The sequence below is a fragment of the Stegodyphus dumicola genome, chromosome 2 (assembly GCF_044657685.1).
Source record: "Stegodyphus dumicola isolate Sdum_Otavi_A_Nest chromosome 2, ASM4465768v1".
Lineage (NCBI taxonomy): Eukaryota > Metazoa > Arthropoda > Arachnida > Araneae > Eresidae > Stegodyphus > Stegodyphus dumicola.
In genome coordinates, this window is record NC_140769.1 from 68,363,520 (window position 1) to 68,422,561 (window position 59,042).

Genomic DNA, 59,042 nt, shown 5'->3' on the forward strand with positions numbered 1-59,042 from the left:
CAGCGCGCGCGCGCACACACACACACATAAAAAAAAGACTACAAAAAGAAATAAATTGTAGTTTTAAAATTTCCATTAATAATTAGTTTCAGGGACTCCCCGAGTCTGAAAAAAGGCCACTGGTATGTAACATCATAATAGACATCATAGAATAGACAAGCTGCACGTAATAACAGACTGAAGGGATTTTTCTGACGAATTGTTTGCACGAGTTCAGCTAGTTAACTTTTTAATAACAAAATTTTCGAAACTAAGCTTGTAGTCTTTTTACTAGGCTAAATTTAAACAAATTATCATTTTCGTGTGGCAAGGCGAATAACGTATTTCTATATCATGCTGTATATTTGTGGAATAGTACAAGTCAATTGTCTTTAAAATGTGTCAACTCAAATAAATCTCTACCATTCTTGGAAAAGTAAATGTTAAAAAAGCGCTGGAAATGTATGTGTATTATTCCTTGGTATTCGAGTTCAGCTTCCAACTGAAGATGCCAACTTAGCTACGCAATCAACATTCTTTTAAGAAATGTTCCATTTAGTTTGCGCAGTTTTGACTTTGTTCCGGTAGCATAAGAGAGGGATGCACCTTAAGCGTGTTGCATTACGGGTTCCAACAAGACGAAAGAAATGCGGAGAGTTTTGAGCAGTTGGCTGTTTCAGTCATATAAAAAATAAATGCCAACCAGCCTCAGAAATTTATTTTCTTTTTTATGATTTCTAATTAGTGGATGCGAAAAATGTATGGACATGCATATACTAATGAATGTTCCTTCTTTGTTATCTCCTAAATCACTTTATTTACGTCTGACTGATCAAAGCCGTTCTCATAAAAATAGACCAGTTTTAGTTAACAATTATAGCAAAAGTAAATATATTGTGACTTCGTGAATATCCCAGAGACAAGGAAGATAACATTAGTATTGCGTCCACCTTTTATTTTCTATCACAACATATGAAGACACAGACATCAATTTTAACTTTCCGAGTTGGTGACACGTTCACGGGCCATGATGGCATCCATAACACCTGACCTTGGCAAACGAAAAAAATCTCCCCACTTTAGCTTGCTGGCGGAGCTTCCAATCTCTCTCTAAGACCCAACATCGAACGCTGTGCTGTTCTGAATACCTTGGATCAGTCTGGTTGCCATCTAGAGGTATGAAATAGAGTTTATTACGATAAATAATGTATATATTTATATACAGGGTGATTATAATTAAAGTTTAAGTTTCAAAACGCTATAAAAAAAGAACCACTCATGGAAATGACGTCAAATTTGAAAGGAATGTTATTGAAGAAGGCGGAAAGCGTATGGCAGAAGAAAAAAATTTAGTTTCAAAAGTTAGCAACAGATGGCACTGCAAGCGGAAGAAGACGTAAATTAAAATTTTAGTTAAATTTCAGTGTTATAAAGCCGCCAGGTACCAGGCTGTTCCTCATTTCGCGTCTCAGACGTTCGCAATGGGTGTTTCACTGCAGGATCGCGTCTGCTGGTAAAGCTGTATTACAAGAATGATGATTGTGCAAGAGTAGCTCTGCAAAAATTCAGGACACTGAAGGGTATAAAAGAAGGCGTTGGTCCAATGAGTGTCGTAGGTCTAAAGAAAATGATGCAAAAATTCGAAACGACAGGTTCGTTTGATGTGCAATCTGGTAGAGGGAGAAAACGAGTGCATTCGACGGTAGTTGAAGAAGTGGCCACAGCATTACAAGAGGGGTCGGCCGGTGGTGTGCAACCGTGCAGTGCACGAGTAATTGCCTGAACATTGGACAGGCCTACGAGCGCGGTGCTGAAAATTGTACGAACATCCTGCAATGCTATCCGTACAAAATTGGCCATGTGCAGGAGTTGCTTCCGTCTGACTTGACAGCTAGGGAGACTTTTGCGTTAGAATTCCTGGCTCGCATGGAAGTGGATAATGAATGGCCGTGGAAAATTGTGTGGACAGATGAAGCCCATTTCCATCTGATAGGATACGTGAATACCCAGAATTGTCGAATATGGGCAACAGAAAATCCACTGGCAACGCACCCCGTACCACTTCATCCTGAAAAGGTCACGGTATGGTGTGGCTTTACGGCATCGTTCATCCTACAACCATATTTTTTTGAGCAGACGGGTGCTTCCGGTCCTGTTATCGCAACCGTCACTGGTCAGAGGTATGCATCGATTTTGCGCAACCACGTGATTCCAGCTCTGCAACAGCGTAGATGTGTCGATGAAATCATTTTTATGCAAGATGGCTCTCCTCCGCACATTGCACATCCCGTGAAGCAGCTGCTGAGGCGCCATTTCGGAAATGCTCGAATTATCAGCCGTCATTTCCCTACAGCCTGGCCGTCCCGATCGCCTGATCTTACTCCGTGTGATTTCTGGCTGAGGGGATATCTGAAGGATGTTGTGTTCCGTGCTCCAACTGCAAATTTAGCGGAATTAAGGCACGCATTTCGCAACACATTCTGAACATCACCCCGGAGACACTGCGATCCGTTGTGGAACATGCTGTTTGTTGCTTTCAACTTGTTGCACACAACGGTGGACACCATATTGAACATGTTTTGCGCCAGTCTCGCGACAGTTCCGAACTGCTTTGATGAATGGTTCTTATGCGGTATATCACCGCAAAACTCTTGAAACCGATTTGTTCCTTTCGATGTGATATGTACAATCATGCAAATAAAATTATTCAACAATTCTAATTTGTCAATGCGCTTTAATGTGTAACTTCCACCTTAGCCGTTGTTTTACGAATCATTTCTCGTTTCTCGTCGTGATTCTCCCGCTTACAGCGCCATCTGTTGCTAACTTTTGAAACTAAATTTTTTCTTCTGCCATACGCTTTCCGCCTTCTTCAATAACATTCCTTTCAAATTTCACATCATTTTCATCAGTGGTTCTTTTTTATAGCGTTTTGAAACTTAAACTTTAATTATAATCACCCTGTATATAAGAATAAATTGTAAAGTTAAATTAAATTTAAATAATTCTCTTGCACCTCGCAGCAATAATTAATCTTTTATATGTATACAACTAAAATTTCATAATTTAAAATTTAAATTAGCTTTATGCGAATAGAGAATATTTATATATGTTACTGTGAAAGACCAAAATCGGAGAATGTCCGCACATACCAAATACGTCGGTGAAAGACCGAATATTTCATTAAACTCTTGTACTTTCTGACCATCACTGGTGTATGTCGACAGTCACAAATATACTGTGGTAAAGGTCGAAAAGAGAATTCGCGGTCAACAGAGGGGCGATAGTCAGTCGCCAAAATCCTTTGTTCTGCTGCGACTGAGGTTATGTGGCATGCATTTGTTATACTCTGGAACACTGCCAGTCTTATGCAATTTTTTCTTAAATTTTTTTTTAAATCCAATACCCTAATTTATATTGAATGGATACTTCAGTGAATTGTGAACGTTTCTTTGAAAAATTAAATGCATTAGTTGCGAGTAAACGAGAAGACAATTGTTTTCATTTTCACAAGAAAAGTGCCCTTAAAATACTTTCTGAAGTGATTTCTGGAAACTAAGTGCAGCACATCTTTGGATTACAGACAATTAAAACGTTTTGGCGTTTTAAAAATTAATGCTGAAAAAAAATTAATTGTACCCTTAAAACCAGGAGAGACGAATATCCAGTATTATGTTACTAATGATGAATTGTTCAGCATACTGTTTGAAACTCACACAAGAATAAGTCACTGAGGAAGAACACGTACACTTAAAGATTTGAAAAGTAAATACAAAACTATTACATATGAAGTTGTAATGTTGTATTTAAATTTATGTAAACAATGTCAAATGAAGTATAGTGCACCTAAGAAAAGTATTGTTGTGAAACCAATGGTCAGTCCTTAGTTAAACTCAAGATGTCAGGTTGATCTGATAGACCTGCAGTCACACAGGGATGGCGAACATACGTTCATAATGGTGTATCAATATCATTTAACAAAGTTTGTCCAGATGCGACCATTGAAAACTATACAGATGAAAAAGTAGCGTATCAGCTTTTTCAAATATTTTTAACATTTGGTGCTCTAGCTAAATTGCATTCAGATAACGGTAGGGAATTCTGTAATCAAGTCATACCCGAACTATGCGCTATGTGGAAAGATGTTAAGATAGTTCTTGGAAAGCCTTCTCATAGTCAAACACAATGCTCCGTTGAAAGGGTTAATCAGGATATACAGAATATGTTATCTGCATGGATGAACGATAACGATGCAAATAAATGGTCAGATGGTTTGCCCTTTGTTCAATTTGCCAAGAATACTACATATTATGAAGGAATGAATGAAGTCCTTATGAGCCATGTTTGGCATTAAACAAAGAAGAGGCATAGCATTCTTCTTTTTTGCCTGGAGAACAAATCGCAACTATTGAAACCGAAGAACAACTCGAAGAAATTTCTAATACTTTTGAAACTGAAGAACAGCTTGAAGAAACTGTTAATACTTTTGAAGAAAATTTGAGCAGAGGCCATAAAAAAAAACCATATTCCAAAGTAAAATATTGAAGAGGACCTGCAGCCTACCACGCCGTCATATCAAGCCCTGACTGAACAGCACGAGTTTATTTCTGTAAAAAGATCGGCCAGGAAAGAAAATCTTCTACTGTAAGCAACGAAATGTTACGAACCTAAAAAAAACACATTTCCTCCTGCTCAAATTGGTGATATCGTACGAATACAAGTCCCTGATGTCGACCGTATTCGTACAAATGGCCGAAATGTGTTGGCAGTTGTTGCTGGAATAGAAGACTCCCACTTGTATAAACTAGCAATGTGGAATTCAAAATGTCATAAAAGTTTAAGTTCTTGCAATAAATAACATTTCAATCACGTGTGTGTGGGGGGGGGGTATTATTTTCTTTTCCCATTTAGAATGTATTGCTTAAGTTCAAAAGTTTATTTACATGTGCTGCTACTTAAGCTTTTTCGTATTTTGACATATTCGGTATAAATGCAAAAGTAAAAAAAAAAAAAAAGTTCTTTATTGGCTAAATTTAAAATTAAATGCTTAACATTTATCCAAACACAACTGCTGTCATTATTAAGAAGGCAAGTAATATCGAGTAGCCCTTCTTACTTTAGAATCTGAAGGTACATGTCTCGCAGTGAAATCGCCTCTACAGAGTTAGGAACAACCCTCCTCACCGGGATTGGTTACTCAGTAAAAAGACAGCCGAAAAAGGTTACGTCACCATTGTGAAGTTTTATTGAGCCTCAAATACGGAGAACAAAAAGCACATCTCCGAAATATTCAACATTAGTGCATGGTGAATGTCGACATTTGCTGGTGTAAGTCAATAAGGATATTTGGCAAATATTTTGGACATACACCAAGCGACTATGTGAATGACCACATTCACCAAATTTCGGTCTTTCACAGTAACCTATATCTACACATACACACACTTATACATGTACGCATATATATGTGTGTGTAAGATAAAAAAAATGCAAATAAAAATTGTTGCTTACATTTGCAATATACCCGTAATTCTTCATTTTAATTTGAGTATTTCTCTTTTCTGATCTAAAAGTAGTAATTATAATAAACTTATTTAGACTGAGTCATTTCCAAAATAATCCCTATAAAATGCCTTTTACATAACGCTGGTGATGTAGATTGAAAAAAAACTCAAACAGCCAATAATAATCAGCAGCCAACTATTAATTAGCCAATCAAAATGATATTGAAATTGAAACTTCCCCACTCTGAATTAAGATTTTGGTCTGAACACATTACACTTCGTTCTTCTCGGCCTAGCCGAACTGCTGCTGCACTGTTCTCTTCTTACCGCAACGATATCAAAAAAGTAAATGTTCTGGAACAGGCACGATTAGTGTGCCAAGTTATCTGTGCCGGCAAATATTAAATAAAAAAAAAGTTCAATGAATATTCAAATCTGCCAAGACTGCGTCTTATTGCGTTGACACGATTTCAAGATTTGTTTCTCATCTTGAATCTTTTATGTATGCTTCAACATCTACCTACGCCATGGCTATACTCAACCATTTTATACCTACCGGCCACTTTGTGGGTGGTAAAATTTTCTTATCGCCTATCTGTGTCACAGTAACTTAATTTAGCTTAAATGCAAAGTAATTTTTTGAGTGGAGGCTTAGTATAAATATATGCAGTTAAATTTATCCATTTACTTATATTTTTTGGCTTATATTTATAAGAGGCAGAAAATTTATGTCCCACCTAGCTAGCCGAGAATCGGTTCCAGTGAACCTATTTCGTCTAGTAACCCTTAAATGGTAAGAAAGGAGATATACGTTTCTCGGAAAAATTTCTTCTAGCCAAACGTTTTGTTACGATGTAATAACACCATTATGCACGCTATAGTCACAGAACAACACGTAAGACAAGTGGCAAAATCTTATAAATATAGGGAAGCAGGAGAGATCTGCACGCGGGAGAACAGACTTTCATCATTGCATGGACAAAAGCCTTTACCATCATTATTAAAGCTTTAATTTACCACTAGTGGGTGATAGCGCCTAGGTTGGCTATCACTGATCCACACAATAAATTTTTCCGATTTATTTTGCATGCACACAAGCTGGTGCTCAAATTTCAGTATCTTTCTCCTCAGAAAGACAAAAGTTAACTAAATTTTTGTGCCGCGAAAAGTATGTCCTTCTGCCCGTTGAACAAATTTCTTGTTTTCGCATAAAAACTCTAATTTTAATTGCAAATATTTTTAAAACTATAATAAATGTTTCAAGTGTTTTTTACCTTTTCTTTTTTCTATTTTACAGTTTTTAATGGAGATGTTTTGAGTTTCTATCTAGTTTTGCCTTGCTGCGTAGTGAGAACTGAATTGATTGAATAAGAAGTATATCGCTAATGAAATTCGAGGAAATAATTTTAAATGAGGTGCAGTATAAAATGTATATAATTTAATAGGCCGCACAAGGAAGTCACATAGTGTACGCATCAGATATTTTTTGTTAATTAAAATTGAAAGACAAATGTGTTACATTTTTCCGAGTGGCAGCTCGCAGTTTCGAGGTAAAAATGTTTTATTTCGAACAGTAGTGCCACTGCTCGTTTATAAATAGCCGTGTTTGTTAATAAAAAAATTTAAATTTGTACAATATACAAATGAAATAAATAAAAAATTTAAAAAAAAATAAATAAAAACAAAATCTGAAATGTTTCAGATTTTAAATTACGTCCAAAGGGGCGTTTTTTAACATTTTGTGTGTTACCTTTCTTTATTAAATATCATGTTCCTCGCACTTAAACCATAAGATCCAGTGCAACAGCAATATCGCAAAATAGTTTTAAAACGAGCATATCTTTAGAATTTCCGATACAGAGACTCACGCGCTGGAGATAAAAATGTTTTTTCTGCACAACGTTGCCATTGCTCGCTTTGAAATCCTTGAGTTTGTTAATCAAAAATTCGTCAAAGTTTTAAAAAATAGGAAATCGATCATAAAACAAATTTCAAATTTCAAATTTGGTCTTCCACATGCTCATATTCGTTGGAGGATTACGTTATTCAAAATTCGATGACTCTATGTACCGTTGTTTTATCACAATACGAGAAATATACATACATTTATGCAGATTTTTCATTATTTAATTTCTTCAAATATAATGCAGGACTCTAACGTTTTGTGGCAACAGTTTGAAGGACTTATATAAAAAAAAAAAAAAAAAAAAAAAAAAAAAAAAAAACTAACTCGAAATTCAGAGTTCGGGCTCTCAGATGCACATGTTCAGTTTCAATTTCAGTTTTGGAAGCTCCGATCTTTGTTTCCTATTTTTTTTTAATGTAAAATGGCAAATAAGTAAATAATATATATATATATTAAACTTTGCTGAAAATATATGTTACCCTCTAAATAAAGTAAAAAGAGATGCTAAATCCGAAGTTTAATATAATAATCTAAATAATCTTGCAATCAGTAACTGCAAAGTATCATCAAAAGCATTAGGACAGCGGTTCTCAAACTTTTTGCCTCATGAAATCTCTTTCATGATTGCTAGATGATCATCTCCCCCTCTCCTTTCCAAAACTCGAAAATGCATATACATTTATTTAAATTTAGAATATTTTTTAATGTGTTTAATAAATTAAAGACAAAAAATGTAGAAGCTGTTGATAAATATCAAAACTTGAATAAAAGTAGATTTTGTATCCATAAACTATAACTTAACGGTAGATAAAAGGCTGATCGCACTCTCTTGCTGAAACTTTGAAAATCCTCTTCCCTCAGGGGACGTTCCCAGTTGGTTGAAAAAGCCCTGTATTAGACTTAATTTTTGTTGCAGACGATAGTGGATACACATTACAAATTTTGTAGTTGATTTTTATATTAGAACTGTGCAGCTTGGTTTCGTTTGAAGGTTAGAATGATAACGTTCTAATTCTTCAGGATACATAACTTCGGATTTAGCATCTTTATTTAGTGCAGGGTTTCTTAAACTATGGGTCGCGACCCCCAAGAGAGTCGCGGGACTTGCAGCAGGGGTCGTCAAAAAGTTTAACAGTTTTTATATTTCTTTAACTTATTAAAATAATTTTACAATTACCAAATATTTACCTTTTATGTATCTGAAAATAGATAAAGATAAGACAATGCAGACAAAGTAAAAAACGAAAACGTTTCGATGCATTTGTTTTCATTAATAATATAAACTTTCATTTTCCTTGCTTTGCACGTGACGCTGTCATTTCGTCTGTTACTTATTTAAATTTTTCACATTGTTCTATGTCTTAAAATTAGAAATTACAGGTTAATGACCTAAAATTGCAATAGTATCTTACAGTACAAGTGAAAAAATTGACAGTTTCACTCACGCGTGCGTCGGATTTGCGCTATACTTATGGGGTTTCACAAAATTTTTGTAAATATTAGGGAGTCCTGGTGGGGTCGCGAAAAAAATCTCAGTGATGAAAGCGGGGCAACTGAAAAAATTTTTAGAAACCCTGATTTAGTGGATTGAACTTGTTAAGGAGGAGTAGTATGCGTTCAAGTAATACAATCCATAACATAGAGTAATAATATTAAACTCAGAAAAAATTAACATAATTCGGCATTGCAATCAAATACAAGTAGTATTCATATTTTAATCTCTTTGAGAAAATTTCACTGAATAGTCTAATTTATGATACTTTTACTAAATTTTTTAGATGAAAATACTTAAATAAAATTAAAAAAAACTTAATTATTGAAATGTTTCTATTTGTTTTCTTAATATGGCTTCTAAAAACGAATACGTGGTTGATTTTGTTCAGTTTCATTATTGAAAATAATTTTGTATAACTTCAGATGTTACCAAAGATATAAAATATCTGATTCTTAACTAGATGAACGTACAAATCGTGTAAAATACTCATTTTGTGTTCAACTACCAGACACACTGAAAATCAATAATGTCTGTCTGGTCTAAAGTTGCATCAATATGAAATTAAGCCTGAAACATTTTACATCGGTTTGGTCATTATTATTAAATACAATCTTATGTTATACACTTAAATTAAAAATGTTATTTATTTTTTACCTTTTTTACCTACTATAAAATGATGTTGCTTGGAATATTCTGACTACAACTTCGAAACTGAGACGTGTTTAGAGAAGTTTATTTCAAACATGCTAATCTGGAAGTTATTCAGAATTGTGCCTTATCATAAGGGCGTTGGCACTTTTTGTGTAAGTCAATGTTATTCGAAAATGCATAAGCTTTAACAAGGGTGCATCGGCATAAAGGGGCCTTTATGAAGGTGTCTTTTGCAAGTTAGAAACTGATCTTCATAATAGAGCAGTACGTTTATGCCAAAGTTAGGTTAGGTTATTTGAATACAGCAAATAACCGAAAGCTATCTATCCAAGGTGATTGATGCCTTTGTGGAGGAATTTCTAAGAGGGTATGGCTTGTATTTATGGTTACACCTAGGACAAGCCACAGAAAACAAACATACAGCCAGCCCATTTGCCGGACATCGGAACCTAGTATTCAGCGGTCTTAAACGCTCTGCCACTGATAGGGCCATCGTTGCCAAGGATTCCTTCATAGGGACTTATGATTATTCTTAATATTCATCGTTGCCAAGGGGTCCTTCATAAGGACTTATGAAGATTCTCATGAAGTTCTTATGAAGTTCATATGAAGATTCTGTCCCTATGAAGATTGTCCATTCAAGGATCTTTAAGATTTCTGACCTTTCGAACATTCGCCGACTGGCATAAAGGTGTCTATATCATTATGAAGCGGTCCCGTTAGTTTCATTTGAATATTTTTACGATACTTTTAAATTTAAAAACAAGAATATTTTCCCGTCTTATTTGCAAGGGGGCAAGTAAAAGGGGAAAATTAAAGGCATTCAAAAGCTCAAATAGCATTCTCTGTACTATTAACGTTAGTGAATTAACGGGCCATTTCTTTTTGCTGTATACATCTGGTTTGTGGACCCTATGTTGCGCATGCCTGTTTAGTAGATTGTTAGAGGTACATTCTGTTTATGACACTCAAAGTATAAATAAAATTTATTAAAAGACGTTAATAATTCCAGATAAAAGGACTTTTTAAGCAATTTTCTTATGCTGTACTTGAAAATGCACTTTTATTATACTGAATATAAAAGATCTTACTTGTCATCGATTTGCTACGTCTGTTTAAAGCTAATGTAATTTTACTGAAGACGCGTACGGATTATTTTCTGGATATGAAAAGGTACGATTAAAATTTCGATACGAGTTTTAGTACTATGATTTAAAATACTCATTTTTATTTGTAAAGATTATGTTAATTTTATTAACAGTTAAATTTTGAGTTAAATTTCCTTTCCTATCGCTTCTTAATTTCAACTTACCACTTCCGGCCAGAACATAGTTTTGGAATCACGTCTGATTGCTAATGAGGAAGAGCGGTATTTAACCGCGAAGTTCTACTCTCTTAGTGAGAGATATACCAGATATTCTGGCTAGCACGAGTCCACCGTTTTAGGCTACTCTCTTGCAAGCTATTATTACGCTCGGCCATACTTTAGGATTTTGATAGCTTCGCAGTCAATTAGCGTTAAGGGGCCAACTCCGTTAGAATCTTGATAGCTTCGGCTACAGTCTCTTAAGTTCAAGCCCGAGTGTCGGCTTTATTGTAAAACTCCAAGACGAAGTTCTGTTAAACCTTATTTGAAAATATTTTTAATAAAGAGTCTTTTAATCCTTTCCAAGTTTATTTACTGTCTCACGAACTCAAGCGATTATTCGCTTAAGATTCTTCACATCCAACTGTAACTTAGAATTACGCAATAGAGAATCCTACGTATTTAAAGACAAGTGTTTTTTCAACTTAAAGTAAAACAATCTTGAAATATTAGGTTATTTCATGCAATATATCATATAATTCGCATTAGTAGTATCTGTTATACATTGAAAAATATCAGAGAACGTATCTAAAAGAAGTTATAATTCTGGTGGCTAGGTTTGTAAATCGTTCTGAATACTGTTATAAGATAAACGTTAGGACACACTATATGTTCTAGCGTTACAAGATTAAATTCATTAGACGATATTTTGGTGACTGAGTAAACAGCATACATATTACTATCCACTTTTATATATTGTTAAGGATTTTGTGCGTTGTTTATGATGAAGTGAGAGAAATATATTTTAGTGTTCTACCTTGCGAAAATCTAAATTAATGTCATAAAATTATTTTCTTGATTTATTATTTCTCTAATAAAAATACCTATTTAGTTTCCACATAAATTCACTACAATACATAGTGAAGCCTCTCATGGCAACTACTTCTGAAAATGACTAGTATTCCTGATAACGTAAATAAACATTAATACTGAATATCATCTTTCGAGGGTGACCATCTTCAAAGAAGACTGGAATTGTCTGGTATAGTATATTGTCTCTTAGAGTTCAATGCACTTCGTCTAAATAAGTTGTTACAACTAAAACATCTCCATAAACTTTTGGCAGATTTTTGGGAACCTGAATTAGATCAGAACTTCAAAATGAGCTACATCCACTTTTACAATTCTAAACATGTTCGAAGTGACACAATTATTTTTTTCGAAGATTCCTCTTAAATAATCGTTCAACCAGACGATTTATATCCAAATGCCAGACAAACTTTCCTTCACTGATTCATATTCAATGCATAGACTCAATCAGTTGTGTGTCCGAAAGAACTTTCTGAAAGTTAAGCCTTTAGGCATTCGGGGGAAAAGAAATCAAATGCCACAGGCATCTCTAATCATTTATTTTCACTGGATTCTTCCTTAAATAATCTGCAAGATGTTCGCAGCCTTTTCTAGCAGTTTTTGAACCGTCACGGAGTATTATTTATTATTGATCTTTACCGCGGAAAGTATTTATTGATAATTCGAAAACCCGTGCTCCAGATATTGAGTCAAAACATATATCGTGAAGTACAAAATCCGTTACCAATAAGATACCAATTTTACGATTGATCAGTGATTCGAGGAACTTAGACGTATCTTCGGCTTAAAATGTTTGTGGCAAAACATATTTATTCTTTCGTCGATGGGAATGCTAATCCTGTCTAGTTGTTTGGTTGAAATTCTTGCGTAATTTATTTATTCAACATATGTGTTACATGAATACAAAGTAGAGATAAACTTACAAGCAAATACAATTCAATAAAAATGCACATAATTTAGCTGTTACAGTAATAATAGTTTTCATCATTATACATTGTATTCTTTGATTATGACTAGAACTTATTCACAGCATGAAATTTGTCCAAATAACAGATTTAAAAGAGCTTGTGACTGCCTGGTAAACTGATAGTTTTTCATTTGTTAGTTAAACAAAATTTTTAATAAAAGTGCCTTAAGCCATATTAAGATATATTAAACATCTTTAACTTTCTTAACATTATATCTTATTAAGAACATACAACATCAAATTGTTTTTATATAAAAAAACAAATTAAAAACTTTTCTTTGTAAAAAAATTCCTAGAAATGTTTAAGCATTCTCTTAAAGGATTCACTTAAAAACGAAGAAAAAATAAACCGAAATGCCGGGTTTCGCTAATATAAATTTTTAATCTTTATCTGTACTAGGATTCCAATTATTCTGTTGTGGGACTGAGAGATTAAAGTCCCTCAGAGGTTTCAGCATCTGAGATGTACCTGGTTATTTTCTGATGCTTGATTTTACAGTTAAAATATTCAGTCTGAGATCCTGCTCTAAATTTAGCCTATTGCAATATTTATTCTGTAGATAAATCTTATGTTAGTGTTCTGTAAAGAAATCTTATTCTGTAGATCTTATGTTAGTTAAGCCATTAAGGATACTTTAGACAGTCGCTTGTCTGTCCTGGTAACACTGAGTTTGAATCGGCTTAACATAAAATATAGAGACTACGTACTATTCAGAAATTACAGAACTTGGGAATAAATGGCAGGATGTTTTTATGGATTAAGAATTTTTTATCACAACGTTTTTCTACTGTTAGATATGGCTGTGAAGATTCTAGATTTAAATAGACTGAAGCTAGCCTCCCACAAAGAACAGCCAGCAAGATGGTTTAAATGAGACTCTTATGAGTGCTCTGAAAGAGCTGGAATATTGGTGTCGAAAAAGTGAAAAAGTGTTATGAGAGTAAATCAGGATAAAAACACGTGCCAGTTCTTTACTCTGAACAGACGGCATTTTACACCGAAGTTGACATGTGGACATCTAAGGGTGTGGATATTCAACATAATGATTAGACAAAATATTTAGGTTGCATTCTCGATCCACGTTTAAATTGGAGGAAACACACAGAACATTTGAAAAATAAAGCTGTAAGAAGACTCTCTGTCTAAACGTCTGGCTGGCTCAAGGTGGGGCTGTAACAGAGAGACATTGACGACTTACTTACAAATTACGCATTCAACCAATTATTGGTCATTGTAGCGAGATCCTCATCACGGCTCCGAAGAATGTAGTCCAGATCCTCGAGGTTTTCTAGAACAAAGCGTTACGCATAATTACTGGGACAGTGAAATTTACTTCCCATTCTTACAATGCAGCTTTTAACCAGTTTGGAACCTATTCATGATTGTATTAAGAGAAAAGCAATCCTATTATACCAGAAGCTAGTGCGTTTTCCTGACAACCCTTTTCTGGAGGAACTATAATAAGGCAATTTCTAAAAATCTTAAAACTTAAATTGGCTTTATACAAGCTGCTCAGACAGAATCTTATGCTTTGGAATTGAGCAGAGATTATGTAATCTTACCTCCTTCTCATTGTTCCTTGGACTTTTTGAATATAAATCTTGATTTTATTCAAAGAGTTGTTAAAAACGAAACGAGAGATTCACAATTAAGATCTACGGCAATGGAAGCTATTGGTGTTCGCTATTCTCAAAATGAGTGTTTGCATGTCTACACTGACGGCTCTATCTTAGAGAGAACGCGCAGTGCTGGAGCAGGTATCCATAGCGAGCTTTTTAGTATCTGCTTATCAATGGGCCTTCTTACTACTGCCTTTTTGATGGTGAAATCGAAACTACTGCTGTGGCTATTCAACAAATGTCGATTCGTGACCACTCTTTTGTAAAGGCAGTCATATTGTCAGATTCCCAAAGTGCGCTTCAAGCTCTTCTGAATTATCAAAATAGTTCCCAAAGAATATTAGACCGTAGGCCTTTGCTTAAGGCAATGGCACATAGAATTTCTTTCCAATGGATTCCAGCTCACTATGGAATTATGGGAAATGAAAAAGCTGATACATTGGCCAAGAAAGGGACTTTCGTAATTGAACGTATTAATCGACTGCTTTCATTTCATACGACTAAATTATTTGTTAACGTGACTCTTAAGAAAAGGCTTAAGCAGGGTATGATTCAACGTGCAATGGATAAGAGTTGGAGGGTTCTGGGAGAAAAGACAACTTTCATTCCCAGTTTTCCAAGAAAGACAGCGGTAGCTCTATTTAGACGTCTGACCGGATTGTTTGCGAAACCACCTTTATAGATCTGGAGTAATGGATTCCCGAGACTGTATTTTGTGTGATTGCAATCAACTTATGATTTTTGAACATTTAAATAATTGTATTGCACTTTCTCGGTATTTTTAGAGATTTAAAAAAATTATATGTGGCACAACAATTTTAATAAAGTTTAAATAGTAAAGCTCTTACAAAGTCTTAACTTTTATTCCTGGAAAAAAGTGTTATATTCTGCATTTAAGGAATCGGATAGAGAAAGAATTGTTTTTAGTACCCTATTTCTTATAAAACGTTACCTCCATTGTTAAAGATACTGAAATTAAGAGCTACATCTTAAACTCATTGGCATCTTGCATCTGAACAAATAAGGTTAATGAAAGTTTATATAAATTTTCAGTTTCGTTTTCAGTTGCACAATAAATCAATAAAAATAAATTTTTCTTGTATATCTTAGATAGTTATTACGTAATATCCCTTCTCTAACTTACGTATATCTTACTTACGTACATTTTTTTATTAAATACGTTATTTTCACAAACTTTACTAAGTAAACCTTTTTTTATTAAATAAACAACTGTAGGAAGAACTGTTTATATAACTATCTATACACAGGGATCAACATATTTCTGCAAAACATTTATTTCTACCTTTGCAGAGATTATTTCCAAAACTCACGAAGAGTCTCACATTTTTTTTGTATTTGAAACATAGACACATAAAACATGAAATTTTGTAATTTTTAAAGAAAGAAAAAAAAAAGCCTAAGAAGATATAGGTTCTACAAATGTACACTCTAGTTTTAGAACTCATTGCTCCCGTAATTTGGAAAAAGAGAAAATGGGACTAGGAAGCTAAATATATTATATTCCACAGAAGGTATACGTATTTCAAAGAAAAAATATTTTTCAAGTGTTTCGCTACAATGTCAATATGAAATTTAAACTGAAACCTTTCATAATTTTGCACTGAAATTTCGAAAGTTGCAGTGAGACTCCGCTTAACAAAAGTCGCGGAGAAAAATGAACTGATTCGACGAGTCAGTCACCTCTATTTTTTTAACCAACATTTTTCCCATTGTTTCATTCTTTGGAGGTACATGGTTTTCAAGTATTCATCTCCTAAACTGCTTATGAAAATTAAAATTTGAGTTTTCCTGAAAAAAATCGCTGAAGGCAGCTAAATTAAAATATGAAGATGGCTAAAACTAAAATCTGAAGTATCAAGCATCACAACAAATAATTAAAAGATTTTATAGTATATGCTAGGTAAATTTTTACCGCTACATAATGAAATTTATGTTATTCGTACTCCAAACGAACATTTTCATTTACGTCATAAATATTTTCATTATTCTGAACTTCGAAACTAGCTTCAAAATTTTAGAACATCTGGTTATTTATAGAATATTATGAGAAATTTTGAATTCGAGTTTTATATAAGTGATTTTAATAATCAAGTATTTAAAACCATACTACTCTTGATTTTCGACATACCTTTTTCTTACATCCATGTAACATTGGTTCCGTGGTTTAAAAGTAATAATGTTAATAAAAATGCTATATTTACGTACTATAATAAAATTAGTCTAAGCGATGTCTCAAAAATAAAATCATCAAATGCCAGAAATATAGTTTTTACAATCGAAGATACGCACCTGAGAACGTCTAGTGCCCTGTGAAATTTAATGGAAAAAGCTTAGTGCACAAGTTACGGGATACTGAAGATCAATACCAAAAGGATATCCGCATCCTCTTACCACTGAGTAAGTATCTGACTAATTCTGGCGTCTCTTAAACGGCAAGATTCTTTTTTAAGAATTCCGCCAGCATACTGAAGACGATGCCTAAATGATGCGCAGTGTTCATTATGAAGTCAGCTAGCCTTCATATTCCTTGTCAGTGATATTAAACGTTTCGTAACTCATAAATTAACTCGTTTCCAGGTATATGCTCATAGAAGTATTTTTGGTCGGAAAACAGGGGAATCTGTAGGATTCCAGAATGTACTGCAAGGGTATGACGACTTTTGTGCACATTCAGGCAGATTTCACATCGATTTTCATCAGTGTTCAACGCCTGGCAACTTGTAAACTATGCGTTTCTTGCCATATGTTCATAAAGGTTCTAGGAAAAAAAAACCCACAGGAAAAAAGCCCACAGGAATAATGCTCACAGAATAATGCTAACAGGTATAAATGCTCACAGGAAGAAAAGCCCACACAGAAATATGCCCACACACACAAAAAAAAGCCCACACAGAAATATACCCACACACACACACACACACACACACACACACACACACACAAAAAAAAAAAAAAAAAAAAAAAAAACACATGGAAAAATGCTCATTTAGAAATATGGTCACACGGAAAAATGCTCACTTAGAAATATGGTCACACGGAAAAAAGCTCACATGGAAATAAGCCCACTGATAAATAAATGCGTAGAATATTCTTACATTAATCAATCAATAATTAATCGATTTGAATATCGTACACCTACTTGAATTTTTTAAAGAAAAATTATTTGAACATTTGAAAAAATTATTGGACAAATGCTCACATTAACCTTTTCAGGGGCGGTATATAAAAGAATGAAAACTATAGGCTATAGTAAAATTTTGCATGTACTATAATATTTTATACCACTACCCCCTGTACGACATTTGTTTCCTGTTTAGTAGCGTGTAGATTCTGAACGGGGTGTTGATCCTCACTGTTCATTTACTTGTTTTCTTTTATTATATATGACTAACATTTATCTATGATCTTTAAACGTTTTGCATTTATTTTTACCTTGTTTGTTACTGTAGGCGGCTGTCAATTCCCGTCTTAACTATTCTGGAAAATCTTAATATAATAACTTCAGATGTATTTCTTCAACGTATGCAATATATCCAAATAACTCGGTGTATTGTACAAATGTAAACTTTGAAATTTGACTTTGACATTTTAATGCCCGACTGATCTGTTTTGGCTCCTACCTAAGGTTGTGGCTAGTAGATAGTAGATGGTTTTACCTCTGAGTAACATATTCCGTTTGTTGCCTTTAGGCTAACTTAGGTCAGGAGTTGCTCAAGAGGTCAGTGTTGTAACTGCCAGTAGTTTATTTTTGTTTCTTTTTTACTCTATTTTTGCATACTTTTGATGTGTATCTATAGAAATTGATGTTTGAATGTAGTTATTTAAGTTTGGAGCCAAAAAAAGTTCTAGAAGACCACAGTTTCCAATCGAAGTGTGGAATCATTATGAAGCAGTCTTCGAAAAATCTCCTAAAACAACAAATTGTTACCAAAGCTGCTTTCATAAGGTACTAAATTCATTATTTATTTGTAGCCATCCCAGTACGTAGATTTTGCTTAGCGGACTGAAAATAGATTTAGCCTGTCAACGTTTATTATTAGCTATTGTAAATACAGGGTGTACTGAAATAAAAAAAAAAAGAAAAGAAGAAAATTTATATTTGGTGATCGCGAATCATGTAAGAAACTATGATAAAATCGATGATAAAATTAGATATTTACACATATTAGCTAATATTTAATAAGTCTGCAGAGACATTTTTTTGGAAGCAGGAGATGGAAAAATGAGCAAAGCCTTCGCCGGGAATCGAACCACGGACCTCTGGAATACGCGCCCAGTGTGCAGACCACCACACCAAGAAGGCATGCTAGGAAGGCGGGAGAAATACTTTATACACTCCCCCTTTTAAATGGTGACTGGGGTTTTTAGGGGACCTAATCGCCAAATCCTGGGTGTAGAAAAACCTTAAATCGCTAAAATACCAAAACCAAAAGTAAATTTTAAATATTGAAAAAGTAGATATTGTCAATGATCGCAGATTAATCGACTTATCAATGGGATAAACCCATCTACCATCAATTAATAACAATTAAATTAAGAGAGTGTTTCATCTTTTTTTCAAGTAAGCATCGAATTATTTACTAGATTCAAACCATAAATTTAAATTAGCTAATTTAAATAGAAATTTAAACTTCTTGTTTAAAAATCTGCTAAGAAAAACCTTAAATCGCTAAAATACCAAAACCAAAAGTAAATTCTAAATGTTAAAGTTAGTAAAAAGTAGTTATTGTCATTGATCGCAGATTAATCGACTTATCAATGGGATAAACCAATTTACCTTCAATTAACAATAATTAAATTAAGAGAGTGTTTCATCTTTCTTTCAAGTAAGCAACAAATTATTTACTAGATTCAAACAATAAGTCAAATCTAATACTCAATCCAAATAAAGACACTAGTCCATTTAATTCTTACTTAAACGGTACAGCAAAATATATATATATAAAATAATAAATAAAATTGATAAATTTAAACAAAAGGAAGCAGTAAGCTTAGTTTAGCATAGATATTTCGTATTGTTTAGTAATTTCTGTTTATTTCAATCACAGTGCCAGTCAACCAATACATAAGACAATAATATGTGATGCGGACACCACATGACTTCTTTTATGGCTTGTTAAATTATACATATGTTTTGCTACTTACGATAAACTAATGTCAAATATCGTTAGATTATTCACAACAATAAACTGATATTGAAAATGTTGTTAGCTATTTATTATTAGACTAACTACATATATAAACTGCAGTTAGATTTTATTATTTGTTAAAAATTAACTTTTTTTTTTAAATTTGACATTGCCAAAACAATGTATAACTGGAAATATATCACTACGACCAACGATTGCGAAAATAAAGGCCGTGTAAATACTTTAAAATATTTTCCCTTTGAATTCATTTAAAATCCATTTTACAATCCGTTTCGGAAAAAAAAAGTGCTTTATTCTACCTTTATATTCAGATGCGAAGCAAAACGATTGTCCAAATGCATTCGGGAATGGTCAAAATGGGTCTTTCTGTTGAAATATGATACCCGAAATTTTTGGCGTTTTGCAAAACTTCCTTTACTTCGTACAAGGTAAAAAGTACATTTTCTGAAACGATGTATGTATTGAAACCTGTGTGAAACATTGCAGTATGTCCAACAAGTATGAGTCCAACAACGTGAATACGATCCCGTTACATCGTTACACGATGGATTGCAAGAAGGTATACTTGTTAATTGCACGTATACCTTCCTGCAATCTGAATCATTAATTTGCCTGGTGCGTACAGGTGCGCTTCAGAGAGCACAGACCGGCGTATTCGGTGGTCAACTATTGAGACTCCCTCTCCATATCACGTGATATTCGAAGCTGGTTGCCTCCAGGAGTAGGTGGATCTGTGTCCACCCAAACTATACGCAATAGATGGCATGAAGTACACTTACGTTTACGCGTACCAGCCACAGGGGTACTATTGACTGTTGAACAAAAGACCAGACGCCTGTTGTGATGTCAGGGTCATAGTGCGTGGACCATCGAATGGTATCTGGTTTTGTTAGCGGATGAATCTCGCTTTTGTGTGTGGAGGAATGACGGCCGTCGACGGATACGGCGGCGACCCGGAGAACGCTACGAAACAGCCCATTTCGCCGAGTGTCACACCGGTCCTGCACCGGACATTATGGTTTGGGTAGGTATAAAGTTTGATCACAAGACGCCCCTGGTATACATTAACGGCAGTTTGACAGCGGACCGCTACGTCACGCAAGTTGTAGAGCCTGCTGCTTTGCCCAAGTTGCAGGGCGCACCGAACACGGTATTCCAGCAAGCCGCATGTTGCACGGCGTACTCTTAACAGCCTGACCGCATTTGACATCCTAGCCTGGCCGGCAGCCTCTCCAGAGCTGAATCCCATCGAATACCTGCGGGATGTCATTGGACGTCACATTAACCGAGGACCACAGCCGCAAGCCCTGGATGATCTGCGTGCATCAGTGGATTTGGCTTTCCAAAGGCTGCCTCAGGCAACCATTAATGAACTCATTGATAGCATGCCTCGTCGGATTGCAGCCTGTATCGCCTCGCAAGGTGGGCATATTAGATACTGAATAAATTGATTTATAATAATTTTATGTGTCTGTTTTTTTTAATCATTTGCATATCTATCTCACAATTCTCGATCCTGCAATTTGCATAACGCTACGAGCATTCTTTCATGGTGTTGCAATTTCACTTTTGAGACGTGTATAAACACCAGCAGTATTCATAACATTAAGAAAAACAGAGTCTGAATCCTTAATTTGCCAGTATCGGTATCAATTATGTCAGAATCGATTTTAATCGCCACTAAGACGATTCGGTGGTTGACTATTATACTATATGCTTAAAGCATAAAACAAATAAATCTGAAAAGTTTTTTGTAAACATTAATCGAAAAGATTTCCAATTCAGACATTAAAGTGAATTTTAATGAATTATTAAATGATTTTTAATTACGTGATTAAAATTAAGTGGCAGAGAAGCTGCACTGAAATAAAGATAGAAACAAACAAACCAAAAAAAAAAAAAAAATAACTAATGATCTATAATCTATATAGATATTCAAGACATATTTTTCCCAGTTTTTAATTCCCATACGAAATATTACTGATGAGGTTCCTATGTAGTGATTATGTAAAAACAATTATGTTTTCCGATCGGGAAACGTAAAAAATTAACTTTACATTGAGAAAAGTCGACCACGTTATTTTGTAGCAGGTAAACGAATATGCTAACCACTAACTACAATTTAAAAATCTTTCTTCAATATAGCATATATTGTCTCAATCTGTATGAAAAATATTTCAGTAATTGCTAGTCTTTTACTGTCGAGTATTCTTTCAAGTGTGGCAATGGATTTTCGCCAGTGTAGTACAATTATTTATTGTAAAAGCGTTTTCTTCGAATGCTGTGGGACATTTAAAAGTGGTGTTTGAATCATAAATATGAATAATACAATAAATTGGTGTCTCCATACTTTTATTGTAACACTTTTATAAATTCTCCTTCATTAAATAACTAGCTAAACACCAATTTAAAATATGCTTTACGAAGCAGTACGTACTTTACAAGTACTGTTTTTGAACACACTTAAATTTGACAATGTCAATTTATATTAAAATTATGATCTAAATCACAGATTTTTAATTATTCGATTAAAATCGTTTGCTCTGAACTAATAAAACGTTTCATCTTCGACGCATTTATTTAAACGAAAATATTCAAGAGATTTCACATTATGCACAAAAGCGTGATGGAATTTAATTCAGAAGAGCTGCGATATTGTGTGTAAATGTGTTTCCTCTGCTCAGATGGCATAAAGCTTAGTGGAGCCTACCACGATACCGAAGGACTCAGGTTCAAATTCCAGAGAAGGCATGGATGTTTGTAAATGTATAGTGTCTGTGCGGCCTGGGGCATTCTAAATATGCGTCAATACAGCAGTTCTCTCGAGAAGTCCTTTTGAAAGTCCTCTCGAGAAGTCCTTTTCTTGGATTGTCAAAAGCTCCGATTTTCGACATCGGTGCTTCTGAAAATTAGAGGTAAAATAAAATTGGCGTTCGGTAAAGAACGCCAATTTTATTTTACCTCTAATTTTATCAAACTATTACAATCTAGTGTTTAGATTCTAAAATTTCACTCACTTAAAGTTTTCACTCTGAATGGGAGATAACGAGATTAAATATTTACAACAGAATTTTTGTTATCACTATAATACCGTTATCCCTTCCCCTAAATAGTGACAAGCTATATAGTGATACTCTCAGTCAAATAAATATTTATGTAAAAATTTCTTATGATAAAAAATTCGTCAAAAGAAGGAGCAAAACTTAAATTTCAGAAATATAAAAATCTAATTTATATTTATATAAATTCACTGATTCCAATGGTTCCACTGATTTCAATAGCTACTGAAATCGATAGAATTTTGTATAAAATTTATATCAATCAATTTTTTATCTGCTTTCAATTTATATCTTACATTTGTATTCGCCTCCCTAATATAAGTTATTACACATTTAAATTCAAGACAATTACTGAAACATTAAAATTCTCTTAATTAGATAACACAGCGACAAACAACGCTCATTTCTTTGAAATGATAATATATAGAATAACATATCAGTAGAAATATAGGCAATGGACTTATTGAAAATTATTAATGTCATGTTTACTTTCACTAGACTGTATAAGAAGTTAGCCATTTCTTACAGAAGAATAATGGCTGGGTCTCTCTATATGGAAGAACTGATATTGGACCGGAATGTATTTATTAGTCGAATTAATGGGAACTTATTGGGTTTAATCCGAGCTAAATCCACACCCAAGCATTTCGAATTAGGAAGTTCCTCAAAAAACAAAAAAAGAAATACCGCGATTTCATGAAAAAATGCTTAAAATGAGAAAACATTTCTTACACAAATTAAAAATACATTTATAAATTATTTTAATTTGAAAATATTACATGTGACCAATGGCCGTACTTAGGTGTTACGAGTTAAAAACATCGTCTCCATTTTGGATGTTACAACCATTAACAGCATATGACACTGATTCAATGGATGCTCGAATTCTGTTCCATCGTAATTTAGATAATATAATATAGACTAAAATCTCCCTTCAATTAAATACTCACCAACGACCGAGCGGTAAAGTTGCTGAACACTCGTAGCTTGACCTACACTGGTGTGCAAAAATTAAGGACGAGACGGTTTTTTCAATATAACTTTGTACAAAACCTTTCCAAATCAACACATTTAATACCGTAAGATCCCCAATACGTAAGGACATGAGTAATGTAAGCAACACTTACTAAAAGAGAAATCAGAGGGATAAATGAAGCTTTATTGAAAAAGTAGCATGGAGCGCAATGCGACTGAAGGCCGAAACATCCCTGTGATGGATGTCCAGCAAGAAACATCCGGTCTTTAATAGGGGATATGATCTCCCCTGACTGCTAGGCAGGTTTCACAGCGTCTGCCCATGCTGAGAATGAGGGTGTCAATGAGTTGTTGAGGCATTGCTGTCCATTCGTCTTGCAGCGTTAATCGGAAAGCTCCGGAATCGTTACTGGTGGTAAGGTACGAGCTGCCAAGCGTCTGCCTAGAAAATCCCATACATGCTCGATGGGATTGAGATCCGGAGATCCTGCCGGCCAATCCATACGATCAATATCCTCACTCTCTAAGAGCTGTTCGGCAGCTACTGTGCGATGACATGGTGCATTGTAGTCCATGAAAAGGAACTGCGGACCCATAGCGCCTCTAAAAAGACGCACATATGGAAGAAGTATCTCGTTACAATAACGGGTCCCGTTGACTGAACCTGCGTCGAAGATGTGAAGGTCTGTACGACTACCAAGCATGATGCCTCCCCAAACAAGAACACCGCCACCTCCATACCTGTCCCTTTCAATGATGTTCGAGGGATGATTGCGGCTTCCCCGCTCTCTCCAGATGAGTATGCGATGAGAATCGCTACTCAGACTGAATCTGCTCTCATCTGTAAAGATTACTCGTCCCCATTCATTGTCTCTCCAATTCCGGTGTTCCCGGCATCACAGAGAACGTCTTCTCCGATGGGCAGGCGTTAGAGGTACACACCGTACAGGGCGTCGTGAAAACAGACCACCACCGAACAGTCTTCTGGCCACGGTAAAACGCGATATCGGTCGTCCAGTCGCCTGTGTCGTGTGTCTAACGAATTCTCCCGCTGTCTGCCACCTGTTTCTTTTGGCCTGTAAGGCAATATACCGGTCATCTGCGGGTGTGGTTCCTCGTGGACGACCATTACTAAACCCCCGGATAGCTGTTCCTGTAGTTTGAAATTGTCTCCAAAGTCGTGAAACGCTGCTGTGAGCAATTCCGAACTCTGCAGCCACACTTGTCACACTGCGGCCTTCCTCCAACTTCCCAGTGATTCGACCTCGGGTAAAAGCATCCAGATGTCGTCTAACAGATTGATTATTCGCCATTTCTCGCTGAGGCAGCAACTCTGTGTGATTTTAACTGCTATGCTGCGTGCAATTTCTTTGCCAGAAATACTGATCTTACACCGACAACATGCTTTATACTACTCAGACACTTCCCCATTACGTCTACCTGCATATCTGCGCATGTGCTACCGTACACCACCTTACTTAATCTCCTGATTGGTCTTTCTGTCCGCTCTGCCTCTTGGTTCAGCTGATATGCTAATTTTTCGACTTCGTCCTTAATTTTTGCACACCAGTGTAGTTTCGAATCCCAGCGAATGGTGGTGTATTTGGTGTATTTAATTATCGCAAAGCACACGAGGGCTATCTGCTTAAGGGAAGGGATGTCTTCGTGGAGGACTTTCTAAGGGAAACTGGCTCGTATACACGTTACACATGGGGAAAACCACGAAAACGCCCATGCAGCTAGCCCGTTCGCGGGATTCGAACCTCGGACCGAACTACCAGTGTTCAGCGACTTTACCGCTCGGCCGCTAGTGGGCCCCCCAGCGAATGAGCTTCTTACATGGTTGATTTTCACGTTTTTCTCGTGTGCAACGCGGATACCAGCCAGTTTACTTTAAAAAATTCTCCACAAAGGCATCTTTTCCCACAGGCAGATAGTCTTCGAGTTGCTTTATCTTAATCAATTAAGACAAAGCAAACTTCTCCTCAACTAATCTTTATTTCGAAAGTATTAAAGAATATTCATATGGCACTAAATCATATTTTACCGATTTCCGGCTGCTGAGACATCTAGGGATTATACTGGCTAAGGAATCATTTGGACAGTTTATCAGTACTGTGTACTGATGTTAACCTTGTGTGGCCTGGATTATCCCTGTGATAAACGCTATTTGACATGTCTTTAAAATGCCCTAGTGCAACCGATTGTAACACCGTATCAACATAACAGCGTGCCGACATTATATTCATAATGATTGGTGATCTATTGTGGATGATAATGGCATCCCAAACTATGATTCCCTGTTAACGAGTTATGTATCATTCAACAGGGGCTACAGGATAAGCCTGAAAGTGACATCAGCTCTTAACTATCAATCTGCGAGCATCAGTAGTGTAGTGGCACTGATTAGAAATTAACACTGAAAATACGATATTCGTCGCCTCAAGTAACTTTAATGCGAGATTACTGTGCAAGTTGAGGACGAGTTTAGCATTAGAAGGCAAACGTCGGTTTGCCTGCAGACTTGCGTAAATCAATAAAAAATGCCTATGTTGTTTTTCCAATATTGGTATTATTCATATACTCAAAATACTATTGTTAGTTCTGGACTGTGAGAAGTTAGACCATTATCAAATCTATTAATGCAAAACTCAGTACGAGAGTTTTTGGAGAAAATACATTCCTCCCATACATACAAAGAAACACTTCTCAGAAGTATACTATACAGAAACAGAAGTAGAACTTCTCTCGGATTGGCTCGTCTCTTTTCTCTCTTACGCAAGACAAAACGAGCTCTAGCGCAAATTTTTCCTTAGTGTCGTAAAGTACACCGGAATCCAAAAGTTAAGCACTCAACGCAAATTACCAGTTTTTACCAATTATTAAAATAGAGTGAACTCTTTCATTTGGGCTAAATTTTCCTAAACTAATTAGAATTATTTCAGAAAAGAAAGCTTAACGCGTTCAATGTCTGACATCTCCAATTGTCGTTTTGGTATAACTTGGTGCAACTACTTCAACCCAATTTTAGTATTTGTTTACAGTGCGGAAAAAACTTCGCAAAATACGTTTTTACACCAAATGACTATTAATAATGAACAAATGATTGTGCCTATCACCTTCTTTTCCAGGGAAAGGAATGAACAAATATGTTTCCAGTCACTTTCTTTAAAGACCAATTTACGGTCTATTCCAGTCTCAGTTTGCATATTTAGACTAATTTAGTGTCATTTTGCAAAAATCTTAATCTGTAGAGGAAAAGGGACATTTTATTAGCACTATAATTCCATGACAAAGATTGTAGAGACATTAGATATTTTTTGGAAGCAGGAAAGATGAAAAATGAGCAACGCCTTCGCCGGGAATCGAACCACAGACCTCTGGAATATGCACCCAGCGTGCAGATCACCATACCCCGAAGGCATGCTAAGAAGGCGGGAGGAATACCTTATAGTATGACTCCAAAAATGTACGCATAATTTTGGCTAGGCAAACGTATTAAAACGTATCTTCCTGGAGGAGTTCCTTTCTTCCTGGAGGTACGTGCATTTTTTTAGCCATGCTGTCTGGGTTCGTAGTACAAATCTCAGAAAGCATGCTTATACGTATCTTTTTCGATATGTAAACGTACTACATACTCATTATTCTTAAAAACTGAAGTATATTTTCGGATCAATGCTGCGTGGTTAACGTCTGGTGTAATTTAAATTATAGCGAAGCATTGTTTCATTACTTCTTAACTTACCTTTAACACTTAATATTGTGCTCAAAAATTTAACTTGCATAGTCTGTCTTCATATGTAGTGTGTATATATAATCTATATAATTTTTTATTAATGGCATTTCGAGTGATTTTGATTGTGTAATATATTTTGCGTTTGTTGCTACTTCGGTTATGGAAAGCAATTTTCTGACTAATAATTATTTTGCGGAGGTCTTTGAAAAAATTTAAGTTGAGCCTGTTTTTTTTTTTTTTTTTTTTTTTTTTTTTTTTTTTTTAATTGAAAGAACCAAATATGTCCCAAGCTGAAAAATGCTATTAGGATTGCAGGTCTTGGAACTATCGGTAGAAAAATGTTTAACTTTTTTTAGCTGTTATGTTCTGTCTACTATTGAGTGATTACGACTTTCTTTTCATTCGAAGGAATTTATGCACTTTCAAATTTTTTTTAAAATTAAGTTCGTGTTACCTTAAGCTTAGAAAAGTTAGCATTTGAAAAAATTCTAATATTCTTATTTTTTCCCTCTAAAAGATAAATAAAAAAAATGTAATGACTTTTCGAAAGTTTATTCTGCCATTTAGATAGAAAACGTTAATGTTTTGGATAGTTTTGAGCATTGAACATAAACAACTAAATGCAAACTTTTATTTGAGAATACTTAAGTGTTTCGAAATGCTAAATCTGTGATGGTATGTATAAAATAAAAAAATCACAGATTTTGTACTGTCTATATAAGGAAAACTGACAGGTTAATAATATAAGAAGAAAAGATTTACATTTATTAGTTTCGAAAATATTTAGCTGGTTTTGATCTGAATTCCGTGTTTGGTAATTCAGTATGAAAAAGTACATTCTGAACTTGTAGTTAAAAATAAAATGTTTACATAATATGAACCGCGCAAAAATAAATCAAGAAAACTCATATAAGAGTTTTCGTTCTTTAAAAAGCTCTCTGAAATATATAACCGAAAGGTAAGTATTTTTTTATTATAATATATTTTTAAAGTCCAATAGGAAAAATACTTTATCACTTTGCAAGAACCTGAACTATAAAAATACCTGTAATGTAAATTGTTTAAAAGAACTTGAAAAAGAATTTTACAACAAGAATTTCTACAGATGACCGATATTGTGAATGATTTATCTGAGATGAGCAACGGAGCTTGAAATTAGTTCCTTAAGTAAAATAATAAATAATAACATTAATCCAAGGAATTTAGTTTTATAAGCCAAAACAAGACAAGTATTTGTTGGATGAGAAAAAGCGATATATATATATATATATATATATATATATATATATATATATATATATGCCACAAAGCGTTTTGCATAAAAATAAATAGTATGAAATTGGTATTCCCTTAATGGTTGACTGAAATCCCATAAATGATTTACAGCCAAAATAAGAATGTATGATCTTTCCAATTTTAAAATCTTCGATGAATATTACCACATTTAGAATTTCGACACTAGTATTAAAAAACAATTTAAAAAAAAAACTTTTAATGTACATGCACTCGAATCAAGATTTTAAGAGTCACTCATAACTGCCTATGAAATTTTTTAATTGAAAACGTTTCATTAAATCAGGAGATGCTAAATTAGATGTGCATATGTGCAATGAAATATAAAATTTATATAGCTGCTTCAATATAACAGTGTGAATGAAGTGAATAATGTGGGTTATACTCAAAGGATCGTCGCAGCATAGCGTCGAAAAGGAGTATAATCGACACCGCCATACCGAGAAAAGAAAAGAGATTTCGATAATAACGGAATTAAGATAATTTATGCACATTTGTCTCCTACACAAAGTTGTCACAGACATACGATCGGCACTGATTAAGATCGAAATTCTCAAAGGCCAGCGGATGATTATGTCATATCCGTTTCAGCTTTTCCCACTTCAGGTTTTCCCTAAAGGGCAACAAAAGTCATGCCTCTTCGGGCTTTTTCTTTTCTTCTGCCGGTACTCGAGATAAAAAGACGCTTGCAGCGGGAAAAATAAGTTGTGCTATTTTAGCCATTTTTGATGAGGAAAATGATTACACGCGCTTTCTCACGAGTTTTTGTTCTATAAAAAATTTTTATGTTTACTATAACAGTTATCAGTACTTATAATATTAATATTATACCTAAGTGACTGAGTATAAAATGTGAAGAGTCACTGTGATATTATTTCTTGGATATTTCAGTCTCGTTTTCGTTTTAAGAAGTTATCACATATGGCTACAGTCCCTGCTAGACGGGACTTTTCTGAGAAAAGAAATTCTGGTAGCACTGGTTTAAATGGGAGGATTTCTAGAAAAAAGAGCCCCTCTGGAAACGAAGTCCCGCCCAGCTACGGAAAAATATTGCGGCTACGCGGGATTTTTTTCAGACCTCACCGAAAATGTCTCGGTTCCGGATAGAGACAACCAATCAGACGAACGTTCTGCTTCTGAAGGATCACGTGATCCCAATTTGAGCGATAATCGATTACTGTTTGGCGTTCAAGTCTTCGTAGTAAGTGAGAATGGTAACCTAGCTACGTGTGTTTCCTGCAATTATGCGGGTTCTGAGAATTGTCCCTTTTGACGTCAAGTCCCGTGTAGCCGAAACATAATATGATTGGAATTTTAGTATGGACTTAACTGAAACGCTGAAATCTTTTTTATCCTTCTCATAACAATAGGCTGAAATCGGATAAAATCACGGCTGATAGTGTAACGCAATGTAACAGAACAAAATATTCGGAAGGACTTCACTGAGGATGTTTCGAACGTCTCAATACTATTTCATTACTGGGAATGCAGCACTGAATCGACACTGGGCAGGACCGAAAGTCTTTCTGTCCGCACGTGATCGACAAGGCAGATCAAAATCCGATTTCCAGTCTATTCCGTTATCGATACTATGCAGGTACCCTGAAAGTTAATAATTTAATCAAACTCCTCTTTTGATTATGCGCCGTTTCTAATTATAATTGTCGATTATAGTCAGTGTCAATGTCAATGTCTAGTGTCAATTATATAGATTGATATATGATTATATGATTATAGTCTAGTGTCAATGTCGATTGTAAGAAAGTGTTGATACTACGCCGTGTCGATCCAGTGCCAGTTTCGATAAACATTTCATCGATTCTATGCGTATACGTGCCATCGTGTGTATCCTATGCCTATATTATACACGGCGACACTCAAATGCCGATATCGGTAATATACTACCGTTAATACTAATAAACGTTAATACTATTATATATTATCGGTAATACTATATACTACCGTTAATACTAATATACATTTCTATGTAGGTATGTATAAATACCGCGTCGATGCTATACTTTTATCCGCAATACACCACATCAACCCTTTACCGATATCAGTACTACCGATTCAGTACTGTCAATGTCGATCCTATGCCGGTGTCAATAGTACACCGCTTTTATCCTACTCCGGCGTGAATTCTATGCAGTGTCCATTCCGAATATATAGAAAAGGAAATTTTATAATATTCGATTTCTTTATAATATTCCTTATATGATGTTTCTTCCCCTTTAAGAAATGCCTGAAGTGTAAAAACTGAAGAAAGAACATGTCGTATATCATCAATTCGCCTTTGACCAATGCTGCCACAGCGTGAGATGTAAATCTTTAATTTATCGTCCATGCAGTTTCATGTGTAGCCTGTTCTCAATGTTACCATGAAGCAAAATATAAGGTCTTTTAATCGATATCTCAGATTTACTGAATATAAAATTCCTTAAAACACTGAGCAATTTAAAAATATTAAAATGCATCTTAATAAATTAAATCTTTATTTTATATTTTAAAGATACATTTAACGAATTAATATCCAAGTATCCAAACGATAATTTTATAAATATTTGTAATGTTATTACAACTCATTCAAGGGGACGTTCCTAACGTCATAAATTACATACTTTTAGCATAATCGTTTGGTTTTATATACGAAGCTTTAATATTCTAGATAAATTTGAGTTCTTTGTAAGCTAGAATACTGAAGAACGGTGCAGCGACTTTTCGCTGAAATCTTGTAAGTAACGCATCCAAAGAAGAGTTAAATTACCCTTTATTCCAACTCAAAATAAATGAACAGATGTCCGCTCTCGGGCGTACAATAAGCCTCCACTTGGGGTTTAACTCCAAATAGAAAATATAAAATTAATCTAATACTGAATAAAATTAACCAGACGAAGCTGCGCAGAATCAGTTAACGGAGTTGATCACTAGCAGGCGCGTAGAAGTATGGCCGTAGAATAGTAAACTCAGACTAACAGCAACAACGTGCCCGAAAGGCAGAACACGCTTCCTTACTGAAGTGACTCAGACTTCAGCTTAAACATTCGTTTCTAACTCATTTGAATAATTCGTAATCCCGAAAATTAATTCTGGCAGGGAAACGTATGTGGAAATTTAGAATGTATAGGAATGGCTTGCTCCAAACTAAAAATAACTACTAGAAAATTAAAGTAAACCCTATTAAAAAGTAAAGTCAATTACACATTACCTAAATTAAAGTAATGTGATGAAATCGATTTTTTTCCTAAATACTGGTTATTGTTTAAAAAAGAAGTCTTGTAATAACTCAGGAATGTTTTAAAGATTTTAATCTATAAATTTCTTAATAAAATATTTTTATAAAATCAATATATACTTCATCTTCTATTTCTTATTTCAGTAGGAAACTTAGCGGTCTCTCGATCAGAAAAGTATCCATTAATACAATTTTTTGGATTTATTTTCATTATTAACAGAGGTAACTACTTAATTTGCCTTTAACACATTGTACCCTGAAAGTCGATAAATCAAAATCAGTAACTATGTAATTTTGAATTTAGTAAGTCTTTGAAGTTTTATTCACTTTCCATATGGTGTCTTATTCCCTTTTCTTTCATTTGAAGGGATCTTATGATAAAATCCTGCTTTTCTAAACAATTACTGATACTGTCCGATGAAACTTCCTCGTTATGTGTATCAAATAAATTTTATTACAGTATTAATACCGAGCTTACAGAAACTCCCCTGAAGAAACGTGGGAAAATTTGGATAATTTCCACTTGTATCTAATAAGGGCTCAATATGTGATTTAAAGATAAAGATTAAAATTGGCTTAAATTCATGATAAAATTTTTAAAAAAAAAATGAAAAATGAAAAAGTTGGAAATTCTTCTTCATTCGTTAAACCGGTATTAAACATTCGTTAAATCGGGATTTTTTTCCTTATTTTTGCAGTAAAAACTAAAGAATTCATCTTCTTCGTACTGCTCCTCGGTTTCATTAACTTAATTGTAATTTGATTTGTTTCGATCTTAAAGACTGCATTATTTACAAATGGTTTCAAACGACATCTCAGTAATATCCGAAACTGCGGCATAACCAACAATTTCGAATATTGCTGAGATATGTCTGATGTTACAGACATGGTATGCAGTATTCCCCAGCGAAAGAAAATAAATTTTTTAAAATTTATTACATGTGTAAATTACCTCGACTGAACCTGATTTAATAACTACATCTGATCTGTTATTTATAAGTGAGCATGGCATTTTATTTCGCATTGTGTCTTAATTTTCCCCTCTGTTGCAAGGCAGGGAACTGAAACTATCTTTATGGGTTACCATTGTCTTTCCCAAAGTAGCTGAATTATTCATTACCTGTTGGTCAGTGATCGAGAACAATTTATTGACACAGAGAAGATGAAAAATTAAGCTAATGACAAAGCAAAAGGAAGCCGTTTTCACTGGATCCAAGCACTGCATGAAATTCGATTTTCATCCATGATTCATATTAAAATAAAGTACATTATATAATTTGCATTAAAATAAGTTGAACTAAATATACGCATTAAAATATTCTTAATTTTCTTCCTACACTAATTTTTCCCACTATTTTGAATTAATAGGTTTAAAAAAATCGGTTCACTTTTGTTTACGTTTTATTTTGATCTAACACAGTTGGTAAAGCGGTATTTAAAAATTTCGATCTGAATTTAATTCTTAAAAAATCAATCTAACTCAAAAATAGTGATAGTTGAGAGCAGATCTTTACTATCAGACTAACGAGTATTTCCATCCGAATGCGACATTTTGCATGTGACGTATAGTTACAATGCTTTACTTTTTTAGCGTTAATACTTCTGTCAGTTTGAACAAACAAATGTGTTGCACGTGTGCAACCTAGCTCTCCAAGCTGAAGATCCGTATATATTAGTTCAAAATATTTGTCATAATACTTTTAAGTATACAAACATGCATCTTGAAATGAGCCCAGACAATTAAGGTAGCATGTCTGTCACCGGCAATGTATGAAACACTGGCACTCTATAGAATACTGCGCATTATATAGAATACCTGGAGTTTTTAGAGAAAGTATTTAATAGGAAACAAATATATAACCCAGGCATTCTATAGAATTACAAATGCTCTTTGTTCAAAAAATGAAAAATTCAAAATACGTAAAAAATTAGTGAGGTGATCTAGGTGCACCATAATAAAATTGTATTCACTATCTGGCTGAGACAAGAAATCAATAAGATCTAACATCTGACAACGGGAATTAAATTCAGGGAAAAAAAAAAAAAAACTTCATAACAATGTCCCTTTTAAAAGTTTTTTTTTTTTTCCTGGCAGGACTCACAAAGGTGGATGTACAGTCCAATATAATTACGTGTAGCTTTTTAGCACTTGGTTGAAAGCTCTTTCAACATTCTGTCACGACCACCGTGCCCAATAGCCAAATGAGTTTCATGAACTACGTGAAATAACTCAGTGTCCGTGACGTAATACTATATAGTATGACGCCTTCTTTAGCAGGATAAATGAGTTTATTCTGCTACCCACAAACATTACATCATAACGACGCAACAAATAACAGTTCCATGGTTTCTCTCAGAAGACAATTTGGCCTTTTCTATTTCATTTATGAACTTCTGGTTAGTAGTTTAGGTTATTCGAAACGAATTGGTGACGTATTTCATAGTTTGTCGGTTTGTCATTTGGCATTCTATAGAATGCCTAGGCATTGTGTTTTGTTGTTTTGACTTACCTCACTTGTCTGACTCTAAAATTAGAACAAGCCCACGAAATTCATCGTGGCAAAGGGTGCAAGATTGTGCCTGTCACTTGCAACAGCCTTAAGCACCATACAGGTGACAGTATGACTTTGCTCAGTTACGCCTCCAATTGTGACGGAGAGAACCTCGGGGGGACGGTTCCAAGGGTCTCCTACCCCCATTTCCCTTTCACTGGAGAGAACTTTCGGCTCGCCGCATATTTAGAGTGTACCCATGCTGCATAAACACTATGCATTTACAAACATCCATGCCTTCTCAGGGATTCGAGCCCGAGCCCTTCGGTACTATAATCAGCGTTGCTAACCACTACTCCGGTTGGGTCTCAGGCAACGTGCGAAAGTTTCACTCATTTCATACATTACCCGCCAGTTTTCGGCATTCTATAAAATGCCTAGGTCTTCTATAGAATGCCGGATTTCATACTTTGTCGGTAACATATATGTTGGAAGAAAATGAATAAGGGCATAAAAGGAGATGGCATTTCAGAAATACAATCAAGAAAATATCATTTACTCACAGCCTTTTTTTTTTTAAATTTAGGATTTTGAGGCCAGACCCTTGGCCGTTTGGAGGGTTGGTATTTGTGACGACAGATTGCTTGCGAGGAATTACCCCGTTTTCATTACTTTCCTATAATGTAGAAGTAATATGTAAAACGGAAGTTAGTAATAGATGCATGGTGTGTATACAGGAAACTTGAGGAGAAGGTAAGGATGAATTTTTTGGAGATGCTGGAATTTGATGTCAGAAAGAGCATAATTCGTTAAGGATGACATAAATACGTGTTTGCTGCCATATCTATTTATTATTCTGTTGATATCCTTTTCTTTTTATGAAGAAAAATATGATTCTTTTATAAGGATTATAGTAGTTACTAGTAATGGTTTACGAATTTGAAAATCTTTTGTTACTGGGCATTTGAAGAAATCGTGTGGACCATCTTGTAGATGCAGGTGTGGGTTTACAAAACTTTCCGAGTAGCAGCAGACAAGTAATAGCGCATGGAATAGTCTAAACGAATCCAGTTTATTTGTGCACTGGGTAATTGTCCGCTGGGATTATATTTTGTTTGGCATTTTATTATATACCTTACTTATTTATATCTTACATACAATACTGCCCTTGATGTTTGTTACAGATTTATGGTGAGATAACCTCTTGGCCATGGTAGGTATAGTAATGTCGTGATTCAAAGTTGCTATGTCTTGTATAACTCGTTCTGAATTTTTTTTTCCTGATGCTTGTCTATTTTCCTCGTATTTTTTGCGCTCTTGGACTCCTGAGATAGCAATTCGCTGTTGTTTGTTGCTACTTAATATTTATTGAATTCTATTCATTTTCGAACAGCTGTTGTCTGTGTTTGTAGTAGCATGCAATTCTGATTGACAATTATATTGAAAATGTATGTTGTTGGTTTTTCTTTCGTATTCCTATACCGCCTATATACGATCTAGTGCCACTCACTCGTCGTATGGTCATTACGTATTTCAATAATCTTGTTGCCCTTTCTAAGGATATTTTACCTTTTATTTTAGAACCCTCTTTAAAGGTTAAATGAAATTATGGTGGTTGATTTTGTGACTGATCCTCTTGAGTAGAAGTTTTTTACCTTACTAATTTTGAAGGAGGCCTCCATCCCAAAAGGGTGGTTTAAGAGTCTCACGCTACTGTTCCTTGTCTCGAGAGAACTTTTGGCTGGACAATATTTTAAGTGCCTCCATGCCACAAAGACACTGTATACATACAAACATCGATGACTTCTTCCGAATTCGAATAAAAGCTTAAACTATGGCAGCTGGTTCCCCTATCACCATGCCAAAGGGATGACGATATGATGATGGAGTTGTTACCATCTTAAGAATATTTTTTAGAGTTATATTTATGATAAAAATTTCCTTCATAATTAAGTTCTGAAAGTAGTTTTTCGTTTCAAATTTTGTTTTGTGATCTAAAATACATCCCCCCCCCCAACAAACTGCACTAGCAAAGTAAATTCATCAATAGATGCTAATTTTCTTTGTTTTATTCTACAAAACCAACAATGTTTCCTTCTTGATAATCAGAACTTTACTACAATCTGCTGGGTTAAGTGAGCGAAGAAAAAGAAACTTAAATTGATCTTGATTTGAAGCAGTCGCAAAAATGATATACCTGGTGTTTAAAATGATTAAGATAGTTACGAAGATATATTTAGGAAAATATTTTCCGAAATTATATCATTCATAATGCAGAAACGATCAAATTCTAATTACAATTAGTCTCTAAATTATGCGGGTAAACTGCGTGATAAGCTTGACAACTTATGATCTGCTGATGACCAGAAACCTTAATGATAAATAAACAGTAGATAAATTTATAGAACAGGCATTATATGCTGTATCTTTATATCAGAGAAAAAGGAAAATCAAATACCGAAAGAAAAAATTAAAAGAAATAGATTTGTTATACTGCACTTTATTCATCTACATCATATACTTAAACCGCTTATTTACAAAAATAATTAATTGTCAGCATCTGCATTAAAACTGTCGCATGAGTTACAAAATAATGTAGACATTACACTTATTATAAACACTAGTTATTAGAATGAAAAGGTTTTAAAATACAGTACATATATCCAGCAAATCAATTTTTCCTTCAAGTGATATTCTTTTCTCTGTTTTGTGCGAACCATGCCTGCACAGCTAGACTTACTACGAATATGATTAATTGTATTTTTTTATGTTTCGTCTAGCACACTAAATATGAAGGAAACTATCTCGAACTGCCCACTGGCAAAGAAAACCATACTTTACTAGTTTTCTGAACTGACGATTTCTTCAAGCAATTTAAGCATGTAACACGAATACTTGAGCTCATCCCATTTTATGTGCAGACCTCATAATTTGGCTACTCTTTTTTTTTCTTAATCACCAAAAATTTCTAAAAGCGCTTTTTGGATTTTATTTAGTAAAAATTGTATTACAAACGCGACTTCGCCTGTAATAAGCACACGTACAAGATACGTTCTTATTTATGAACAACTGTCTAATGAGATGGCAGTGGGTCCCCATGATTTCGGCCATCTGATGAATGCTTTACAAGCAGGTATCTGGCCAATGGATTTAGAAAAAAAATCGAATTGTCATATCATAAAGTAGCTAATGAGCATATAAAAAAGTTGAGTAGAAAAATATTCAACTCCATGCCGACAGCAAGATTATTTTTATTGTTTACTATTTATATAATTAAAACTCATTTTAAATTTGTGTATAAGCAAGAGGGAAGTTATGTTTCTACAGCATTTTCTATTTTTAATACGTTACCGTTATATAAATTTGTATTTAACTCTACCTACTTAGCTCTGTTTCTCATTCGCAAAGTGGCACTTTTAAAAATAATTAAAAAAACGCGCAAATAAATGAACTGTAATCATAAAAGGTTGATATGATAAGGTAATGGTATCTTCAGTTGAAGTTTCTGAAGTGACTACTTATTGCTAATTATATATTTAGGGATAAGGATAAAAATCATAATGGTCTTTCGTCATTAGGAACAGGCAGAACAGATCATAAAGGTATTAATACTCCCCATGTTTACAAGGTTAAGTTATTTTTATTTAGATATTTTCTATATGAGATACCAGTAATCACCAACATCTGTGTACGCTTGAAGGAAGAATAACATAAAAAGCATTTATTAGTGATTGATATCCTGTTAGCTTCATCGGCTTATACTGATTACCAGCAAAATTTCTACAACTTAAAGGCCAAATGTTTTTTATATGTAGGCATGTGGTTAATAATCAGTGTCGTGTACAATTAGTTAGCTCTTCAGCCTATTTCTCTAAAAAGCTAATATGATGAATTAATTCTTGTCAGACTAACCTATTTATATTTTATTTAGTGAGAGGGTTTTCTATTACAGTACGAAATCGTGCTGAATATTAATACATAAATTTGACTTTTCACAGTACATATAGTAAGATATCTAAGTGCTTATCTATAGCAGCAATCGTTCAGTAATTCAGTTTGTTAAGATAGGAAGATCTCTTTGAGGTAAAGAATAATTGAAAATTTTGTCATGCTGTACCGAGCAGTCGAATTCGGGATTTTTAAATTGCTGGATCGACGTGCTGACCATTACGCAACATAAGAGAAATGCTTTCAGATTTTTACAAACTAATAACTATTTGTCATTTCTGATATACTGTAACATAAGGTTAAAAAATTCCTGTATAAAAAAAATAAATGAAAATTCTTAATCATGCGATTATGGCAGTTGTTGTAAACTGATTAACGGTAGAACTTCTAATCTAGATTTCAGTATATATAATTTTAAAATTATACGCAACGCAGACTTTTAAAAACTTTTCTAAATAAAACTGAGCAACCTAAAATTGCTCTATCAGCTACCAAATCAATTTAACTGATGTTAGATAAGATGTGATGCGACAAAATAAGCGAGAACAATCCCTGAACTGGGGTAATTGCTTTTCAAATCTGACAGGAGAAAATAAATTTCTTGACCGTTCTTCTTTCCGTGCTACATTTGTGCAATGCCAAAACAGTGAAAAAATATTTTGTTTCAAACTTTATTAATTCTGTTTGTTTCAAACTAGTTGAAATATTTTAATACATATGCCGCTCCATATAATTCAGACGCACAAAGAATATCCGAACGCGCATCGTTTGTCATTCCAGCGTGTCAGGAGTATTGATTACCTTTAATATCATCAGAATACTCTGCTTTTAGTAAACTCAGGGGTTGAAAATAACTTCTCTTAGATTAAGAAATTGATGTAACTTGATCACATCAGGAGATTAAATAGCATAAACGTCAAACTATGTAGTTAACATTTTGTATCTTTATTATAATTAATAAAAATTATCTAATGCTTTATATATTATGCGCTTCAGCTTTGAAATGTTATGTGTAATTACCACTGGCTGCTTAGATAACCTTATTCGATTTCATTACGTTTAGCTTAAAATTTTGCTATAAACAATAAAAAATTAACAGCTTTAAGCTATTGACGAATAATTTGAACTTAAATATAGCAATAATTTTATTGAGAGAAGATAATCTAGAATTCACGGCATGATCGTAAGACTGAATTGTTAAATTTCACGCAGTTTTTGAAATCCAGAATTCACGCTAACAAGCTTAACTTTTAAGGATATGTGCTTTGTTTCTTGAACTGTCTACGTTTTAAAGGTATTTATTTCCGACAAATTTACCAGATGCCAAGCAGTTGTGTAAATAATTATAATATAAGTATACAAGGTCCATCAGGAAAATGTATACATACTTTAACAGCTGGTACGTATCTGTGCACTGATTTTGAAGTTGAATTATCTGCGCAATGTGCAGTATGGTTTAACGCATGCCAATTTGCTTAACACATGCCAATACTTTTATGACTGCAATATGTAATGTATGACGCATCAAAGGGATCAAAAAGGCCTTGGAGACTCTGAAGGATGTCGTGTAGTTCAGGAAATCAGTTATATTGAAGGTCTTTTGTCGTAAAATTACAGTGGCATGTGCAACCAATAGTCTTCGGGAGCATATTGACCAACGTTGTCGAAGCAACGCTCATCGTTCTGCTATGTGCCTGGCCATTAACACTCTGACATTTAGAGCACAGGTACAGGTGAAGGAAAATTATATTAAATTTAACCTAACGTATTATTATAATTAAGTTCATTATCAGTATTAACCTGTGATTAAGTTCTGTATAAATGCATAGTAAAGAGTTTTCTTTCGTTAAAGTGAGTATATATATTCCTGATGCACTCTGTATAAGCGTTACATTGCCGAATTTAAAACTTTTGCACTCGAGGTCTCGGGCGAATCAGCAACTCAAGACGATTTTCCGGTGAATTTTTTACAGCTCATTCAAAATGATTTCGCAGAAATATAATGGTTCTTTTACGCCTGAAGAAACTTGTAGCCTGTGGTACTATCGCTGGATACAAACGTTGTTCTTTGCAGCATTTCTTCGAATTCTGTATAAGCTATCCATTCTGAATTCTCTGTCTCTTCTGCTGAATCATTGCCGCTTTCATGTTCACTGTCAATTACTTTGAGTATTCGCTTTCTTACACCTCTCACTTCATCGTTATCTTTAACTTTACTTCCTCCTCTTCGCCGTCAAGTAATCTATGTACGACGTAATTTCTTTCTTCATAAACTAAAAATCGAACTCATCTTCATTTGAATTGCTCCCTTCCATTCTTACTGGGATCCGTAACTTTGAAACTAATGTTCCTATTGCCACGACTATCGAGTTTAAAAACGCAAGTATAACAATAAATCTAAGAAACATATCTAAGATTAAAATCCGGCAGTTGTTTTACACTCATGTATTGTTGAATACACTCATAAAGCGATACTAGCCAACTCTAAATAAACTTCTTTTCCCCTCGAATTTTAGCGTCAAACCGGGAGGTAATCATGAGTCACCTCTCGAGTTACAGCATCAAATCAAGCGGTGACCGGGAATCACCTCTCGAGGATGAAGGGTTAATCGATGTTTTTAATGACTTACTTCAATTTTATCAATATTATTAATTTTATATTTCCATTTAAATGGAAGGCCTTTTTATAACATTTTATTGTACGTATACAGGTTTCCTTTTAACTTTAGAGTCGGTTATCCTGTAACATGTTTGTTTTTACATTATGAAATGATAGTGGAGTCTTACGAACTTATTTAGGCTGTTATTTAAAATTGTATTTATCCACGAGGTTTGTCAAACGTTAAATTTTCATAAAAGATAACTCTGACTATCTCGCATGCTGCCTGGCAATTAGCCACTTTTCCGATTACTGGCATTTGCATGGCAAAATATTTTAAATCTAGCTTCATATTGTAACTGAAGGAGCTTAATAAACACAGCGATTTAAAAATAGTAAATGTACTTCTTAGTAATTTATATCTTTATTTTTATTTTTTATTTTTATTTATTTAGTAATATATCTGATTGATATAATTAATAATGCATTTGATGTAATTTGTAATATATCCAACTGATAGTTTTAGGAAAATTAGCAGAATTATTATAATTAATAAAAAATGCTTCTAACATCATATATCATAACCTGTTAAGTAATAATCGTATATGTATAGTCTAACATTTATTTTTTAATTACTTCATAGCTACTTTCCATTTCCTTTTATATATACTGGTGGACAAAATTAAGAGATGGAGCACTTTTTCCCAAATATTTCGAGAAATACTGGATAGAAATTAATGAAATTAGGTATGGATATAGTTTATTTCATGACAATAATGCAAACAAAACAACAACGAAAATGCCGTTCTTTAGCATGAGTTATTACCAAGATTCCAATGTGGTTCAAAAAATTTGATTTTGAAAAATGGCAATGAAAATGTGCCTAGTATGGTGTGTGGTTGCCTCTGACAGATAGACAGTATACACAAAGAGTAGCCATGCTGTTAATTAGAGTTCAGGTGTCCCCGTGGAAGCTGCACCCACTCCTCCACTAGAGAATTTATAACTCCTGAATGGTTTGGCGTATTGCAATAGTCCTCCCAAGAGTATCCCAAGCCTGCTCAATAAGATTAAGGTCAGGAGAATAGACTGGTCCATCCACTCGGTGAATATCTAGCTTTTCAGATAGTCATCAACCTGGTGGAACCTATGTGTTCGTGCATTGCAGTCCATGAAAAAGAACTCAAGGCCAACAGCACTTCTGAAAAATCGCACATGAGGTTTTAGGATTTCTTGCTTGTACCTCTGGGCATTTACGGAACCAGTGTCAAACACAAAGAGAGGTGTGCGGGTATCTTGCATGATCCCTGCCCAGATCACCACTCCTCCACCCCCATATTAGTCCCTTTCCATGATGTTGCTGGAATGATATCGGGTCCCAGGTTCCCTCCATATCAATAATCGGTGAAAATCAGGCTGTAGACTGAATCTGGACTCATCCGTGAAAAGAACATTAGCCCATTGAAGCTGTGTCCAATGTTAGTGTTGTATGCACTATTGTAAATCCTCGCTTCTGGCATATATTCCTGTCTCATGGAGCCTTCTGGCCACAGTCCTCCTTGAAACTGGTGTTCCTGGGGCAGTAGCGAGGTCACGAGACAGTTGTTTGTCTGCAGACGTACAGTGACGCTTGGCTGAAAAATACCAAATACCAGTCGTCATAGGTCGTTGTGGCTCTCCGACGACGTCGTCCTGGTCTTCTGGATACTGTTCCGCTGTTTCCAAACTGATTGCACAAATTAGAGAGGACTGCCTCAAGCCTACTCACGATTCTCCATATCATACCTTCATCTAAACGATGCTGCTTATTCATTTCACTCCAAAACAGGAAAAAAAATTATTCAAAAAAATAATAAAAGTCACTTTTATGTTGCAGAGCGTAATGAGCTGAGTAGCTGGACTGGGACATTTGTACCTCTCGCTGGCACAGCAACGGCAACAAGAATACGTAAACTCATCTCAGCAACACCAGCTCCACGAGACTTTATATGGAAACCAACTATCCAGATTTCGTGTGGTATTTTAGAATAAATATGGGAAAATGTTTTCCAGATCTTAATTTTGTCCACCAGTATATTTGTCAGTTTTTCCATACTTATTGGTTAACAACAAATCAAATAATATTCTTTCGTTAGAAAAATCTGTAGCCTTGTTTTTCACTTTTAAAATCATATTGCACAGTTTTTTTAGAGCAGAAAGCGTAAAAAAGTACCTTCACTAGGATTCGCACTTCAGATCTTCCACTTACTAAGCGGACTTGCTAGCCATTGACACTACGACAGCACACGCGGAGGAATACCATAATTTGTCACATTCTCTCCGATTCAAAGGTTGTCTAGGTAGAACTCGAGATTCATTCGAACAAGTCCAGGCAATGATGAGTTATCGTTCCACACTTTAAACGTCACTGAAAAGGATTTAAGATATTTTTTAATTAGAATACATGAAGATTCAACTATACCTTATCGGAACTTGAATTACCAATTTCCACTTGCTGTCTCAATATATTATACCGCACTACGTGGGCACGCATGTTAAAGTTCAATAATTCCTTACAGTGTTATGCGATTTTTCGAGTTTGCCATTCGCTGTCTTTAACTTACCACGCTAATCATCCTAATAGTGTATTGCTGATCTTCTTAAAAGCGCGTTTTATTAGATCAAGTAAGCTATATTTTTATCTGTTTCTTAAAATTATACATTATTTGAATAATAAAACACTTTTTGCAATATATTATGCTCTCAAAGCACAGAAAATGTTTGATTAAATTTCCAGAATTTTCTCTAACAATCTTTCCTTATATTTTTATTACTGTTTTCCATTCGGTCCTTTACTTTTCGGAACGAAAAGCGAAATTTTGGATAATCTATATGGCATGTGATCTGCCATTTAATTTTCAAAGTACAACAATGCCTTAATCATCAGTGTAACCAACCTACTGTGGTATTTAAAAACAAAATGCAAAATGCTCTTTTGAATAACATCTTATGAGTTTATAATCGTTTGTTTAAATAATAGGAAAACTTTAAAACAAAAGACTTTTAATACTTGCCCTGTATTGTATGTTAAAAATAAAGAGTTGTTGCGTCATTAGTTTATATTGAATTAAGAACAGGAAAACTACGCAATGCCCCCGCCGAGATTCGAACTCCAGACCTCCCGATTGCACGTCGGACGTGTTATCCAGTTACATCGTGAAGCCTTGTGGAAACCAGGAAGAAAATATCCTACATACTTTAAAGGGCGACTGGGGATGATGGGGCCTAGTCGTCAAATTCGGGTAGTAAGGAATCATTTTCCACAATCTTACTGTTCGGAAGACTTTTGTAGTCATTATGTTATATCTGCTATCCAGTTACACCAAGAAGACACGCAGGAAGGAAGAAAATACCCCATAAGGCAAAATTTAGTTAATTAAAGTTAAAATTAGTTAAAATTTTGCAACAATACACATATTGCAGTCGTCCTGTTTCTTTCTTTTTCTTCGTATAACTTAAAAAGTTCTTTAGAAACACAGTGTATAGTATCTTACTCTCTTTGAACCTGGCGACTACTAAGAAACCTGGCGACTACTCGCACAGGTGTGAAATAATACCAGCACAGAAGAAGAGTGAAATAACCCTTTATTATTCTCAACTATGAACAGAAGGGTATGTAATTCGTGCTTTACAATAACACCGACATTTTGCCGTGGAACTTAATAATCATTACACAATAAATTCATAGTGCTGGACTAGTACCTTAAGGCTAACTAGGTTGACTCACAACCTATTTGGCATAACAATTATTTAAATGGCCGGAAAGGTGCATCTGTAAGGTCTGAATAGTAATGTGCGCTGCCTAGGGAAAACACATTCTTAATAAACTCCAAGATTCACCCGTTTAAATACTCCCTTCACTTAACTTTAAATTAACATCCTAGCGAGGAAATGAGAGAGCACGTTGAGGAGTTCAGGAAAGATAACAAAAATTTGAATAATTGGTTTATTGAATTAAGGGAAGCCCTACAAATGAAACGTCACAAAATTGAATGCTCACAGAACTACTAGTTTCGTCCATTAAACAGAGGATTCTCTTATTCGGAAGTATTGAGAATTTTAAATTTGAAAAATATTACTTGAATTTACAAATTGTTAGTATTGCTATTTTATATAGATAAAGAAGTATTTCTAATAACCGAGTAATACTATATACAGCACTACCCGATTATTAGAAATCCTGTTTACTACAAGGAATAAAAATTAATAATCATAACATATTTTTAAGGAGCAATAAATAAATTTCATCTTTAGATGGGCATATTCTTATTTAAATGTTTCGGCAAGTAGTATTATGTAATATTGTTAATCTAAAAATAGTTTCTGAAATTCATGATGTATTTATTCTGAAATTCGTAATAAATTCAAATAATAGTAATTCAAACTATTACTTTTATAGAATAAAAATAAATTATGTTTAAAGGCTATTTCAATTTATTTAAAATAATCAGATTAACGAATTTGTATTTTCTTCTTCCTCGTATAAAGAAGTTAATCTGAATTGAAATTTTAACTTTGAAATTATTATTAATCCTTCACTATCTCTTAAATTAAAAGACAAAAATTATTTGAGACCTTCAATATGTTTGAATGCTTCATTAAAGGTAATTAGTATTTTATCTTTTTATCTTCCTATTATTATTTTTTTACTTTTCAGAGTTTTTTTTTTTTTTTTTTTTTTTTTTAAACTGGTTCGTGGGAAATAAATTTATATCACGATGCATAACATTTATATCATTACTATTATTTCGGCTAAATCTGTTTTCTTCATTTGCGCCAATAAATCTGGATTTGAACTAAATGTAACTAGTATTATTTGGCTTTTCCGGCATTCATTCAAAATGCTGCATTCTTCATTGATTTGGATGAACAAGTTTTTATATGAAGAGTCGAAAATGTTTAAATGTTTCTTATCTTCATTTTTTTTTAAATTTAGATATACATGGTATTTTTGCCTCTTCTTTTGTTTAAAAGAGTGCTATGAATTAGAAGCATTAGAAGAAGAAGATTATTCCTTAGCTAGAGCGTACTTACAGTAAATTCTATATTTGTTTGAAAAGAATGGTACAGGCGTTTTTCATTCTCAAATTAAACAAATTAATCAGCACTCCTTCTTTAAGAATTTTAACTTTAAAAAACGAAATTTCTTTTAATCAAGTATGGATTTTGTTAAATTTATATATGCTCTCAGTCCTAATACTATCTATTACTATCTATACTCTAATACTATCTATTACGTTCTTTCTGTATTTTGTTGCTTTGGGTTTTATAACATTTAAAATTCAGAAAAGAAAAACAGAAGCAAACATTAGAAGTTAACTAACTTAAATTAAATTCGAAATTGATAAATTAAATGAATGTTTCTTAAAAAAAAAGACAGAAGGAAATATTACTTTAGTTTGCCACTGCTGTGTCTGTTGATTTGTTTACCTTCGAAGTTGCTTAATAAGTGATATAGTTGTTCGATAAGTGACACAGTTGTTCAATAAGTAATACCATTTACACGTCTTTTACATTTATGTGTCGTTTCAGCTTGGTCCAGAGTCGATCCTATTTATTATAATAGTAAACTATTTCGTTTATACGTTGCTATTTGCTTGAATTACTGAATTGGTTTTTTATTTCGTAGTCCTATCGTTTAAGTCTTTTTCCCAGAAATGAGGATAAGAGAAGGAAACAAAGGCATGAGACATCACAGTTTGGTATCGGAATTGAAAACCAGCTCATGAGTAGAGGAAATACTTTGTAAGGAAAATAGTTACGGTTTTTATTCTGAACACGACGCTGTGTTATGTAAACTAGAGCAAAATTAACTGGTTTAAAATATCCCAAAAGCGAAAGGCACTCTCGTTAAAAGATAAAATTAAAATCTTAAAATAATTTGATGAGAATAGTGGTTTGACGAAAGCTGAGTTAGCAAAGAAACTGGATATTCCTGTGACAACACTAAAAACTGTGGTTTATAATAGAAAAAAATTGAAAAAAGACCAGAAACTTATGGATAGCCCGCTTTAAAGAAATTACATGGCCCAAATGGAAACTTTCCTAAGGTCGAAGCCATTTTTCTAAAGTCTCTTATTTAGTGTCGTACATCCAATATTCCAGTGAATGGCCCCATGTTAATCGAGAAGTCAAAAGAAATAGCATTTTGATTGAATGTGAAGGAAGCTTGCTTTTCAACTGGATGGTTGCATATATTAAAACTGCGGCATGTCATATCATAAATGAAGAATAATAAGTGTTCCTGTTGAGTCCGTTGAAGAATGGTTGAAGAATGTATCCAACAAAATGAATGGATGGGAATTAAAAGACATTTTTAATGTTCATGAAATGCTGTTTTCTTTAAACTTTTGCCTACAACAATCGTAGCTTTCAAAGGTGACTAACGTCACCGAGCTAAGCAGGTTAAAGAATGCCTTATTGTTTCACTTTGTGCATATGCTGATGGTACGGAAAAAAATAACTCCTTTATTTATAGAAAAGTCACAAAAACCACGGTGCTTCAAACATGTTAAAATAACATGTTAACACATGTAAGCTAAATACAAGGTTGTTATTGCGATTTTAATGTTAAAATACTTCTGTTAGAACATAAAGCAAATAAGAAAGCTTATTATGTATGATATATTAGTATGGATGACTACGAACATTTTCACAGAATGGCTGAAGAAAACAGACAAAAATATGAAGAGGCAAACCACAAAATTTTACTGTCTAATGGATCAGTGCAAGGTCCATCCTCGAACGACAGATTTCTTGCAAAAAATGTGAAAGTTGTTTCCTTCCCGGAAAATTGCATTAGTGTAGTGTACCTTTAGATCTGGATATATCATTAAAAGAATTAAGGCCCATCAGCGGCCGAGCGGTAAAGTCGCTTAACACTGGTAGTTCGGTCTGAGGTTCGAATCCCGCGAACCGGCTGGCTGTATGGGCGTTTTCGTGGTTTTTCCCATGTGTAACGTGTATACGAGGCAGTTTTCCTTAGAAAGTCCTCCACGAAGGGATCCCTCCCCTTAGGCAGATAGCCCTAGTGTGCTTTGCCATAATTAAATAAACCAAACCAACCGTTTTAGAATTTGAAAAAGAATTTGAAAGTTAGAATTTGAAAATGTTCTACAGGAAAAGGTTGATTCTAATAGCCCTTCAAAATATAACTATAGGTAAATACACAAAACATTTAAGTATTCTTGAGGCAATTAATATGATTTTCCTTGCGTGGATTCAAATAAAATCACAAACAATTAAAAATTTCTTCAATAATATGGGATTTTCTAACCCAGAATCAAGTGAAAGTGTGGACAATGAAAATGGTAATAAAACTATGTATTATCTACGAATAAGATTGGAAACTACTGGGATTAGAGATTACAGAAATACGTAAACGGTGAGGCCAATATAATGACGTCAGACACCGTTAACGTTAAAGAACTGATTGAAAACATTTCACCAGATGGTCATTTAAATTATAGGGACGAAGAAGAAAATGAAGAAATAATCCTATCTTCTTTTCAAATTGGTATTGCTGCACTGACACCCTCGGAAATTTCGTTGTGTGTAAATTAAATAATACAAGGGAGAAAACATTTCAAAAACTGAATTCGATTCACAGCGCTTTGCCTAGTTCAGATACGTCAGACGACAATTAAATATTTTTCTTTAAAAAAAGTTAAAAGTTTGTTTTAAAATGTTGTTTAAAAAGCAGTGTTACTTTTTCAAGCCGGTTATTCAAATAACGGTATGACATTTTATTGAAATTTTATGTTAACTACGTACAGACATTTGCATTCTTATTGTTTTAAAAATATCAAATTTGTACTGACTTCATCTTTAAAATATTAATTATAAAAATGTTTAATTCTTTAAAATGTTAGTATTAATTAAATACTTATTTAAAATATTAATTTTAAAAATATTATTTGAACATGTTTAACATTTTTAACAAACTGAAAGTGCGATAATAAAATTGTGTAATATCTGTAGTAGGTTAGTAGTATCAAAATTATGCAGCTAATATATATATATATATATATATACATTCCATATCGTAAATTAAAATTTCATTTATACGTCTTTCTCGTTTACAGGTCATTGAAAGACGTATAAACAATGCTCCACTGTGTGTTTTATTCAAGAAACGATTTTTTGACTTTTAATAGCATACTGGAAACTGACTTGGCTTATTTTGATTAGTTTCGGGACATGAAAATTTTCTCATGAGTCACATTTCCTTCGACAGTTTTGTAATTGGCTGTCTAATGGCATTTAGAAGAAGTTAAACCCCTCGATGGAAATTTCAGTGCGTGATTTGAATTGAATAACAGCCAAATTGGCTTAATTAGGTAAACAACTAATTAAGTGATGCAAAATAGTTTAGGAATAGTTCACCCCATCATTAATGCAATATTTAATATATCAAGTTAAAGCATAAGGGTCGATATCGTTTCTGACAGCACCTATGCTTGAGAATACAGTTATCTCACGCGTTTACATGGCATAATATAAAATGTGATAACAAGAATTTAAAAACTCAGATATCTAGTGCTAATTATTAGAAGAAAACGATTTTTCTCGCGAATACCTACCTAGCACGTGGCGTTAGGAACATCTTTCATTAATCACAATAAGGCTGAAATTTTTCATAATTATCAATTGAATTATTGTAAATTTAATATATTTGGAATTTTATCAATCAAGTTGTAGAGGCTTAAGGATATTTTTTGGAAATGAAAAATGTGCACTGCCATCGCCGGGATTTGAACCACGGACCTCTCGAATACGCGACGAGCGTGCTGACCACTGCACCACGAAGGCGAGAGAAATACTTGATATACTCCCCCTTTTAAAGGGAGGCTGAGGTTTAGGGGACCCAGTCGACAAATCCTGGTGGTGAAGAATCATCATTCACCACCTTCTAGTTCCAGCGCCACTGTAGAGACATTGGGATTTTTTTTTTTTTTTTTTTTTTTTTTTTAAAGCACGAGACATGAAAAATGAGCAATGGCGCGCCGGGACTCGAACCACGGACTTCTCGAGTACGCTTCGAACGAGCTGAAGTTATGAATAATATATGAAGTCAATATATGAATACGTCAAACTGAAGGCTCCACGAAGGCATGCTAAGAAGGCAGGAGAAATACTTTATAAAGTGCGTAGTACTTTAGTGGTTTAAATCTTTTTTCTGTTTGCTTAAAAATAAGAAAAAAGATTTAAACTACTAGAGAATTCCTCTATCGCTTTCGAATCTCCCAATGCAATCCGTATTTGTAGCTTTAAATGAATGAGTTTATGTGATCCAGTTTAGAATGACACTTTATAAATTGTTTTCTTGCTAGGCCACGTAGGAAATGAATGCAAACATCTTACGATTCGTGCCATTACAAAGTTTACCAAATTGCATGAATAGTAAAGATATGGTAGAGTAACGTAATATACACTGGTGTGCAAAAATTAAGGACGAAGTCGAAAAATTAGCATATCAGCTGAACGAAGAGGCAGAGCGGACAGAAAGACCAATCAGGAGATTAAGTAAGGTGATGTACGGTAGCACATGCGCAGATATGCAGGTAGACGTAATGGGGAAGTGTCTGAGTAGTATAAAGCATGTTGTCGGTGTAAGATCAGTATTTCTGGCAAAGAGATTGCACGCCGTATAGCAGTTAAAATCACACCGAGTTGCTGCCTCAGCGAGAAATGGCGAATAATCAATCTGTTAGACGACATCTGGATGCTTTTACCCGAGGTCGAATCATTGGGAAGTTGGAGGAAGGCCGCAGTGTGACAAGTGTGGCTGCAGAGTTCGGAATTGCTCACAGCAGCGTTTCACGACTTTGGAGACAATTTCAAACTACAGGAACAGCTATCCGGGGGTTTAGTAGCGGTCGTCCACGAGGAACCACACCCGCAGATGACCGGTATATTGCCTCACAGGCCAGAAGAAACAGGCGGCAGACAGCGGGAGAAATCGCTAGACACACGACACAGGCGACTGGACGACCGATATCGCCTTTTACCGTGGCCAGAAGACTGCACGGTGGTGGTCTGTTTGCACGACGCCCTGTACGGTGTGTACCTCTAACGCCTGCCCATCGGAGAAGGCGTTCTCTGTGGTGCCGGGAACACCGGAATTGGAGAGACAATGAATGGGGACGAGTACACTTTACAGATGAGAGCAGATTCAGTCTGAGTAGCGATTCTCATCGCATACTCATCTGGAGAGAGCGGGGAAGCCGCAATCCTCCCTCGAACATCATTGAAAGGGACAGGTATGGAGGTGGCGGTGTTCTCGTTTGGGGAGGCATCATGCTTGCTAGTCGTACAGACCTTCACATCTTCGACGCAGGTTCAGTCAACGGGACCCGTTATTGTAACGAGATTCTTCTTCCATATGTGCGTCTTTTTGAAGGCGCTATGTTTCCGCAGTTCCTTTTGATGGACGACAATGCACCATGTCATCGCACAGTAGCTGCCGAACAGCTCTTAGAGAGTGAGGATATTGAACGTATGGATTGGCCGGCACGATCTCAGGATCTCAATCCCATCGAGCATGTATGGGATTTTCTAGGCAGACGCTTGGCAGATCGTACCTTACCACCAGTAACGATTCCAGAGCTTCGATTGGCGCTGCAAGACGAATGGGCAGCAATGCCTCAACAACTCATTGACACCCTCATTCTCAGCATGGGCAGACGCTGTGAAACCTGCCTAGCAGTCAGGGGAGATCATATCCCCTATTAAAGACCGGATGTTTCTTGCTGGACACCCATCACAGGGATGTTTCGGCCTTCAGTCGCATTGCGCTCCATGCTACGTTTTCAATAAAGCTTCTTTTTATCCCTCTGATTTCTCTTTTAGTAAGTGTTGCTTACATTACTCATGTCCTTACGTATTGGGGATCTTACGGTATTAAATGTGTTGATTTGGAAACCTTTTGTACAAAGTTATATTGAAAAAACCGTCTCGTCCTTAATTTTTGCACACCAGTGTAATGTAAAGGTAAAAAAGGTTTGGAAAATATTCCTTAAAATTGTTTCTAACGCCGAAAGTCGTTTTGGGGCGTTAGATGGAAATCAGAAGCATCGGATTATAAATTATTCCCAATCCCATTAAATCAGATTTTTAAGCTTTTTATCACTCATTTTACGGCATTTATTTAAGTACCAAATCAGAGCTTAAAATTTTTCCTGTTTAAAAAACTAATTAATTAACTAATTAATTCTTGTTAGACTGTTTTCTCAAACAATTATCCTCATACGGTAAGTTTTTCCTTTTTATTTATGCTAAAATAACACTATGTTTCTAAATTTTTAAATATATTTAGCCCAAAGGAGCGGTAGTCCAGAGAGGCTATTAGTCTCAAAACAACATTTTGTGGCGTTTCACTATAAATGGCAAATTACGTTTTAAATTGTTGCCACCAAATATTATCGCTCTATATTATGTTTAAAGAAATCAAAGAGTGAGGAAGCTGAATTAATATATGTATGTTTCTCGTGTTGTGAAAAAACAACGGTACCTACAGCCATCAAATTTTGAATAACGGTATCCTCCACCCGAATATTTGATTAACAAACTCAACGATTTCAAAGCAAGCAATGGCAAAACTGTAAAAAAAAAAAAAAAAAAAAAAAAAAAAAAAAAAACCTTTTATCTCTAGCGCGCGAGATTGTCTAAAATTGGAATGAAAAAATGTTTCTCGGAAATTCCATAGATAAAATAGTTTTTAAATATTTTGTGATATTGCTGTTGAATTGAATTTTATGTGGTTTAAGTGGGATGAACGTGATATGTAATAAATAAAGGTAACACAAAACGTTAATAAAGTCCCTTTGGGTGTAACATAAACCCTGAAATTCTTTCAGGTATTATTTATGTTTTTTTTTTTTTTTTTTTTTTAATTCTTAGTGTTAGAGTTTTTTCTCAAATAATTATCACCATACGGTAAGTGTTTTCTATTTATTTATGTTAAATAGCACAGTTTTGAAAATTTTTTCAATATATTTTTTCTAATAAACGTAAGTAACGTAGTAAATTTTATATTGCATCCTTGAGAAACTCCTTTTTTCGCATTAGCTTGAGATAAGAAAAACCAGCAGCACAAAACTTAGTCAACTGTTTTAAGTTGAAGAAGACACTGAAGTGCACTGAAAGCATTGAAGTGTGGAAAGTACTAGATATGTGGTATTGTATAAAGTTCAGCTTTTATCATAAGATTTGTGTTAAGTTTATAAATTGCTTCCACTCAGTGGGTTTAGATGACATATATAAATAAAGATTATTTACCTTTGATACTGTTATTCACTTACCTTTGACAATTCAACAAAATAAATGATCAACGAATTTGGATTTGGTTCATTTAGCTCTTAACATTCACAGGACTGGATATTGTTATGAGAAAAATAATTTAGAGTTTCCGTTGGACCGAGATTGTTTTAGGTATCTCAGGAAAATATATAATTCAATATGAAAGTTTTGGAGCAATAAAACCGTCAATAACAATTGCAAGCTACTAACCTTATTTGCACAACATACTATTCAGTTTACTTAACTAAATACTACTCAGTTCTACTAACTTCACGTACTTACGCACTCTCCGAACAAAACTAACTACGTTCTTATTTATATTTACATGCATACCTCATTGAATCCACTTGTCAGTATCGGTTTAATTTCTCGGATTTGGAGATCAAGGTAGCATTAAACCATTGAATGCACCAGTTAGTATTGGTTAAATTCACAGACTTGAAGGTGAGCTATACATGCTTTACATGTAACTTTAAACCATTAAATAATACTATTAGTATAGAAAATGCTGAGTGTGCAATCATATTCACAACAAATATGAAATAATGCTAGCATGTTAATACATAACAAAATATTTGTAGAGTCATTAGGTTTTCCTGAAGCTGGAGACGAGAAAAAGGAGCAATGTCCTCGCCGGGACTCGAACCTGAACTTATCGAATATGCCCCGAGTGTGCTACCGTTACACCACGAAGGCATGCAGAAAGGAGGGAGAAAATACCTTATATATTTTCTCACATCAATACAGTTTCATCCTATACATATACACATTCGAATCGTTTACAGAATTTTGTGTCGACGACTAGAGAATTGAAGACTTATATGATCATAAAATTGTCTAAATTGTGCATTAAACATACTATAAGAAAAATAAAATATTTTTTGTGTCCTTATAAGGAAGTTATATGTTAATTTTTATTACGGAAGTTATTGGAAAATATTATTAAAATATGTATAATTTTTAAAATAACAAATTAAACTCGTAATTTCTAAATCATGAAGTAATTTAATTTTCTAAGTTACTGAAATTTTGGGAACAGCTCAATATTTAGCTGAATAATAATTCATTCATTTAAGAATTCAAGACAATATTATGTAAAATTAACAATTTAGATACCTTCAGAATTTTTTACATAAATTATCGATTTATTTCCGTAGGATAACTATTTTTCTACCCTTCAAGAATAAAATCCAATATCCCTGATATATTAGTCATCTAACCACACATTTTTTACCGTTTAATTTGATGTCGAAAAAATGATCAGATATATATTCTTCTTTAATTCGTTGTTAAATCAGCCGCCATTACTTTGAAAATTTTCGCTGTGCTCTGAAATTTTTTTCTCCAATTTTTTCGGCTTAGGAATATCAAAATAATTCTTCCTTTAAATACGCCCTGAAATCTTCTGCATGTCATTTCAGAAAAAGCCCTATTTCGTGTCAAAATAGCTGTCTTATAACAATGCTATAAATAAATCCAATACATATCCTAAATCGCGCTTTCGAGACATGAAAAACGCAAGTTGAATTTCTTCAATCGGTACAGTAGAACGGGAGATATAGAACTGTCCCACTCTGTTTTTTTTTTTTTTTTTTTTTTTTTTTTTTTGCGCTGGGTACAAAGAGGATATTATCTAATTTTAACTAAAAGACTCTGCTTGAGTAACTAGATAATACAAATCAACGAATTTATCACTTGATCATTGAAACATCTCTATAAAATTCTTGATTGATGAGCCTATATCCTACACTGATTTCTTTATAAACCAATGCATTACAGATGGTTCTTACACGACATACCTATGCTCAAGAAATATAACGAAGAGGTATATTGGCATCGGTTGTAAAAATCAGCTATGCTGACATTATATCGCATGCTTCCTCTCCCTCAGACCACCCCAGCAAAAATCGCAGCATATAAAATTATCTAATAAGAAAAAGTTCCATCATGACGAAGCTAATAAACACTGAGACATTATTGTTGTACAAAGGAACATAAGTAAAACTAGGTAGTTACTTAACAAAAACTCTCAAAAAACTGTAAATATTATAAAGCTAAAGGTAGAAGTCAAACAACAAAAAGCAGCATTATATTCCCAAATTTTCCAGGGCAAGTTTGGATGGTTTTGCGGAACCAACCAACGACTTCATATAATAACAGGTAGACGGCTCACCCACAAAGAATTCGTCTGCTAGGATGTCTCCAACATATACCACGTGACTAATGCTCTTGGCGCTCTTGGGGAGTGATAGCTTAGGCTGTTCATCGCCAGTTTGGCCCGCTTTTGATATGGCAGGTAGTGCTTTTTATTTCCGTCTGCTAGCTGTCAGCAGACAACGGCCTCGAATTAGGTTGTTCGATTTTTTACAATTTTATTTAGATATAACTTAAGCCCTTTTTTCCTGAATATTTTATCTATATTTTTAATAATCGCTTTAAATTATTTGCACCATTGTTTAAGATGTTTAGGTTAAATAATTTTAGGAAGAAAATCTAAAATAAATAATAAAAAATTGAGATGGAAACTTTAATTTTGAATAACGTTAAAAAATTAATTCCACTACTGTTATAATATTTGAGAAGGTAAAAAAATCTCGTTTAATTTTAATGCATTGCATCCTAAAGAGAAAAAGAAAATCACATTGTATTATATGTATTTATGCCATTGATTGCCTCTCTTTTCTTGAGATTATATTACTGGAACAAAATAATGCACTCTCTTTTCTTGAGATTATATTACTGGGACAAAATAATGCAATCTTAATTACTGATTTCCACACTCATTTGTATGCCATGGCGGGGATCAATACTTATTAACTATAACAAATATTTTATATTGAATATGTATTAAACGGTAACAAACTTCAACTCAGTATTTATTATTAGAATCAAAACGATATTACAGTGAAAAATTCTCTCACTCTCCTTTTTTTTTTAAATACTATTTAAAATATGGTAAGTTTTTCACATCACATTTTTTCAATTACAATAAATTTCTAACAGCATCGTAGATGAGACAGAATCATAATCCAGTTTATTTTTATTTTAATTGATTTTATAGAAAATAATGATAAAGAATTGAGCTTTATAAAAGTAATCTGTTTTTTAAAATAATACTGTTTAACTGTTTATGTCCAATGTTGCATGAATCAAGATCTTCAGCTTTTTTTTTAACAAAGTAAACATATCGCACAATCTTTTCTCAATAATTTAATGCTAATAATAGCATTTTTCTTTTTTTATCGCAGGCAGTAATTGTTTATGAAATCAAAACGCGTACGACTTGAAAAAAAGTTAACGCCAATTGGCGCAGCTTTCTATTTCAACGGAATACACGGACAAAACATATAAAATTCAATTATTCGTAAAGGGTGATTCCAGTAAATAGTGTCACAGTATTTAATACATTTTGATGCTAATAATACATGCTGAAAATGTCATATACGGCGGCAATTTTCTTATACAATATGGCTGAAACTTTCCAACCAATTCAACAGAGATAGTAAAATGACAAAAGTACTGAAAATAAAATAATAAATCATGCAGTTTTAACTTACCTATGAAAGGTTACAAGTCCTCCTTTCACGAAACTTTCTTTACATCCGTAGGCGCTGCGGCGAATAACCATTTTTACTTAAATTTTATGTGACCAAGCAGAGCAGCAGTCTTTCGTCCCATAGAAAGCAATGTAAAGTATTTCCGGACTTTCGGAATTCGCGCAGCAGTCACGTGACACTAATGTTGGAACCGGTTGAAGGTTGCAATACGCTCTCTACCAGTATACTATCTCGCTGGAACCAACAGCCTCAGCTGTCAAAGTGCAAATGAACGTGATAAGATAAAAATGACTGGATATAGATGGTCTAATTCTGCCTCATCATAGATATGGTGATATAGGTATGGTGATAGATAAGAATGGCTCTTACCTTATCACTATATCTTACCTTGTTGATTTGCACTTTGGCAGCTGAGCATGATGGTTCCGTAAAACCATCCAAACTAGTTCCGGAAAATTTGCAAATATAACGCTGATTTTTGTTGTTTGACTTCTAAATTAATCTTTGTTCGGCATGTTATTTTAACCTGTATTATAAAGCTTGTTAGTAACCTATTAGCAGTCACAGTACCAAGTATCCTAATTCATCGTACTAAAGCCGTCCACTGTGTATTATCAAAGTATAATAAAAGAACTTCATGTATGTTTAATTGGACTATATACTAAGAACTCCGCTACTAAAGTAATCTTTCGACCTCTAGGAAGGTAGCATACCTGATGACTAATGGTATAATGCAGGAGTTCTTTATGATAGTATTGGCATTTCAATGCAAAGTTTAGTGTATTAGGAAAACATTTAAATACAAGTCTTTAAATCACATTATTATAGATATCGAAATAGTTCTGTTAAGAGGTTACATATGGTTGTAGACACAACTCTCACGCTTTCGTTTAATATATAAAATTGCTCAGAGTGATTACTCGCAACTGGTCTGTCTCAGCGGTTTAGATATTGCCGATATTGTTATGACGATGGCCATGAAAGTGGAATTTAATTTCCAGAATTGAAAGTCATTACGATTCTGAAGCAAGAGTCATGAAAAATGAGCAATGCCCTCAACGGACTCGAACCTGGATCTCTCAAATACGCGCCGAGTGTGCTAATCGTTACACCACGAAGGCATGCTGGAAGAACGAAGCTTTTAAAGGGCGAGTATAAAACCGAATCGTCAAATCCTGGTGGTGAAGAATCAGCTTCCACCACATTTTTCGTTCTGGAGCCACTGTAGAAACATTAGGTATTTTTGAAGCAGGACTCGAACCTGGACCTCTCGAATACGCACCGAGTGTGCTACCGTTATACCACGAATGTATGCAGAAAGGAAGGAGAAAATACAGATATTCTGTTGACTGGTGATTAGAGTTCTGAAATAATTTTTCAAATAAAAAAATCAGCGACAATGATTGGGAATTTTAAGATATTATTAATACGTTTTGAGTATACGAAACATAAAATAATATATCTAAGAGAGCATATATGTGAAAAGAGTTCTTAGGTTCATTTTTTAAACTTTTAGGAGAATGTTAGATATAGATAAACTACGCAGAGATCAGGGAAACAGTTGATCAAGAATTTTTATAAATTTCTTGTTTATTGCATTAATAATATGATATCTCTTTGTGACATGCAAGTCACTCAAATACTTATCATCCCATGTTACGTTGTATATAAGATACTAGAATGATATATGAATTTTTATTGTATTTATGATAGTTTAGGAAACGCTTAAGTGAGATTATTTTTGTTAGTTGAATTTTGCAGTTTTGATAAATAATCAGGATTTAGAGAACTTATCAAGCATATGTATGATAAACTGCATACTGTTACCCTAAGCCGAAAATCATAGTAATCTTTCTCGATTGCAAAAGATTTTTTCAATCTCTCTTTGTACGTTTTAGTTTCATTTATATTATCTGATTTCTAAATATGCTAATCCTTTTTTTTTTTTTTTTTTTTAGTTTAAAAAAGTTTCTTGTAACTTTCTTATGGTGGATAAATTGGAAAACAAAATTTCATTTTTTTCTTTTTCTGAGGCACGTCTTCTTGTTTGTTATGTCTTAATATCGATAAAAAAAAGTGAGAAGACACAAATTGGAGCCGATAACCTTGCCATTGGGGACGAAACCATTTTAAAGATTCAGAATAAATCTGTAAAAACGTGCGAAATTGGGTCTGAAAAGTGGATCACGCCTATCAAAGAGTGTCCCATGCTTGATTTATCCTCTAACGTCCGTTCTTGTCCGTAACCGTACCCGTTTGCTAGCTTCTTTTCTAGTGAGGCATGAACAGCTGGAGACGAAAATAATTGACATGAAGGCACCTTCTTTTTTATTCTGTGGA

General features: G+C 34.2%; 1 long non-coding RNA gene across 2 annotated transcripts; it reads right to left on the reverse strand.

Annotated features, from left to right (window-relative positions):
• Nucleotides 1–917: 917 nt before the first annotated feature.
• On the reverse strand, nt 918–56,983 carry LOC146998466 (uncharacterized). Of its 2 annotated transcripts, XR_015039443.1 has the most exons (3): nt 56,703–56,973; nt 43,019–43,213; nt 918–1,149 (listed from the first exon to the last, which is right to left on the reverse strand). It is a non-coding gene; the product is annotated as an uncharacterized LOC146998466 (long non-coding RNA). The 2 variants fall into 2 exon arrangements; XR_015039444.1 differs by lacking the exon at nt 43,019–43,213 and having other exon boundaries at nt 56,703–56,983.
• Nucleotides 56,984–59,042: the final 2,059 nt, after the last annotated feature.